The sequence below is a fragment of the Hemitrygon akajei genome, chromosome 9, assembly GCF_048418815.1.
Source record: "Hemitrygon akajei chromosome 9, sHemAka1.3, whole genome shotgun sequence".
Lineage (NCBI taxonomy): Eukaryota > Metazoa > Chordata > Chondrichthyes > Myliobatiformes > Dasyatidae > Hemitrygon > Hemitrygon akajei.
Genome location: NC_133132.1, coordinates 123,230,797 through 123,302,885, shown reverse-complemented (window position 1 = coordinate 123,302,885; position 72,089 = coordinate 123,230,797). Strand labels below are relative to the sequence as shown.

At 40.5% G+C, this 72,089-nt stretch overlaps 1 protein-coding gene across 3 annotated transcripts; it reads right to left on the bottom strand.

The window, feature by feature from the left end:
- Positions 1-46,169: 46,169 nt before the first annotated feature.
- trib2 (tribbles pseudokinase 2) lies at positions 46,170-57,859 on the bottom strand. Of its 3 annotated transcripts, none has more exons than XM_073056936.1 (4): positions 57,081-57,859; positions 56,463-56,890; positions 55,760-56,052; positions 46,170-49,263 (listed from the first exon to the last, which is right to left on the bottom strand). In XM_073056936.1, the coding sequence occupies exons 2-4, from the start codon at positions 56,733-56,735 to the stop codon at positions 48,789-48,791; spliced, it is 1,041 nt and encodes a 346-aa protein (XP_072913037.1). In that variant the 5' UTR covers positions 56,736-56,890; positions 57,081-57,859; the 3' UTR covers positions 46,170-48,788. The 3 variants fall into 3 exon arrangements, with proteins under 3 accessions (XP_072913037.1, XP_072913038.1, XP_072913039.1); XM_073056937.1 differs by having other exon boundaries at positions 57,807-57,835; XM_073056938.1 differs by lacking the exon at positions 56,463-56,890 and having other exon boundaries at positions 57,807-57,839.
- Between the last annotated feature and the right edge of the window lie 14,230 nt (positions 57,860-72,089).

Below are 72,089 nucleotides of genomic sequence, written 5' to 3'. Positions count from 1 at the left end.
GTGCATTGAGGAAGGAACTGCCACTGAGCACATCAGAGATATGTGGACAGTAATGCTCATCACCATCCACATATACTGGCCCATGGTAACATGTTTCCCCTCTTCAGTTTACTTTCCTTCTTATTCAGCTTGTAGTCAATGCATTCTCTACACAGTCAGTTATGATTGTGAAGAGTGAATGGGCAAGTATGGACGTGAGGGTATTTTTCTATGTCATACAATACAGAAATGTGCCCTTCACCCTTCAAAAATCTTAGTTAAAATACATTGCACCACCCAGCTGCTGAATTCCCTGCCACCAACCAGGTCTCATCACATTACCATTATGCTGTTATGTTTTTAACTTGTATTGTATATGCACCTTCTTATTTGTTAATTTATTTTTGGTAATATTACTTTATGTGTTATGTGTGTATTATATGTACTATGGAGTGCACCTTGATCTGGAAGATCATTGTCTCTTTTGAATAATAATTAACTTGAACTTGAAATCTACTAAAAATATCATACTTACAATAACTTCAGCCACTTCTCTTTACACATCAAACTCCAAATCATATATGAGTAATCCAAGCCTTTAGTATACTTTCTCTGACAAGTTACAGTGCAAATCAAAATCAAAACTGCAAATGCTCAACCTCTGAAAAACAAAACAGAAAATGCAAAAAGCACTCCAATTTTCTCCAATTGATTCTATTAACCTATTGTTAGTCTGATCTCTGCAACTTATCCTCGTGACAATTCAGATTCTGCCTTTGTACTATCCACCCATCCTCCATCTTCGCTACAATTTTAAACTAAATGAAGACTTTCTTTTTAAGACCATAAGATACAGGAACAGAAGTAGGCCATTTGGTCCATCAAGCCTGCTCCGCCATTCAGTCATGGACTGATCCAATTCTTCCAGTCATCCCCACTCCCCTGCCTTCAGTTCTGATGAAAGGTCTTTAATCTGAAAGAAATAAAGACAGAGAGAGACAGAAAAACAGAGAGACAGGATTGAATAGGAAGAAAGAGAGAGATAAAGAAGAGAGAGAAAGATTAAGAGAAAGAATAGCGACACAAAGACATAATGAACCTCGTAGAAATATTTTATTCTTTGCCCACAGTCATATAAATTTAACAAAACACCAAATCTGAAGCTAAAAGTTTTGCAGAAGGAATTGAAGTAAATTACTCCATTAGTGGGCAAAAACAAGACAAAAACCTGAAAATTGCTGTCTTTTCTGTTGAAACAAGGATAAACTTTGAACTTATAGTTGTTAGTGTTACAGCCACCTGCCACTACATGGGCTGGCTGGAACAAGCACTGCTCTCAGAATAGCTGCAAAAAAATCACAGCATGTAGCTACAGGTATGTTCAAAAACCATTATCAGACAAAGAAGCAATGTTTACGAAAAAAACAATAAGATCAATTTCTTAAGAACACATTCAAATGCTTAAAACATTAGAGTAAATAATTACTTAAAAAAATGTAAATGTAAATTGCTTTATGCCTTTGCTTTTTCCTCACCCTGCTTTATTCCTTTCAAGTGAATTATTTCACTGTTCCTACTCCAGAACTAACCTGGCACGAGTTCACAATATTCCTTGGCATATGTTCTGGGAAAATCAGCAAGTACAAGCTCCTTCCTTGGTAGGGCACAGCTGGTGACTGCCCTGCTAGCAACTCTGAACATTCTACATTCATGCCAGGAGTCTCAGACTTGCTGTGCTGGTGCCTGGGTTTATGGTGACAGTTCACAACACTCACAGGTGTTTCCCACCTGTTTCTTATATTCATTCAGTTCATGGTTCCAATAATGGTCTTTGTCCATTTTGATTAACATTCTGAAAACAATTTCAGACTGTATCAGTTGTAATTTGTAAGAATTAAGAATCAAGAAATTCCTGTTAAAATAAATATAATTATACTACATCAATATAGCACTTTTACAAATGTAAATCAAACTCAGCCAAGCCAACTTTCCAGTGCAATTATCCTCTAAAAGGATTACTAATGCAAACAGGAAGCATTTTAAAAAGCTTGGATTTTATGCAAAAATGCTGTAGTTGTATATAATTCTAATTAGGAAGTACCTCATATAATATCTTTCATTATTGTGGAATGAAAACTCATATTATGAAATGAAATTTATTAATGCAATGCTGCTCAACTAGCAGTGAAGACTGAACATTATTTATGCTGTGTTTAGCAGAGGTCATACTTTCTCCTGAAAGTATCGTAAAGACAATGAATATCATTATGACAATCCATATTTCAAATGCCACAGATTCACAGGTGATATGCATGCCAACCTTCAGGCTACTGCAGCTTAATATTTTAGTTCACTAATAATTTAACAGCCTTGTTTTAATGTGCCTGCATCTTAAGCATATGACTTGAAATAAATCTTACTTCTGTACAGGCAAAGCCATTGATCCATTTTGGTGGATTTCCATTTCTGTAAAAGAACTTAAAATGTCAGCGACCATTATGTTCTCTATGTTCTCAATGGCATGCTACGTCTTGATGGTGGGCCGAGATCATTGCCTGTTAAACCAATCAAGGTGCAGAAGGTTAAGCCCAGCCCGTTCACTTCCTCCAATGGCTGAGGTGTGCCACTTCAAAATAGTGCATGGCCAGATTTTGCATGCACTATCAGTAGTTTTGCAGATGACACCACCACAGTGAGCCTAATTTCAGATAAAGATGACTCAGAGTATAACAGGGAGATAGAGAGCCTCATGACATAATCTTTTCCTCAATGCCAGCAAAACGCAAGAACTAGTAGCTGACTTCAGGAAGGGGGCAACAACATAAGACTTAAGACATAGGAGTATAATTAGGCCTTTTGACCCATCGAGTCTGCTCCACTATTCAATCATGGCTGATTTGTTATCACTCTCAATTTCATTCTCCTGCCTTCTTCCTGTAAACTTTGATGCCCTTACTGATGAGGAACCGAACTACCTCCACTTTAAATATACCCAAAGCCTTGAACTCCACAACTGTCTATGGCAATGAATTCCACATATAAACCACCCATGACTAAAGAAATTCATAGGCATCTCTGTTCTGAAGGGAAGTCCCTCTATTTTGAGACTATTCTCTTTGGTCTTAGACTCCCTCACTGATGGAAACATCTTCTCCACGTTCATTCTATCTAGACATTTCAATATTTGATAAGTTTCAATGAGAGTTTCAATTATCCTTCTAAATTCCAACAAGTACAGGCCCAGAGCCATCACACTCTTCTCATACATTAACACTTTCTCGTGAACCTCCTCTGGACCCTCTCCAATGCCAGCACATCCTTTCTTAGATACGGGGCCTAAAACTGCTCACAATACTCCACGTGTGGTTTGACCATTGCCTTATAAAGCCTCAGCATTACATCCTTGCTTTTGATTTCTTATTTTTCTCACCTAGCTTAATATTACAAAAAGTGATCACAATCAATGCCTTCCTTACCCAATATGCAAGTTAACCTTGAGGGAATACTGCACAAGGACTCCCAGGCCCTTTGTGCCTGTGACTTCTGAATTTTCTCCCAAATGGAAAATAGTCTATGCCTTTATTCCTTCTATCAAAGTGCATGACCATACACTTCCCTACCCCATATTCCATCTGCCACTTCTTTGCCCATTCTCATAACCTTTCCAAGTCCATCTGCAGATTCCTTGCTTCCTCAACACTACCTGCTTCTCCACTTTCATATTGTCCGCAAACTCGACAACAAAGCCATCAATTCTATTGTCCAAAGCATTAACATACAATGTGAAAAAAAGTGATCCCTACATCGACCCCTGCGGAACACTACTTGTCACCACCCGAACACCACAGGGCACATACTCCCATTTACATCAAAAGTGCTAAGGTATAGAGAGTAGAAAGCTTCAAGTTCCCGGAGTGAATATCACAAATAGCCTTTCCTGACCTGGCCACATAGACACCACAGCCAAGAAATCTCGCTAATGCCTCTATGTAGTAAGGCGGCTTGAGAAATTTCACATCCTCACCAACTTTTATTGAGATACTGTAGAAAGCATTCATTCCAGATACATTATAGCTTAACATGGTAACTGATCTGGCTGTGACCACAGGAAACTGAAGAGAGTGGTAGACACAGCTCAACATATCACAAAAACCATCTTCCCCTCTATAGACTCTGCGTACACTTCTCACTGCCTCAGAAAATCAATCAGCATAATCAAACACCCCACCCACCCCAGGCTTTCTCTCTTCTCTCCCTGTAACCAGTTAATACCAGGCTCAAGGACAGCTTCTATCCCACTCTTATTAAATTGCTGAAAGTTCCCTACAATAAAATAGACCCTTGCTCTCACAATCTATCTTAAACATTATCTGCACTGCACTTTCTCTGTAGCTGTAACACTTTATTCTGTACACAGTTATTGCTTTACCTCGTATTACCTCACGCAAAGTTGTAATGATCTGTATGAATTGCATGGTTTCTCAGTAGCTCAGTGCATGGGGCAATAATAACAAATTCAGCAATTTCTGATTATCAGACATTCAAAGAACATTGAAATAAAGAACATTGAAATAAATTTTAAAAATCATTCAATTAAAAATAATAAACTCACTGTAAAGTACAACCAACTAAAGTAAATCGACCATAAATCTAAATAAAGTAAAAACAAATCATTACCACTATCTCCACTTGGATTTTTAAATCGGACTAAAATGAACGTGTCTGTGCTTTGATGTACCAACAACGACTGGTGTACAGCTGAGGTGAAAAGCACAAAGTGCCTCTGATCCCCAAGCTCAAGCATTACTGAACACTCCTATAAACTATTTTGTAACCTGGAGCAGAACAAAAGGTCAGGTGTGTCCACATCTGACCCCCAACCCATCACGTATGAACAAGAGTCTGGAAAATGCTGATGTGGGCACTGCAGTCAGCCAGCAGTGCTCTGTGACAGAACAGCTCATTGGTGGCAGCTTCAGGTCTAATGATCTAGCATGCAGGCACTGCTCCAAATATGATAAATATAATAGCTATCCAAAAATGGATATGATATATAACACTAATCACAACTTTAAGGTGCACAGTTAATCAATTGGTCACTATCTTTTAATTAGTTTTTGCTGTAAGAATAGAAGTTTATAAGATTATCAGAGGCAAACACTGATAACTAGCACCATTTCCCCAGAGTGAAAATGTCTGATATTAGAGGACATGCATTTAAGGTGAGAGGGAATCGGTTCAAAGGAGATGTGGGAGGTAAATCTTTTTTACACAAAGAGTGGGGGTTGTCTGGAAGGCACTGCAAGGGGTAGTATTAGAGTCATATACGACACAAGAAGGTCTCCAGTTGGCACATTAATATGCAGAGAATATGTTGAACATCGCTGCCATTCATGCTATTGGGTATTGCTTTGTAGGAATTAATGTCCTGCAAACCCTGCCAGACGTGCATCCAATGCCGTCTCCAACCTCACTTGGAATTGTTTCTTAGCTCTTGAAATAGCCCTCTGCAGGTCATACTTGGGTAGCTTGTACAGACCTGGGTCATCAGACTTGAACGCCACAGATCTTACCCTCAGCAGAATACAAACTTCCTGGTTCACCCACGGCTTTAGATTTGGGTAGGTACAGTAAGTTGTCATAGGCAGCCACTCATGTTTTAATGAAGTCAGTGATGGCTGTGGCATACTCACTTGGACTCAAAGTTGAATCCCTGAATACAGTCCAGTCCACTGATTCAAAGCAGTCCAATAAGCACTCCTGTCCAAACCTTCTTGGTCCTCACTAGTGGTGCTGCAATCTTCAGTCTCTGCCTATACTCAGGGCATAGAAGTGGTTCAGTGTGTTGGTTCTTCTGGTACTACAAGTAATTTGATGGTAATAATTATTTAGAGACTTCTTCAAGCTGGCCTGGCTAAAATCCTCCAAAATGATTTCAGAAGAACTGAATTTCAAAATATCTACTAGAGGCTGCTGCTGGCTTGGTCTTGCCATCGCTTATCAAGGCTTTATCATGTCCACCCATCCCCACTGTCACATACAGACAGACAGACAGGCTGTATTGATACAGTATTGATATCAATACATACTGTATTGATCCCGAGTGAAATTGGGTTTCTTTACAGCCGCACCACCAAGAATAGTGAAGAAATATAGTAATTTAAAACCATAAATAATTAAATAATAATAAGTTAATCATGCCAAGTGGAAAAATAAGTCCAGGACCAGCCTATTGGCTCAGGGTGTCTGACACTCCGAGGGAGGAGCTATAAAGTTTGATGGCCACAGGTAGGAATGACTTCCTATGACGCTCAGTGTTACATCTCGGTGGAATGAGTCTCTGGCTGAATGTACTCCTGTGCCTAACCAGTACATTATGGAGTGGATGGGAGACATTGTCCATGATGGCATACCTCACTGCCTTAAGCCGTACCCAGTTGTCTGACATTCCCAAAGCCAAGGAATATCATAGTGCATTAGGATGTTTTCTGTTCAACCTGCAAGTGCTTTGCCAAATTCATGTGAAAGTAATTCCACAGAAAACCTTCATTAAGATATTGCCATGATATTTAACGGTTTTGTTTGAGTTCTCGGCAGGAGGGTTGTCCATCCATCAAGATGGTATAAAATTTATCACTCCATGAAGAGCACAGAGTGATAAATAACACAATTACAACCAGTGGTTACTGAATGCAGAAAAATAAACATTCCAGACAAGAAGATGGTTCTACCACTCGGTAATAATGAATGTCTTTAAGTTACCCACAACAGCAAATGATTGCCCAAAACATTAAAGATTAGTATATGCTAAATGAGAACTGTAGCACTGGGCTACAAAAGATAAAGATTAGCTTTATTTGCCACATGCACATCAGAACATTGAAACAGATGGTGAAGTGCATCAATTGCGTCAATGTCTGACTGTACGAGTATGTGCCCACAAGTGTTCATATGCTTCCGACATCAGCATAGCATGCCCACAACTTACTGACCCTGACCCATAATCTTTGGAATGCAGTAGGAAAGCAAAGCACCCGGAGGAAATCCACTCATTCACAGGGAGAATGTACAAACTCCAGGCAGCTGCAGGATTTGAACCCAGATTGCTGGTGCTGTAGCCACTATAAAATACCAAGTAAGGACAAGACCTACAGAGAATCACTGTGCAGTAATTCCCGCTGGGGTGACAAGACGAGTGGGAATATGAAAAACAGTAATTGATAGGGTAATTGGCTGCCGTCTTGAGATAAATGCAATCACGACAGATTTGTTGTCAATACTGTCCATCATCACTTACATGACATGTATGTAAATAATTTAGTAATTGATCCAGTCTTCAATACCAATGATCTGAGATATCCATTAACTGTCCACAAAGGAAACTCCTATTGGCATGATGACGGAGCTGTCACTCATTTGCAGATTCCACATCAAGTGTCTAAAATTACATTAATTTATCAAATGGATTGTAACATTACTTTCAGATCTGCAGTGGAAAAACAGATCAATTTAGCAATGAAGAATACAACACCCAAGAGTACTACCAATAGATTGGGCTCTTTACTGATACTAAAGATTAAAGGTGAACTAACCAATCACCTTCCACTACCCAGCTGGAATTATTTGCCCTGTTGGTATATACTACTGGGATAGATTCCACGTCAGGAGGCCTGGAGGAAATTTCCTGTCTTTGATTGGACAAAGGTCGCCACATAACAGTAAGCACCCTTAAAATAAAAGAGTGAAAACAGAGGTGAAAAAAAAGTCAAATTGTCTGTATTTTAATGAGAGGGCAAGCTGAATGTAGCAGAGTGATTTGAAGAGGGTGGGGAAGGAAGGGTAGTGGATTGTGGACCAAAAGAATACATGGGAGATGCTGTCGGGACAGTCTATTAATATGGTCCATCCAAATTTGTCCTATCTACTGGGGCTGGAACGTTTTCCCTTACTTATGCATTATGAAGTCCCAGTCCCAAACAGTTTGGGAGTTGAGAGGGTGGTCTTAAATAAATCTTAGAACTGTACGTATATGCTTGTTACCTCCTCACAGGGCATGCCAAACTGAGTCACAGAGAAACAGGGCATAGATTCAGGGCCTTTGGCCCAATGAGTCTACACCATCCAGGGTGCCCACCCTGCAATTGTCTATGTTCTGTCTATATCTCAAATCCCGCTTCTCCATGAACCCATCCAAGTGTTTCTTAAATGATATTTTGTATTGGCCTCAACTATTTCCTCTGACAGTTCATTCCATATACTTATCACCTTCTGTGTGAACATTTTAGAATAATGTTGAAAAGATTCCCAAACTTAATCTGATGCCCTTCTCCGAGAAAATGATACATCAGCAAAGCTCATTTTGACAAACTGCTGGAAGGATGACATACCAATTGCCACTAGTTAACTATATGAAGTAAGTTCAAAGTTCACAGTACATTTATTATCTGTCTGTATGCAGTATACAACCCTGAGATCTGTCTTCCCCACAGACAGCCACAGAACCAAAAAAACCATGGAACCTGCTGAGAGTAAAACATCAACACCCCCCTCCCACTTTCAAAAAACAAATCACACAAAAGGCAATAAGATATAATGAGCGAAAACACAGTATATAAAACACAAAATTGAGTGGGTGAGAGAGACTGTCACAAGCAGACACATTCCTCCGGCAGCAGCGAGTGAGAGGCTGGTAAATAGTGCTGAACACTCACTTGCCTTGACATTCTCAAACCTCCTCGACACTTTAATTAGCAAGATCAACGAGAAAAGGAGTCTATCAAGGGCTCACGCCCTGTCTCAAAGCTTCTGGGCCACTTATCTCCCAGAACCTTCTCAGGGACAACAAAGCGCCAGATCACTCCATCAGCCCAAAAATACACTATCAAACAGATGATCACAAGCTCCAACAGTACTTGAACCACACGTGAAAGAAAAAGAAGACAGAAAAGAAATGAAAGAAACAGTTTCATGGACCATCTGTCAACTGTAGTACCATTGTACACTGGTGCCATCTTCTTCTGGAACTATACTACAAGTTTTATTATCTAAATAACAGTAATATAATTATATTAATTATAAATTTTAAAATAATTGCTTACAAATCGCATACTTAGTGCACCTAGAGTTTTCTGACATAGAAATATATTTTTGCATATCAAGATATTAGGAAGCCCTTTAAATTAATGTAAACTGATCTCCTCCATTACAAAGCCAACTTCTTCTTTATTTCCTTTGTTTGAGTACATGTGAACTGACCTAGTTTTATCAGATTTGGCTTCACTGCATTCATGACAAAGCTTATTAAAATCAGTATTTTCAACAACAAATATTGAAAGTGAAATATGGTTTAGTTACGATAAAGAAGGTTTGTGTTTTAGAGCAGATTTACTGTACCGAAATAGCAAAAGGTGCTTAAATAAAGAGTTAATAAATTTTGACATCAAGATTCATAAATTGGGTACCACGGGGATCAGCGTTAGGGCTTCAACTGCTTACGGTCTGCTTTAATGGATCAAACAGAGGGATAAAGTATATTGCAGACAGAAACAAGGTAATGTGAAAGCAATGTAGGAGAAGGACACAAAGAGACTGTGAAGAGAAATTGAAAGTTTGAATGGAAGAAATGAGACAGTGCAGAGAAATGTGATGATTTCCTCTAGAAAGGAAATAAAAGATCAAAATATTGTTTGAATGAATAAAGATTATTGAATGCTGTTTTACCAGGGGATGTGGGTGTCTTACTCTGAAAGTTTGGATGCAGGTACAACAAGTAACTAGGAAGAACATGGAATATTAGCCTTTATTTTAATGGCATAGATTACAAAATTCAGATAATCTTGTTGCAACCCACAGGGCTTGGGTGAGACCATAACCAGAGCACTGTGTGTGTTGTTTTGATCTCTTTATTTAAGGAAAGCCAAATTTGCTTTGGAGACAGTTCACAGAAGGTCTACAAAGTTGATTTCTGGGGCAAAGAGGTTTCCTTATGATGTATGACCAAAAAGACAGTGCCAACACTCAATGGAAGCGACAAGAATAAAAGGTTATTGATGTATTGCTGACCTGCTGGCTAACTTTTTTTCTGTTTCAAGTTTTAAGATTCAAGATGGTTTATTGTCATTCATTAGAACTCAAATGTAAAGGAGAACAAAATGATTGTTACCCTGGATCAAATGCAACATAAAAAACACAGTAAGATAAAGAACATAATAAAAATAAACATTAATACATAAGACTAGCTCATAAACATAGACTGATTGTGTGCACATAAAGTAGTGCTAGGTACAGGAGTGTCTGTACATCAGGTGACTTACAGGAAACAATGTCAGCCGGTGGCGTAGTGGCATCCTCACTGAAGTTTGAGGCGAGCAGGCCTGGGTGTGAATCTGGCACACTTCCCCTCTGTGCTGGGTTGAGTGACAACACAGCAACTCGGCCTCGTAAAAAAACAGACAAAAATGCGAAAGAAATGGCAAGGTTGTCGCTCGATAGGCCTCAAGGCACGGGAAGAAACAACAGGAAATGATGAGATAGTGGTGGTGTGTGGCGGGGTAGGTTAATGGGCGGAGGTGTTTATCGGCCTGATGACTTGAGGCAAATAACTGCTTTTGAGTTTGGTTGGGCTGGTGTGCATGCTGTGTAACCTCCTCCCTGATGGGAGAGGGAGGAACAGTCCATGAGAAGGGTGAACGGGATTCTTCATGATAATGCTGGCCTTTTTCTAGCACTTTCCTGTATACAATATATGTCCTTAATGGCAGGTAGGCTGTTGCCAGTAAACTGTTGGGCCATTTTAACTACCCATTGTAGAGGCCTCCTGTCTGCCATCGTGCAACTTCTCTTCTACACATTGATACAGGAAGTTTGGAGTCTCTCAACTGCATAGCTATAGGAGGTCACAAGTATCAACGTGCATAGAACAGCTTTCTTCAGCCTCCTCAGAAAGAAGAGGAATTGGCGAACTTTCTTGACCATACAAGATGTTTTCTGGGACCATGAGAGGTTATGTAAGTTGTGCACTCCCAGGAGTTTGAAATTGTTTGGGGTTGCCATTCCTGGTGTCAATGAACAAGATACCTCTGCTCTCCACTCATTTGCAGTGTCTATTTATGTAGATAGTCTACTTTTTCATTCAGCTAACCAAAGCTCATGTCCTAATAATTTTCAACATTAAACTCTATTTGCCATGTTTTTGACTGCTCACTCAAACTATCTGTTGCAAAATCACAATATTCTTATCGTAGCATGCTCTCCCACTCATGCTTCTGTCATCAGAACACCTGTGCCCCTTTCATTCTCTACCTTCCTTCAAGTTATTCATGTCGATAATTGAAGACTAAGAACTGACCTATGGAACATTCTACTGACTTGTGTATATCTTTCAGCATGAACAACACTCATTTATTCTGAATCTATATTCTATGTAATAACTGGCCTTTAATCCACATTAACATACTTTCACCAATAGTATATGCTGTTATCCTGTGCGATATAGCCTTTTATGTAGCACCTTACTGAATGTCATCACACAAACACATTAGATCTCAAGTGGTTCTTCTTCAATCTAGCTTGCCATATCTTCAAATTTGATTTCACTTTCAAGAAAAGAGATGCCTTTTTTTCACAAACAAGAGAAAAACTGCAGATGCTGGAAGTCCAAGCAACACACACAAGATGCTGGAGGAGCTTAGCAGACCAGACAGTATCTATGATAAATAGTAAAGTTGATGCTTTGGGCCGAGACCCTTCATCAGGACTGGAAAAAAAGATGAGAAGTCAGAGTAAGAAGGTGGGGGGAGGGGAGGAAGAAATACAAGGTGAAAGGCACAACTGGGAGTGAGGGAAAGGGTGAAGTAAAGAGCTGGGAATTTGATGGGTGAAAAAGACTAGGAGAGGACAGAAGGTCATGGAAGAAAGGGAACGTGGAGGAGCACCAGAGGGAGGTGATGGGCATGTATGGAGATAAAGAGAGGGAGGGAAATGGGAATGGGGAATGGAGAAGAAGAGGAGGGTGGGTTCCATTACCAGAAGTTCGAGAAATCGGTGTGCATGCCATCAGGCTGGAGTATAAGGTGTGGCTCCTTCAACCTGAGTGTGGCCTCATCACAGCAGCATAGAAAACAATGGACTGACATGTTAGAATGGGAATGGGAAGTGGAATTAAGATGTGTGGCTACTAAAAGATCCAGATTTTTCTGGCAGACAGAGAGTAGGTGCTCAGCAAAGCGGTCTCCCAATCTACATTGGGTCTCATTGATGTACAGGAGGTCACATCAGGAGCACCAGATACAGTAGATGAACAAGTAGATGGCCAAGCAGAACAAGTGCTACACGTGCCCCTACACTTCCTCCCTCGCTACCATTCAGGGCTCCAAATAGTCCTTCCAGAAGACTCAACACTGCACATCTGAGTCTGTTGGGGTCATCTATTTTATCCGGTTTTCAAAATTGCTTCCAGAAATTCCAGCCATTGTTGCTCTGCCATGAAGGTAAGTCAAGATATGACCTGTTCTGTAGGGTCGCAACACTCTCCTCCGTAATACACAATTAGCCTGGATTTTCCTATTCACGTTTTGGCATGAGATAACACTTTGGTGGTGTATAGAGCACTTCCATGTCTTTTCTCTTTCCTGCTGGTCCTTACTTCCACCAATGATTCCAGATCATAGCCCACTGAATCCGTAATCAATACTTAATACTGCACTGATAAACTCTTTGATTAACAATACCATTTACCCCCTTTATCTTTTTGCATAATGTTCATCTGGAATATTGCATTCCCAGTCTTGGTCACCTAATAACCATCTCCAAAATAAGTATTGTCAAACTCTTATATTTATATTTGGAACATCAACTCATCTGTCCTGTAGCAAATGGTAGATGCATTCTGGTAAGAAGCTTCAAACTTTGACTTTCAGCAATAGTTACTTGTTCTGTTACTTGTTCAAACACATTGATGAAGGTAGAGCAGTGGTTGTAGTGTATATGTAAGGCATTTGATTAAGTTCCCCATGCAAGGCTCCTTCAGACCAGTAAGGAGGCATGGGATTGAAAGAGACCTTGATTTGTGAATCCAGAAGTGGCTTGTCCACAGAAGGCAAAGGGTGGTTGTAGATGGTCCGTATTCTGCATGGAGGTCGGTGACCAGTGATGTTCCACAGGGATCTGATCTGGGACCCCTTCTCTTTGTGATTTTTATAAATTACTTGGATGAGGAAGTGGAGGGATGGGTTAGTAAGTTTGCTGATGACAAAAAGGTTGGAGGTGTTGTGGATAGACTGGAGGGTTGTCAGAGTTTACAGCGGGTCATTGATAGGATGCAGAACTGGGCTGAGAAGTGGCAGATGGACTTCAACCCAGAGAGATGTGAAGTGGTTCATTTTGGTACGTCCAATTTGAAGACAGAATATAATATAAATGGTAAGACTCTTGGCAGTGTGGAGGATCTGAGAGATCTTGGGGTCTGTGTCGATAAGACACTCAAAGCTGCTGTGTAAGTTAACAGTGTTGTTAAGAAGGCGTATGGTGAGTAGGCCTTCATCAACCATGGGATTGAGCTCAAGAGCTGTGAGGTAATGTTACAGCTATATAAGACCTTAGTCAGACCCCACTTGGAGCACAGTATTCAGTTCTGATCACCTCACTATAAGAAGGATATGGTCAAGTGGCTAAGGCATTGGTCTAGTGATCTGAAGGTCGCTAGTTCGAGCCTCAGCTGAGGCAATGTGTTCTGTCTTTGAGCAAGGCACTTAACCACTGTGATGGCACTGGTGCCAAGCTGTAGTGCCCTTCCCTTGGACAACATTGGTGGCACGGAGAGAGGAGACTTGCAACATGGGCAACTGCCGGTCTTCCATACAATCCTGCCCAGGGCCTCAGGCAACATTGAAATCGATGGATAAATACTGGGCCTTTCTCCTTGGAGCAACAGAGGATGAGAGGTGACCTGACAGAGGTGTATAAGTCGATGAGGGGCCTTGACCGTGTGGATATCCAGAAGCTTTTTCCCAGGGCTGAAATGGCTAAGTTTAGTTTTGAGGTGATTGTAAGTAGGTACCGAGGGGATGTCACAGCTAAGTTCTTCACACAGAGAGTGGTTTGTGCCTGCAGTGCCGGCGGCAGCGGTGGTGGAAGCAGATACAATAGGGTCTTTTCAGAGATTCTTTGATATGGAGCTTAGAAAAATAGAGGGCTACGCACTAGGGAAATTCTAGGCAGTCTCTAGAGTAGGTTACATGGTCGGCACAACATTGTGGGCCAAAGGGCCTGTAATGTGCTGTAGATTTCTATGTTCTATGTTCTGCTTCCAATCTCAGCTACACACATTTGCTGAGAATTCCATACATCAACTCAAACAACTCACATCTCTATTTTCACTGCAATGTTTACCTGTACTTTTAAAAAACAGATAATGCTTGAAATGAGAGAAATTAACTTCTGGATGATGGATTATATTTTAAAATATAGGAAATTGTAATAGGTTTTCAGTATGCTTTTTTAGTGTTTTCAAATTCGACCTATTATGAATCACTATACAGTTATTCTTCCAAATCATAGAGTTGTTGATAAACATCCAAAGTCCAGCAATTGGTGCAGGTTTTAGAAAAAGTAGATTGCATATTGTCAAATATAACTAACGAGAGGCTGCACACACAGAGCCAAGACCAGAATCAGTTTCTGGATCAAATAGGTTTTGAGGGAGAGTCAGGACCAGGCTGCAATGAGGCGCTTGCAGTAAGGAAATGGAGAACGTAGGAGGAACACCTGGAAAAGAAAGAGTAAAGCAAAGGGAGATGGGGATAAAGAATATGAACAACAAAGAAATAGAGAGGAGCAAGGTAATGTGAATCAGGAAACTAATACTGTTAAACTTCACCAAATTACAGGATAAGGTATGGACAGGATTACCTCACCTCGGCCCTTAATATCACCTCCCTGAACAAGAAAGCATAGCAGCTTCTCCACTTCCTGAGAAGATTGAGGCAAGCAAGTCTCCCAACCGAGCACCCTCCCCCATCTTAATTGTATTTTACAGGAACACCATTGAGAGCGTCCTGACAAGTTGCATCTCCATCTGGTATGGGAGCAGTCAAGCATTAGAACTGAAATCCCTACAATGGACTGTGAGATCTTTGGGGTCTCCCTACCATCCATCGGGAACATTTATCAGGAGCACTGCACACGCAGGGTCCTAGGTATTATTAAGGATCCCACCCATCTATCTAGCATCCTCTTTGACTTTCTACCATCAGGCAGAAGATTACAATGCATAAAAACAAGAATGGTCAGGATGAAAAATAGTTTCTTCCCCCAGGTCAGTAGTCTTCTGAACTCCTGCATCGTATTCAAACAGTCACTGGTTAATTTATTCCATATCTTACAATATTTAATATTAATGCACTTTAGTTTGTTATTTATGTGTAATCCATCAGTAGGTTTAATCCTTACCTTTGTAAATTATTGTATGTTATGTGCTTTACACCCTGGTTTGAAGAATCATCTTGTTTCAATATATATTATATGGTTATATATGCTATATGCATGTATTTAGCTTAATGCGATAAACTTGACTTGATTTGACTTGAATCAGTTATTGAATTTCAAGGGCATTCCAGGTTTGTTCATTTTTCACTGAATCAAACTTTGCTTACTATATGTTTAGGAGGATGGAAATGCTTGCTGAATGGTTTTGTGTTGATTTAGGTAATATGAAGGCTTCCAAGAGCATATCAATGTGAATAGGCCAGAGAAAGCTGCACCGATTTTCATTCTAATATCAATTTTATAATTCTTTCAGCCCACCTTAAAAAAGATCATGATTCAGTCAGACATTAGGAAACTGAATAGCACTCAGTTTGCTTTGGCACTGAATGAAGGCACTTACACTAAATTCAGCAAAGGTTTATGCAGACACGAACCAAACATTGAGAATACTCATTAATTTGAATGAGTCGAAAATTAGTTGGTTCACCTAATCAGTGCTGACGTTCCTCCAGTGCAGAGCCCGTCCTGCAATTGTGAATTGCCACCCTCAGAGGGCAAGGCATCATTGTGGTTAGTTTACCGGACCTGTATCCAGGCAATGGACCTGGAGACATGAGATCAAGTTTCTCTGTGGCAGAGGGAGACTTTAAATTCAAGTACTTATTTGCATCAGGAATCAAGCACTAATCCCCCTAATGGTGACCATATAGCTACCAACTCGTCATAAAGAAAAACGCCTTCCACTTCACTTAATACCCTTTGAGGATGATAATCCGCTGTTCTTACTTGATCTGTTCTGTTCATGACTTCAGCCCGATGAATGCTGTTGACTTTTAACTGCCTTCTTGATTCATGGGTATTTGGGGAGGAATAATAAATGCTGCTCCTTTCAGTGACACCCACCACTGCAGAATGAACAAATAAAGAAAGGAGACTCTCACAGCGATACCAATAAAATCAATACATTCAGAGTATGGTGATTACTAGGCACTCTGGAATATCTCAGTATGAAGCAAAAGCTATGGAACAGAGATGAGTCTGTGGATGAATGCTAGAGTGGGTCTGAAGGGCTAAATGGCGACTAGTGTTTCTGTCAGTTGTGAGATCATGAGGACTCAGTGAATTTCTGCATGGTGCTCATCAACAGAAAAATGGATAGAAACCAATACAGTCCACACAGTACCAGCACATTTTTAAGTGAAGCTAAATAGAAGAAAAAGAGCAATCTTCTTTTCATTTACTATTCCATTTTAAACCTTTGAGTGGATTATATATACCGTTGCTATGCATTTGCCAGATACTGCTTAACATCAGACAACTACTATCATTGTTGTACCAACATTTAATTTCAAGTGCAAAGCACTTCAGTCTGGATGCAGACCAAGCCTTCGCCATGCTATGATGAAGTTAAACTGCCTCCAATGGAAATTTGGTTACTTATTGTACTACAAAAAACTTAAATCTTCCAGTGGAAGTGGCAATTTGCTTAGTCAAAATATTCTCTCATGACTTTGATCTCAAAGGTGTAAATGAGAAAATTCAAGCATGTAGATCTAACTTTAAAAAGAGTGGGAGACAATTTGTCTTCCCCCGCTTCCTGAGCAGGAAGTTATACATAATGTGGAGGCTCAATAGTTCTGCTTGCTAAGAACAATGTTATTGCAAAGACCATCTAACGCCTACTAGTTGAATACAGCACTAATTAAATGACTACAACTCTCACTTTAAAGGTACCATTAACTTATGTTTGATTGTTAGTGAACAGTTAATATTAAAGCATTAAAATTTTCATTGTACTGCCTTGGGAATCATCTTCTAACAGATTATTTAATAAATATTCTTCAATTAGAATAATCAAGAAAAAATGATGCTACTAAGAAATTCCTCAGCATAGGTATCAGTTATATTAACGATGGAGGTCTGTGGGAGTCTGATAGTTTGATATAAATCATTTTATTAGGAAATGCCCATTTGCAAAAATGAGTCTCTAATGGTAATTGTTGCAAATTGGTAAAATTGTTCCCCATGATGTAGCTACTGTCCAAATAATGAACGTTTCTAAATAAAACATTCTTAATCAAAGAAGAAATATTCACAATATTTAAATTTGGACTTCCAGTGAGGCACGAGGCAAGATGGCAGCACAGCACTGAGTGCTGACATATAACCCTCCTTTTTCACGTTCTTTAGGGCTCATAGACAGTCTTACTACAAGGTTGAGTTGGAGAAAGATCTAACTAAAGACATGACCTCAAAAAAGATCCATATTCAACCAAGAAACAAGATACCAGCAGACGACACCAAGCTAGCAATTCATCCGAGGAAATAGCTATGCTAATTAAGCAAACAATGGCAACGGAGATGGAATCACTGCAAGAAACGGTAGCCCACATGCTAAAGGAGTCGATGGAAAAGGCTCTCAACCCCAGACAGAAGCATATGAAAGAGAATGGCAACATTCTCCGGTCGTTACAGGAGCAGGCGGACATTCACGCTAAAAAATTTAGCACGGTCTTCAACAAAATAGACAACATTCGGGTTAGTTCACACAAGAATGAGAAAGTTACTAACTGCTGTCTCACGGAGGTGACTAAGATACAGAAGAAGCTAAACGACTTGGAGGAAAAATCCAGGAGAAACAATGTGCGGCTGGTTAACTTACCGACAGACGCCGAGGGTGACGATCCGAGAGGTTACCTCCAGGAGATGCTGCCTAATTGGATTCCAGCGCTCAAGAACTCCCACAGCACTCCTTTGGAGATCGATAGAGCACATAGGATCTTTTCCAACAACACCTCAAGACCACGGACCACAGATCTTTAGGCTTCCACGGTACACCGACTGGCAGGCTATCCAGGAAGGCGCGAGGAAAGCCAAACCTACGCTCCCTGATGGCACCCAGCTGCAGTTCTTCACCGACTACAGCCCCGGCACGATGCAGGAATGACAGGGACACAGGGAGATCTGCGCTAAGCTTTGACAGAAAGGTATTGACTCGTTTCTCATATACCCGGTGATTTTGAGAGTGAAAATCAAGGGCATGAAGATGTCATTTAACTCAGCAGAGGAAGCGAAAGAAGCCCTGAAATCATCGGTGCTGGAAGATATGGAAGAAGACCCTAGGCAAAGTCCACACGCCCCTCAGGAGGAGATTAAGAGCTCAGACCAGCCTATATGCGCAATCTAACAGGCACGGGCAAGTTAACATCCTAGGTGTGAAGTTTTCTGGTTATTCTTTTATTGGAAAGGCATTCAATGCACTTTTGTATTTAGTTAATTAAGGGGCCAGTTTGTTTCTGAGTATTGCAGGTCAGAGTTTTAAGGCAATGGCTCAGTTAACTCGTTAGTACAAGGATAACATGGTAAGGTGATATAAGTCTAATTAGAATATACTTTTTATCTTTTACTTTCTAAGGTGATATTCAACACACCCAAATGTCATACTTCATCAAGAATGAAGCTGAAAACGGCAGTATGTTCTGAATAACTTTAGTTGTACATGTTCATTTCGAGTTATCTCTCCAGTAGACTTTTTTACATTCTTGGGCACCAGATAAGACATCACTGGCGTCATCGCTAAGCGACGGTCTTGCACAAGAGAGCTTTTGGGGTCTTGATTATGTGTTATACAATATTTGAGATGGGAATGGCTTTAATTATATAGGTTAACGGGTTTGACCAGGTTTTTTTCTTGTCTCCTTGATCTGATGTCTATGAGAACCACTTTGCCTTTCTAATGTGTTGGTGCTGTGGGGGGGGGGGGGGGGTGGGAGGCGGTTAATGTTCAATGTCTGACATTGGTAAGGGACACTCACAGATGTTACAAAGGGTTGAATGGGAGGGGTGATGGAGGGGGAGTGGGAAGGGAGTAACTCAGGGCTCCAACACCAACTTACAACAACAGATCCAGGGGAAGATGAGCAACACAGATAAATTAGAAAATCTTACTATTGTATCATTTAACGTTAGAGGATTAAACTCTCCCTACAAGCATTCAAAGGTTTTAGATCTCTTACGCAGGAAGAAAATAGATATTGCGCTGTTACAGGAAACACATCTTAAACCTAATGACATTCCCAGGGTTCAAAACCACTTTTATAGACCCGTTGTGGCATCGGCTGATGGTACTCGCACGAAAGGAGTTATGATATTAATGAGGCGTAGTATTAATGTATCAATTGAAAGGACTGGCGCCGACAATGAAGGGCCTCTAGCTTTTTGCTGTACATCCATTCAGGGTAAAAAAGTTGCATTCATTAGCCTATATGCCCCAACTATATTTGAGGTTGAATTTTTTCCCTCAATTACCTCACAATTACTGAAGTTGTTACGAATGTGCCACAACTCTGAGGGGCCGAAGGGTACAAAGTAGCCCCTCCTTTTTGAGAATCGCAAGATCGCTATTAATTCGGGTCTGGGACTCAGGAAATGAGAGAGAATCCTCAAGGTTTTGGAATGTCCTGGCCCCTCAGCGATACAAAGCCACGGATAACGGCCATTGTCTCTTGGAGACGGAATTGTGTATTGAGTACTGTACTATTCATTGAAGCCCTCAGGGAATGACCAGAGTGGGCTGGTTGAGGGATTGCATCATCCCAACCTGATTGACATCTGAGACCCCGTGAGTAAGGATAAAAGAGGGTCTGGGGAACAACCCCTTCAGACGCACCAGGAGAAACGCTAGAAATCCCGTGACAGCGTTTAATAGCGACAGCCGGTGGGGGCCCACGTGCGTCCTTTTCCATTTGCCTCGGAATTGGCGGGACCTTACCACGGAAGACAGTTTAGCTAAAGAAGAGACCACCACCAACGAAATTCAAAGGATCGACATCATAAAAAGGAAAAGCTGGCAAGTTTCTAAAATCTCTCTTGTCTCCAACCAAAAAGCTGCAGCCTGAATGAACTAAAGTGACTTTTATATTTACATCGGACAATACATTATCCCCTAGACAACAATAGAGCTTATTTCTTATTGATTATTATTATACCGCACTTTTAGAGTTAGTATTGACAACGTATATTATCTGTATGTTTGCATTGATATTATTCTTGTGTATTTTTACCAATAAATACTGTTAAAAATAGTACCATCAGACTTCAACGGACCTCTCTATCTTTGCTGGTAAGTGACCCAGTTACGGGGTTCGTAACAAAGTTAAGTGACTACCAACTATATGTTGATTCAGACATGAATGCTTTAGAAAACAATAACCTCGATAAATCTTCCTCAACTATATCAAGCTCTCAAGAATCTGTTTCTATAGCACTTAACCTTTTTCTAACGGATTTAAATTTAACTGATGTGTGGAGGGTGCATAATCCATCTGCTAAAGACTATACCTTCTCCACAAGACATAAAACTTTCTCTCGGATAGATTATGTTCTTATATCCTCCGGTTTGCTGCCTTTGGTACACACAATAGAATTTTTGCCCAGACATCTATCTGATCACAACCCAGTTAGATCTACATTTAGTTGTGGCAGAATTAAAAATAAGGCTGTTAGGTGGAGGTTTAATTCCACCCTTCTAAAAAACGATGAATTTCTAACACAACTGAGAACAAAACTGATGGAATTTATAGATTTAAATAAAAACTGTGTTTCGGATATGACAGTGATTTGGGCCTCCATCAAGGGTTTCTTACAAAATAACGCCATGTGGTTCAGTTCCCACCTACATAAGAGCCAACTTCAAAAGATTTCCAGCCTAGAAGAACAATGTAAGATTTTGGAGAATGATCTCAAAAGGAAATACACCATAACAAAAGAAAACAAGCTCAAAACAGAACAAGCAGAATTAAATGATTTATTAAGAAGCAGGGCAGAATATATGATCCGTATAACTAAACATAAGTATTATGCAGAAGGCAGCAGACTGAGCCATCTTTTGGCACTAACACTCAAACAACAGGAAGCTAAAAGGTCTATACCAGCGATTAGATGTGCTAACCGTGGAGTAGTATCTTCAACAGAGGAAATAAACGAGACATTCAAGAATTACATTAAAGAACTGTATACAAGCGGCTCAGTTCCTTCTGAGAATCACTTCACAGATTCTTTTAGTGGATTAGACCTCCCTACGTTGTCATCAGAAGACACCAAAACTCCAGACTCTCCTATTACACTGAATGAGCTACTGAAAGCAGTCAAAGCTACACGCCATAAGGGCCACACGCCAGGTATAGATGGCATACCCGTGGAACTTTACCTAGCACTTTGGGATATTCTTGGACCAGTATGGTTAGAAACATTAAATTATGCTTTTGGAAATGGCGCTTTCCATAGAGATCTAAACACAGCCCTGATCACAGTTATACCTAAGCCTGGTAAGGACCCCTTGGAGAGTGCCAATTACCATCCAATCCCCTAGATAAATGCCGACCTCAAGATATTTTCCAAAGTCTTAGCCAATAGACTTGAGACAGTAGTGGGGAAAATAATTAGCCCAGATCAAACAGGCTTTATCAGGGGACGTCTCGCATCTGATAATATTTGCCAGCTCTTACACATACTGATTGCAATGCATAAAATCCTGCCTGCCTGTGGCCTGCTATTTCTAGATGCTGAAAAAGCATTTGATCGCTCAGAATGGCTATATCTTTGGAGAGTTCTAGAAGAATTTGAGTTCAGTGATAAATTTATCAATATGATTCAAACACTGTATGCTAATCCCTCAGGCTGGGTAAGTGTGGGAGGAGGTTTCTCAGAGTTATTTGATATAAGATGGGGCACACGACAAGGGGACCCTCTGTCACCTTTAATTTTTACTATATCTATTGAACCACTTGCACATTTAATTAGAAACTCTCCTCAGATCTTCCCTATTACAATAGGTACAACATCACAATCGATATCACGTTACGCAGACAACACACTAGTTTATATGGCAAATGTTCAACAAACTCTCCGCTGTGTTTTAAGAACACTGGAGCAATTTGGATTTCTTTCAGGATACAAAGTTAATTTGTCAAAATCAGCACTGATGCTGATTAATACAGATAAAAGTAAGGTGTCTCTCCCTCCCCAGATTACGGTTGCAAAAGAGGTCCTCCACTTGGGTATTAAAGTTAATACTTTCCTATCGTCCGTGGCTAAAACAAATTACTCTTTAATTTTGAAAAAAATAGAAGATGTTAATAGATGGAGACACCTGCCAGCATCAATCCCAGCCCGTATATCGGTCATTAAAATGTACATCTTACCCCGCATTAATTTTATCAGCTCAATGATCCCACTTGTGCCTAGGGCAGGATATTCGCAAAAACTGGACTCCTTACTACGATGCTATGTTTGGAACGGTAAACGACCCAATATAAAGTGGTCAGCTCTACAATTCAAAAAGTTGGCATGTCCAAATTTTAAACTGTATCACTGGGCATTTGTATTAAAAAGTCTTAGCTATTGGATGGAGGAGGATAAAGTTTTGTCATGGAAAAATATAGAATAAGAGCTAACAGCACCAATAGGGTTGAAGGACTTTCTCCTTATAGGTATGTCTACCAAAAATATGATTTGTATTACAGTCCAATTTTAATCCATATGCTTCAAGTGTTTAGAGCAGCAGAAAAATTCCTAAAATTTAAAAACGTATGGTGCAAATCATCTCCATTATGGAACAATAATAATTTTCTATCTGGGGAGAAATTATTCATTAACAGAACTTGGGAGGATAAAGGTATTACTGTTCTTCAAGATATTAATGGGGCAAGTACTGTCCTTAGCTTTCAAGAACTGGTATCTTGATATAATATTGATAAGCGCTCTCTCCTACTTTAGAGTAAAATCAGCTTGTAAAGCCTTCAGGGTTCCCTGGGGGTCAGATTTAAAGGACCATCCCATTTTAAGTTGGATACAGAGTGCTCCAAGACAGATAGTCATATATCTATGATAAGGACAATCCAGAAGGCTGAGTACAGGGTTAATGGTCAGTTACTTAAGAATGTGGATGAAAAGAGGGACCTTGGGGTTCAAATCCATACATCCCTCAAGGTCACTGCACAGGTTGATAGGATAGTTAAGAAAGCCTATGGGATGCTAGGCTTCATTAATAGGGGGATTGAGTTCAAGAGTAGAGAGGTCATGTTGCAACTCTACAAATCTCTGGTGAGACCACACTTAAAGTATTGTGTTCAGTTCTGGTCACCTCATTATAGGAAGGATGTGGAAGCAATGGAGAGGGTGCAGAGGAGATTTACCAGGATGTCACCTGGGTTGGAAAATAAGTCTTAAGAAGCAAGGCTAGCGGAGCTGGGACTTTTCTCTTTGGAGCGTAGAAGGATGAGAGAGGACTTGATAGAGGTCTACAAGATTATGAGAGGCATGGGTAGGGTGGATAGCCAATACCCGTTTCCCAGGGCATGAATAGCAAACACCAGAGGGCATATGTACAAAGTTAAGGGAGGGAAGTTTAGGGGAGATATCAGGGGTAAGTATTTTTACACAGAGGGCTGTGGGTGCCTGGAATGACTTGCCAGGGATAGTGGTGGAGGCTAAAACATTAGGGGTATTTAAGAACCTCTTGGACAGGCACATGGATGAAAGAAAAATAGAGGGATACGGGGTAGTGTGGGTTTAGTACTTTCTTAAGGAATATATGGGTCAGCACAACATCGAGGGCCGAAGGGCCGGTACTGTGCTGTAGTATTCTAGTGTCTAGTGTCATAAATTAAACTCCCAGAAATATATGCCCACATCAGGAATGAATGCCTGGGATAGAGACATATCTGAATTGGAACAAGACTTAGACTGGGATGCAATTTGGGATAATGCTGCCGGTGCTTCGAAAAACCCAAATCATCGGTATATACGCTTAAAATTTTGTCATAGAGCATATCTAACACTGAGAATTAGACATCAAATGGGACTAGTTCCTGACCCATATTGCTCATTTTGCCCCCACGGAACCGTTGGCTCTTCTATACATGTTGTATGGGAATGTCCAGGGGTTTTTGGTATCAGTACTCTTACAGAACTAACGGGGGTACAATTACCAATGGACCCCACTGTACATCTTCTAAATGATGACTCCCACCCTTCCCTTACAGAACGAACACGGAAGATCTGGCTGACAGGCCTGACTGCAGCTAAGAAGATTGTAGTCCAGCGTTGGAAACCTCCTCATGATAGTTCAAGTACTCACTGGCTTCAGAGCTTTTTGGACATTTCTTACCTGGAATTATCATCAGCAAGAGTAAACGATGCATGACCAAACACAATCTTAATGTAGACAAATTTGATATCTAACTTAAAAGATCTTCTGTTAAAATAGGAATGCTCTGTCTGTGTATGCACTACTATTCAGTTGGTTGGTGGAGGGGAGAGGGGTGGTAGTGAGAGAGAGGGGACAGGGTTGGAGAGGGGGATGAGGATGAGGGTTGGGGGTGGCTGGGTTAAACAGTCAAAATGTAATCAGCAGCTGGTTGTATTGAATGTAATTTGTTGGTGTTGCGATAAAAATTAGTAATAAAACACAATATGTAAGTTTGAATTAATATTTTAAAAATAACCCTCATACAGAAAAGTACACAAAATTAAGTAGCAGTATTGTAGCAAACATTCGGTCAGACGAGAAAAACTCGTTTATCTCAACTGCCATTTTTATTGAGATGAGCACAATAACAGACTGTGCAATATCTCAGAGAGAACTAACTCAGTCATATACAGATGGGGATGGTGTTTATTACACCCCCCCCCCCCATTACATTCAGGGTGGCTCTCAAACACACAAGTGAACAACTGTATAAACAGAGCTAAAATAAATTAACTTGAACATCTCTCTATAATTCTACAGAATACACACAACATGAAGACAGTTTAAAACAAGAACAATAAGTAGTGCTGGCCACTAGGATGCTGAGGGGAGCTGTCAACCATGCGCCCGGCTGCCACACTATTCAAATGGACATACCACCAAAATAACGTAGAGTAGTTTTCCATATTCTGGCAATTTCTGGGCTCAAAGTCAAGTGTTTTTTGCTAATGGTCCTGAAGATTATGTACTAATTGGACTTCGATTTCACAGAATTGCAACTGTATGATGGAACAAGCCATGCACATTAGAATGAGCATCAAGTTTATTTCTGAGGAACATTATTCTTCTGGTAGTTAAATGAAGCCTAGCAAGGACATGAGATTTCAGTTTGGATCAGCAGTTACATTTTTATGTGCTCCATCAATTATGTCTGATTTACACTATCACAAATTTGCATGTTAACATTTTAATTGCAAATCTTGAGAATATGCAGATCAAAAAGATATTTCATACAATATCTCCCATCAGCCAAACCCAAACTTGAGCAGTTCTTTGGACCACTCAACCTCTGATTGTAGCTCTTCATCCATTCCCCTGCATCCTAATTAGGGCATATGGCAGGGGGTGGGGGGAACGGGAACAGGGTGGGAAGAATGATGACTTTCAAAAATAATGGTGTTCAAATCCTCAGAGTTCTAGCTGCTGTTTTGCTTCAGTCTTGTGGCTTGCCGTTAGTTGATGAAGCCTTCAATATTGATACCTTGTGATTTTCTTTCAAAAACACAAAGCATTTTTATTGGTTTCCTTTAATTAAAGATTGACTTTTTCAATGACCACTTTTACTAACATCAGCACTAACATCCAGATTATTCAAAAAAAAAACAAATTCTCAAACCACCACATGATGCCATGAAAATAGAGAAAACAGAAGTTACTCATTCATCCCTTCAAATCTTCGAGGTCATTCAGTACGATCATGACTGACCATCTACAACAGTACCTTATTATCACATACCACTTTGAAGTCTTTTGCCTTAACAATTGCATCTATCTCCTTCTTAAGTACATTCAGCAAGTTGACTTCTACAGTTCTCAGTGGTAGTGAATCCCACAGCTCATATCCTCTAATGTGAAGAAATTTCTTCTCAAACCTATCCTAAATCTCTTGTCTTTGACCTGAGACTGAGACTCCTCTTTCCAGACATCCTGGCTAGGGCTAACATTTGTAACATATCTAGTTTGTCTAGTCCTGCCAGATTTTGTAAGTTGTGGGATATCAACACGGGCTTACAGATTCACAATCGATTAACATCACCATATTCAAAAAATACTCAAAATGTTCAAATGTGGGACAAAATGAATAAATTTCATGCAATGCCAAGGCTCTCTTGAGTACCATAGAGGATCATCATATCAAACCCGTAGACTTCAGAAGTAGAGAGGCTTTGATTCAGTTAGTAGTCAGATGATATCTCACCTTAGAGACATCAATTGTGCACAACCAGGAGGTTGGCATTAATGTATTCTCTCCAGTATTTCAAGATGACTAATTTATTTTAAAAATCTAGTGGACTGACATTTGAGATCAGCAACCATTATTCTTTCAGAAATACTCCCATAGCAGGAAGAATATAATATGCAGCAGATGTCACAATCAGTCACTACCTCCACCTTCAAGAATGACACCTAAAATGTCAAAAGGACATTATTGTTGCAATCTACAGATCACCATAGCTTTCATCTTAGTTTGATCAACTGGATGGCTAGTAATGTAAGAAATGTACACTAATGTGACAAATACCTTGTCAGTATTCATGCATTAGTCTTATCAGCAAATACTTGAAACCAGGTATATGGGTGACTATAAACACAAGAAATGCTAAAAATCCAAAGCAACATACACAAAATGCTGGAGGAATTTAGTAGGGCAGGCAGCATCCATGGAAGTCAATAAATAATCAATGTTTCAGGCAGAGATCCTTCTTCAGGAGTGAATGCTCCAGAATAAAAAGGTAGGAGGGAGAGGGAGGGCAAGGAGGATCGCTAGAAGCTGATAGATGATGTCAAGTGGGTAGGAAATATAAAGAGCTGGAGAGGATAGTGGACCATGGGAGAAGGTGAAGAGGGAAGGGACCCCAGGGATAGGAAGGTGGGAAGGGGTAAGAGTCCAGTGTGGGGAATAGAAGAGCAGAGGGAGAGGGAATTCTTTTCACCAGAAGGATAAATTAATATTCATGCCGTCAGATTGGAGGCTACCCAGACAGAATATAAGGTGTTTCTCCTCCACTCCGAGGGTGGCCTCACTGTGGCACAAGAAGAGGCCGTGGACCAACATGTTGGAATGGGGATGGGAATTGAAATTGAAATGTTTGGCCACTGGGAAATGTTGTTTTTGGTGCATGCAGTGGAGATGCTCAACGAAGCGATGCCCCCAATTTATGTTGGGTCTCACCAATGTAGAAGAGACTCATGAGGTGGTAGGGTGAGGACAGAAGGAATTCTGTCACTGTTATGGCAGTGGGAAGATGGGGTGAGCATGAATATTCGGGAAATGGAACAGATGCAGGTGAGGGCAGCATCAATGGTGGAAGAAGGGAAACCATGTTCTTTGAGGAAGGAGGACATCTCTCATGTTCTGGAAAGGAAACCTGCATCCAGAGAACAGATGTGGTAGAGCCAAAGGACCTGGAGAAAGGGAATTGCATTTTTACAAGAGACAGTTTGAGAAGAGGTATAGTCAAGTAACCGTAAGAGCTGGTAGGTTTATAAAAGAATTGTGTTGACAGTTTGTCTCCAGATGTGGAGACAGAGAGATCAAGAAAAGAGAGGGAGGCATCAGAAATGGATCAAGTGAATTTAAGGGCAGATGGAAGTTGGAGGAAAAGTTGATGAAATTGATGAGCTCAGCATGGGTGCATGAAGATGCACCAGTGCAGTTGTCAATGCAGCACAGGAAGAATTGGGGAGTATTACTGGGGAAGGCTTGGAACTTATACTGTTCTGTGTATTCAATAAAGAGGCAGACATAACTGGGGCCCATGTGGGTGTCCATGGCTACCCCTTTTAGCTTGGAAAAATTCCGAAGGAAAGAATTGTTGAGGGTGAGAACCAATTCTGCCAGATGGAAGAAGTTGTTAGTGGAGGGGAATTGGTTGGTTCTTTTATTAAGAAAGAAGCAGAGATTTTTAAGGCCTTCTTGATGGGGTCTAGAAGTGAATAGGGCCTGGACATCCATGGTGAAAATGAGGCGGTAAGAGTTAGGGAATTGAAAGCTAGTGAGGATATCAAGAAAATGAAAAGTGTTGCGATGTTGGTGGGAATGGACTGAAACAAGGGGGATAGAATGGAATCAAGGTACGAGGACACAAGTTCAGTGGGGCAGGAGCAGGCAGAAATAATGGGCCTACTCAGACAGTCAGGTTTGTGGATCTTGTGTAGGAAGTAAAAAGAGTACTGAGTAGGGGAACTATGAGGTTGGCCAGAGTTCTCCAGAGTTGATGAGGTCAGTGGTGATGTGGGAGGCAGTTAGGTTTCTATTATAGATGTTAGATGCTTCTATAATTGAAACCTAACATCTTGCAGATAGTGAACAAGATTTTGCTGGTAAGTGGCCTTAAACCATAAGACATAGCAGCAGAATTAGGACATTCAGCCCATCGAGTCTGCTTCACCATTCCTTCGTGGCAGATCCCAGATCCCACTCAGACCTATACACCTGCCTTCTCACCATATCCTTTGATGCCCTGACCAATCAGGAAACGATCAACTTCCGCTTTAAATATATGCATGGACTTGGCCTCCACCGCAGTCTGTGGCAGAGTATTCCACAGACTCACTACTCTCTTGCTAAAAAAATCCTCCTTGCCTCTATTTTAAAAGGTTGTCCCTCAATTTTGAGGCTGTGTCCTCTAGTTCTGGACACCCGACCATAGGAAGCATCCTCTCCATATCCACCTTTTGTAGTCCTTTCAATACTCAGCAGGTTTCAATGGGATTCCCCTGCATTCTTCGAAATTTCAGTGAGTACAGGCCCAAAGCTGCCAAAATAAACCAAAAAGAAAATCTGCCTTCAGCCTAAATAACTTCACTCTCCTTCAGTACACCTCCCTCAACAGTGGGGTGCCATGGTAGCACAGCAGTTAGCGTAACATTATTACAGTTTGGGGCGTTAGAGTTCAGAGTTCATTTCCAATGCCACCTGTAAGAAGTTTGCACGTCCTTCCTGTGAGCACAAGGCTTTCCCCCAAGTGCTCCAGTGTCCTCCCACAGTCCAAAATGTACCAGTTAGTAGGTTAATTGATCATTGTAAATGATTCTGTATTTTGGCTGATGTTAAGTCAGTGGATTGTTGGGCAGTGCGACTCATCGGGCCGGAAGTGCCTGTTGTGTGTGCATCTCTAAATAAATAATATAACAGAAGGTTCATTTCAACAGAATCAAAGGGAGCACTACTGTCTGTGAACATGCATCTGCTTTTCTGTCACTGCAAGTTCAGTTTTTCAAACTTCTTTTCTGGATCTGCTACCTCAACAGATACTACATACCTCAACTTTGCTTTTGCCAGTTATCTTTTTCAATAAGGAAAGGGGAAAATTCAACATAGTGTAGTGTTCTGGACCCTGAATTCCTGCTCCCTTCCTGTGAAAATCTCACTGTTAAAAACAAACCACATGTTCTTTGGTTGTGCAAGAATAATATCTGCACTTAAACGCTAAGGAAGTTATTAGGATTAAAATGGCATTTCAATCACAAGTGATTCTTCCAAGTGAACATTACTGCTAATATTGTTACATTGGCTGATTGTTTAACTTGGCATGATCAGAAACAAAACGAAAGGTACAATAAACAAGGCCAAACCAAGAGAATTGCATCATAGTTCAAATACTGCGATCATTATCACTATCACACTGCATCAAGAATGTAATTCACGATAAGCTATTGGCAGGCAAAGGTTTGAAACTAAAAGTAACCTTTAGTTTTGCAATTTCCTTAACTGGCTTAAAGGTGAGCAAGCCAGACGTCTGCAAAGTCAAGATGAGCCAGAGTTCTGGGTCTATTTCTCCAACCTTAACTGGAACAATATCACATAGAAGAAAAATGTGGGCCCTATTCCATCTTTTTTAATGGAAATAGAGAACTGTGGAATGGAAATTTATTTATAGTTTCTCATTCAGCTGTGAACTTTTCTGATCACATTTAAGAAAGCAATTGTGATTTTATAAGATTGAAGCAGATTTGAGCAACTTTGTCTCCATTTGTACATTGAACAAAGTTTATTCACTTTGTATTTCTTTTCTATTGTCACTAAAACACACACAACTTACGATTATTTTGGCAGCTTGGTTTTAGCTCCCAGCTTTTCTCTTTAAAAATGTGTTTTTCTTTCATGTAGAGAGATAAAGCTCTATTTTGAGAACCCATCATCAACTATTCCATTTCAATAACACCCAGCCTGTCTCACAGTAAATATAAAGATAAGCTTCTTTTGTCACATGTAAATTAAAACATTGACACATGAATCATTTGCTTTAAATCAAATCAGCGAGGATTATGCCAGGCAGCCTGGAAGTGACACCACGCTTCTGAAATCAAAATAGCATGCACATAGTCCACTATCCCTAACCCATATGTCTTTGTAATGGGGGAGGAAACTGAAGCTCTTGGCCAAATTAGTGGCAATCTAGTGATGTACATGTGACATCTAAGAACAAGTTACAGATTATCAAAATTCTTTCCCTCCCAACACTGCACTTCCGACTGGAGGAGCAACATGAGGGTACCAGTGATAACTGGCCAGTGGCCGACCAATGGGTTCTCTAACATACTTAATTGAAGGTAAAAGTTGACTCTAATTTCATTTTGTCACACGAGGATTAATGCCAGAACATGGAAGTAGGACATCCATAGGGTTGGCCTCAGCTATAAAGTGCAATCTTATATAACCATTAACAGATGTCACTGTGTAATACTAGATGTACCTTTAGGTTTATGTAACTTTTTCCCTCGTGTTTGCTGGTAACACTTTCCACTGTCTTATAGATTTCACCAGCTCTGAAGATGTGTATTCCCGTTGGAGATCCCTGTGCCACTCAATAGAAGTACTGGATGGAAAATCTAGTGCACAGGTGAGCTTTAATAATGTAAGTAGCCCAGAAAATAACAGCTCTGATGACCCATCTCTTTAGATTGTTTAGACCACCACACAACCAATGTGACCACTTATCATACAGATAGATGATAAAAATGATCAAACATTTGAAAATCTAGCAACTGGTTTTTAACATATTTCTAAATGAAACTGTCATGATTATTATGCCTATCATTCCATTCAGACAGACCTAGTGCTCCAAACAAAGATTAGCATCACAAATTGCAGCTGCAGCAGGCTCATCAAGTGCAAAAAACAGATTACTACAGATTTTGACTGGATGCGGATGAAAACATCTAGCAATACACAGACGATGTTGAATTATAATTTATGTGGTGCTGGCAGGTGGAGGGTTGAACAATTGTAAAGATTGCAGCAACCCATGCTGCATTTACTCCGAATCCATCGTTAGAGAAAAGCTGCCCACTCAAAAATTCTTCCATGAGCAAGCAGCAAGAACTAGAGAAAAGATATTGGGCAAACAAGGGGCAAGATCACAAAAACAATGAGTTGGAATCCTACAAAAAAAAACAGTGGGAGTTGAGGGAAAAAGTAACCAGAAGCATAAGGTTTTAGGAAGGATAAAAAGGGTTTTAAGATTATTATTAAATATCAGGAATAAATCTCTGACATTGCACTGCCTGCCTATTGAAAATGAATCTTTGAAATTGTAATATGCCCTGGATAAGAATTTGAAGATTTAGCAAGCAGTGTTGCACTGAAATTTATGACATGTGCACCTGGCAGACAAGGCTTTATTGCTCCCAGCCCCATGTGTGAATCTTGCACTAATGAGTCTCATGTCTGGCAGTAGTAAAGTTACACATTACCTCATAAATCTTAGATGCATTGTATCCAAGTGACCAGTCAATCAACATGACAGCAGATGACAAACCTGTAATTAAAAACATATGAGATTTGCTATATATTATGAATTATATGATGCAGTACTCTGATAATAAACCAGTTTTAACTTATCAAATATTTCTCTAGGTCTCTAGATTTTTGAGGATGTGATTAAACACGTTGATGAAGGTAGAGCAGTAGATGTAGTGCATATGGATTTCAGCAAGGCATCTGATAAGGTACCCCATGCAAGGCTTATTGAGAAAGTAAGGAGGCATGGGATCCAAGGGGACATTGCTTTGTGGATCCAGAACTGGCTTGCCCACAGAAGGCAAAGGGTGGTTGTAGACAGGTCATATTCTGCATGGAGGCCGGTCACCAATGGTGTGCCTCAGGGATCTGTTCTGGGACCCCTTCTCTTCGTGACTTTTATAAATGACCTGGATGAAGAAGTGAAGGGATGTGTTAGTAAATTTGCTGATAACACAAAAGTTGGTGGTGTTGTGGATAGTGTGGAGGGCTGTCAGAGGTTACAGCAGGGCATTGATAGGATACAAAACTGGGCTGAGAAGTGGCAGATGGAGTTCAACCCAGATAAGTGTAAGGTGGTTTATTTTGGTAGGTCAAATATGATGGCAGAGTATAGCATTAATGGTAAGACTCTTGGCAGTGTGGAGGATCAGAAAGATCTTGGGGTCTGAGTCCATAGGACACTTAAAACTGCTGCTCAGGTTGACTCTGTGGTTAAGAAAGCATACAGTATATTGGCCTTCATCAATCATGGGATTGAGTTTAGGAGCCAAGACGTAATGTTGCAGCTATATAGGACCCTGGTCAGACCCCACTTAGACTACTGTGTTCAGCTCTGGTCACCTCACTACAGGAAGGATGTGGAAACCATAGAAAGGGTGCAGAGGAGATTTACAAGGATGTTGCCTGGATTGGGGAGCATGCCTTATGAGAACAAGTTGAGTGAACTTGGACTTTTTTCCTTGGAGCAACGGAGGATGAGAGGTGACCTGATGGAGGTGTATAAGATGATGAGAGGCATTGATCATGTGGATAGTCAGAGGCTTTTTCCCAGGGCTGAACTGGCTAGCATGAGAGGGCACAATTTTAAAGTGCTTGGAAGTAGGTACAGAGGAGATGTCAGGGGTAAGTTTTTTTACGCAGAGAGTGGTGAGTGCGTGGAATGGGCTGCCAATGACAGTGGTGGAGGCAGATACAATAGGGTTTTTTTTAAGAGACTCCTGGGCAGGTACATGGAGCTCAGAAAAAAAATAGGGATCTGGTAACCCCAGGTAATTTCTAAGGTAAGCACATGTTCGGCACAGCTTTGTGGGCCGAAGGGCCTGTACTGTGCTGTAGGTTTTCTATGTGTCTATGTCTATATCCACTATCTATAAAATCTTACCATGCAATGTTTGATCTCCTCAATGATTCTTCATTTTCGTTAACTGACCTTTCTTGTTTATTAAATTCTTCAGTTCTACTGTTTTCAGTTCACTTGCTTATCCCCAGTTTATTGGAACACAATACACCTTCAGATCTCAGAAATATCTTTGAACTGGAACATTAACCCCATTTCTGTCTCCACAGCAAAAGCCTGACCTGCAGAGTATTTCCAGCATTTTGTATTTTTATTTCAAAATTCCAGCCCCTGCAGTATTTTGCTTTTGGGTCCCTTCAGACCAGCATTGCTGCCTCCAAAGGGGTCAATCAGGTTTGCTTCCTCCTCAGAGGTAATTCAGGTTCTCCCCACCATTTCCCAAATGAGACAGCAGTGACCCACAGGAAAGAAGTGCCACTCATCTATTTGTTAGTGACATTCAAGTCAGACATTGGTTTGTCCAAAGCTTGCCTATCTCCATTAGCAGATATTTAGGTCCTGAATCACTATAGTTCTGGTAGTGATAATTAGGAAGTTCCATTTCAGCTTCAATATAAATGAGACAGAGCTTTCTGTTTGCCATTACTAGAACTATAATGAATTCAAGACCTCCAGCCTTCTCAAGAGCTGCCCTCGCTGGTAGTATCCATATTTAAAGAATTATTTTTTATGATAAAGACAATTAAAACTCTGCAGGATCATAGTTGGAATAAAAGAAAGAAGAAGGGTCAAACAAAACCACTACAAAAGTGAAACCATTAAGGAAATGGTAAACTGTAGTTGTGACTGTTACCTGAATCACACCCCAGGAGGCATACTAAAGCTAGTTATACAGTTTAAGTGTTTGTACATTAACAAGGGTGTATTCTCCTGGACACCCTCTTGGTAGAGTCTTCCAAATTCAAAGTACACCTCATCTTTATGCACTGAGGATCAAATGTAACAGCACATGATTCAATACAATTCAATAGTTATAATGACATTGTTTACTTCAATATTTTGCGTCTGACAATGCTTCTTTTGAGATACTTATCTCCAATAGGAGACATATCTGAATCTTCTTTGCTGAGTCAAAGTAATTCACATACAGGGGCTGAGTTTTGGAGGACAGAATTCCAAGACACCCAAAATTTAAGTTATGAGGGCTGACTCGCTAAATATATAAATATCCCAAGAATTAATAGGACAAATATGCCTGTGACCATGACAAACGACAATATCAGTTGGGTCTGCAAGTTTCCTTGAATTTGATACCAGATAAATGGTTTGATGTAGTCCAAATAACATGACCTCATTGACTTACATTTGACTGAAGCAGCTCATGGTCATTTCACTTTGCAAATCATATCTCTTGAGCAGCCAGCCCGCTGCTATGGGCTAGCAGCCTCTGCCCTGTAGACAGTATTGTTTGTTTGCAAGGCTGCTCTTTAACTTAAAACTGATTACTGCTTTCAATTTACATTAAGAACGAAAGGCTGGGTTCTTGTTTGAATTAATGGCTGTTATATTCACATAATTCCATAAACTCCTGAATCCTTAAGTACTGTATTCTTTATTTTGTCCAAATATAAATATAGAGATAGAAGAAAGTATGATATGCAGGAAGAACTTGGATAAAATAGAAAGTATACCAGGAACATTAATTACTTACAATGGTTGGAGTGCTATAGAATGGAACAATATTTAAGCTGCTGATGGAAGGGTTGAACAAAAAGTAATAACTCGTAGAAATCAACCACATTATTTAAATACGAGGCATCAGTATCAGCTCAATGACACCATTTGCAAAAGTTTATTTTGTTAGACTGATTAAATGCAAATTTTTCTGCATTCAACTCCAATGCTTATTTTATAGTCAAGTTTTTATATTTCATCTAAAATGCAAATACTTTAAAAGGTCATAAAATACAAATTAATGCCGTATTTACTCCTTTTGAACTCCTACTTTGCAATTTATAACATGATTAGTTTTGATGATAACTAATGATGTGTAGGTACACAATAAAGCACAAATCCTAGTAATTAATGCAGTCAAAAATTTCAAAACTATCACAGCAAGTATCCTAAAAAAAAGCACTGCTTTTTCCTGATGAAGTATAATAGCTTATTATAATAGCGTCCATCTGAAGAAAACCATGACTGTTAGTTGTTAGCACAAGTGTAAAACTAATACTTTATTTGATGTGGAGCAGAAGAAATACAAAACCTAACATTTACAAAATATTGTAGCTCGACTAACGTGCAGTTAAAAACAATCAAAAAAGAAATTCTATCTCAATGACTAACAGAAAGCTTGTTTTCACAAGTTGGCAGTGATACCCATCAGTTTCAACATGTCAGTGGTGCAGTATTACATTCCAAAGGAGCCAAATGAGTTGTTTTGATTCATGTGCTGGAAAGATTCATTCCTACAAGTTGTTGAATTGAATTCAAGATGGCTGACAATTTCTGCAATGTCCTGTGGACCAGGCTACTGATGTACCAATACGGATGGCTGAAGCTAGTCATTAATGACAACAGTGCAGTGCCAGTTAGCAAAAAAACTCTATCCCTACAGCAAATCCAAAACTGTCCCCAGTAGAATGTGCTAAACATATAATATAGAAGTTTATGCATCCTGAACCAGTTTCCAAGATACAGATCTATTGACTTCAACTGCAACCAATTTTTAAAAAAGCCATTCAAAACATAATAATTGTTTAGGATAAGCAGCCAAAGGCAAATTTATCTTAAAGCCCAAAGTAAGAGGAAGCACATCTGCTTGGAATTAGTCCATTCAGGAACTCTCAAGAGTACGTTTCTCTGAAAAAGTAATAGAAATCTGGAGTTCTTCCCACTCCCTCTTCCCCACCCAGCTGAACTATTGAAAATTTAGCAGCTGAGATTGTTAGGCAAGTGCATCGAATCAGAACTTCACATGTCAGCCATTTGACCCATCATGGTAAAAATTGTTCATACTAGCTGAAAATTTGAACTTAGAACTTCCTTCTTCGTTATTAGCCACCAGGTCAGTTTTTAACAACAACACACATAAAATGCTGGTGGAACACAGCAGGCCAGGCAGCATCTATAGGGAGAAGCGCTGTCGACGTTTCGGGCCGAGACCCTTCGTCAGGACTAACCGAAAGGAAAGATAGTAAGAGATTTGAAAGTAGTGGGGGGAGGGGGAAATGCAAAATGATAGGAGAAGACCGGAGGGGGTGGGATGAAGCTAAGAGCTGGAAAGGTGATTGGCGAAAGTGATACAGAGCTGGAGAAGGGAAAGGATCATGGGACGGGAGGCCTCAGGAGAAAGAAAGGGGGGGGGGGAGCACCAGAGGGAGATGGAGAACAGGCAAACAACTAAATATGTCAGGGATGGGGTAAGAAGGGGAGGAGGGGCATTAACGGAAGTTAGAGAAGTCAATGTTCATGCCACCAGGTTGGAGGCTACCCAGCTGGAACAATACCTTATATACCAGCTCTGTATCCCTTTCGCCAATCACCTTTCCAGCTCTTAGCTTCACCCCACCCCCTCCGGTCTTCTCCTATCATTTCGCATTTCCCCCTCCCCCCACTACTTTCAAATCTCTTACTATCTTTCCTTTTGGTTAGTCCTGACGAAGGGTCTCAGCCCGAAACGTCGACAGCGCTTCTCCCTATAGATGCTGCCTGGCCTGCTGTGTTCCATCAGCATTTTGTGTGTGTTGTTGTTTGAATTTCCAGCATCTGCAGATTTCCTCGTGTTAAGTCAGTTTTTAATGTCAGTTAAATTAAAGCCGCCACACTTAAGTCAAGATCATTATAGAACCTTTCTGTATATACTCCTCTAGTTGCTAATACTCTTGCTTATTATCATCCTAGTTCCTTACCAGAGTTAACCTTAAATCCAATTTCCTTAGATCCCATGCACTTTTACTTCCTAATTCAGTCTGCCACGTGGGAGTAACAAATGTCATATACGGCATATTCCAACAAATACTATATCGCCATTGGCACCTGTCATTACTCTCAAAAGTTTCAAGTTGATTATCCATGAACTTCCCTTGACAAATCCACACTGAATGTACTTGATTAATCCAGCTCACATTTATAGTGGCCAGTGTGGATGCCCAGGCTTTTGCTTTGAACAATGCTATCTCAACTTCCTAGCAGTTCGGCGCCATCTCAGTCGAATTAGCAGTTAGTCAGGTTGTGCAGGTCATGGAGCAAGAGATTTGAACTAAGGAGCTTTTGTGGGATTTCAGCGGCACAGTCAAGTTGAATCGATGCAGGAGGCCTCACATATTAGCAAAGGCAAATAAAAATAAAGCAGGGTCAAGTGGAACAGCCGTTGTGTGAGTGAGCTTGTGTTAGAGTGGGGAGCCATTGGCTCGTCAGGCTTGTGTGAGGTAAGTACCTGGTAAGTTCCTTCTTCTTCATTCCTCATCAGGGCAGTGAGAATGGCTCCAGGGGCTGTGTGGTGTTCTCTGTGTGAGATATGGGAATTCTGGGAGACCTCCACCCTCCCAGATAACCATCTCTACACCAGGTACACCGAGCTGCAGCTCCTCAGAGAACGCATCAAGGAAATGGAACTGCAACTCAATCACCTTCAGTTCATACATAATCACCCCTAAGTTACAGGATGCAGGAAAATGGGTGACTGTCAGGAGAGGGAAAGGAAATGGACAGCCAGTGCAGATTAGCCCTGTGGCCATTCCCCTCAATAATAAGTATACAGTTTTGGATACTGCTGAGGGAGATGCCCTACCAGGGCGAGCCACACCAATCAGGTCTCTGGCACTGAGACTGGGGCTGTGGACAGAAGAGAAGTGGGGAGGATCATCGGATTCCATGATTAGAGGAGTAGACATGATATTTTGTGTGAGTTACAGACGCCGGGTTGATATGTTGCCTCCCAGGTTCCAGAGTCAGGGACATCTCAGTTCAGATCCATGGCATCCTAAAGGAGGAGGGTGAGCAGCTAGCAGTCTTGGTACATATTGGCACCAATGATACAGGCAGGAAAAGCAAGGAGGTCCTTAAAGAGAACATTTAGGGAGCTCAGTAGAAAGCTGAAAAGCAGGACTTCCTGGATAGCAATCTTCAGACTGCTGCCTGCACCATGCACCATTAAGGGAAAGAACAGGATGGTTTGGCAGGTGAATGTGTGGCTGAGAAACTGGTGCAGGGGGCAGCGTTTTAGACTTATTTATTAATTAATTTATTGAGATACAGTGCAGAATAGGACCTTTCAGCCCTTCAAGCGGTGCTGCCCAAGTTCACAGACGATACGAAGCTAAATGGAGGCACAGGTAGTGCTGAGGAAGCAGGGAGGCTGCAGAAGTACTTATACAGATTAGAAGTATGACCAGTGATGTGGCAAATGGAATACAGTGTATAATCATGCATTTTGGTAGAAAATAAAAGCATAAGCTCTTTTCTAAACATGGAGAAAATTCAAATATCTGAAGTGCAAAGGGACTTGGGAGCCCTCATGTGAGATTCACTTTGAGTCGGAAGTGAAAAAGGCAAATGTTAGCATTCACTTCGAGAGGACTACAGTATAAAAGCAAGGACGTAATGCTGAGGCTGTGGAAGGCACTGGGGTGGCCTCACGGAGCATCATGAGTAGTTTTGTGTCCCTTGTTTTGAGAAAGGATGTGCTGACATTGGAGAGGGTTCAGAGGAGGTTCATGAGTATGATTTTGGGAATGAAAGGATTATCAAATGAGAAACAGTTGATGGTTCTGTGCCTTTACTCACTGGAATTTAGAAGAATGAAGGTTTATCTTATTGTACCCTATTGACTGTTGAAATGAAAAGATGGAGTGAATGTGGAATTACGTTTCCTATGATGAGGGAGTCTAGGACCAGCAGGCACAGCCTCAGAGTAGAGGGTCATCCATTTAGAACAGGGATGATGGGAAATTCTTTAGTCAGAGAGTGGTGAATCTGTGGAATTCAATGCCACAGATGGCATTGCAGGCCAAATCACTGGGTATGTAAAGATGGAGGTTGGTAGGCTCTTGATTCGTCAGGGCGTGAAAGGATACAGGGAGAAGGCAGAAGAATGGGGTTGAGAGGGAGATAGTGAAATGGTGGAGCAGACTCGATGGGCCTAATTCTGCTTCAATGTCTTCTGGTCTTATTCCAGCATCAAGTTTTCAGATGTAAATATATTTAGATGCAGGTATGGATATATAGATCAAGTAAGTGGGTGAAAACCTGGCAAATGTAGTTTAATGAGTGAAAGTGTGATATCAATTCAGAAAAATCAAAAGAAAGATAAATTTCTTTTAAGATAAAGTAGATACATTTTTGAAAGATTGGAAAATTAAGAGTTAAGGAGATCTAGTCCAGAGGCAGCTCTGAGAACTGGTGTAGATGAGATATGGCGGAGCAGACTGGAGAGGCCACGTGGCCTATTCCTGCTCCTGGCTTCTTTTCAGCACCCTATGGCACTCAGCACCTATATTATTGGGTCTTTCAGATTTTGTTTATCTCCTCTAAATCACAAACATCCCTTCTTTCTCTCCACGCATGCTCATTCTTTGCAGCTTAAAACATGATTATTGGTTCTAACTTTTATTGATTTTGATGAAGGGACATCAACATGAAAATGAATGTCTCAGTTTCACAGATGCTAACAGGATTTAGCTTTTAATCCATTATTGAAGATGCTTTAGCCCTTAATTTATCCTTTATCTTCAAAGACTTTCAACTTCTTCCTCAGCATGAATGCCGATATAATGCTCGTTTTAGTGTGGTTTGGGAGTTGCAGGTTTGGCATTTATTTCCACTTCTTAATTGTTCTTAAAATAGTGTTCATCTACTTTTTTTTGAACTACTGTCATCTTGTAAGTGAAGTTTGTCTGGCTCAGTGAAAACAAAATCCAGTACACCAACAGGGTACAACACCAAAGGAATCAGAACCAGAGTTAGGTTTATTGTCACTGCCTTATATGCTATGAAATGTGTTGTTTTATGCTGGCAATGTGGTGAAGACATAAAATTAGTATAAATTACAAAATGTTACGAGTCATTCAGAATTCTGATGGCAGGTGGAAAAAGGCTGTTCCTGAATTATTGAGAGTGGTCTTTAGGATCCTGTACCTCCTACCTAATGGTAGTAATGAGAAGAGGACATGTTTCAGGTGATTAAGGTCTTTAATGATGGATGCTACCATCCGGAGGCATCGACACTTTAAGATGGTGGGAAGGGTTGAACCTGTGAAGGAGCAAGCTGAGTCAAAAACATTCTGCAGCCTCTTGTGATCCTGTGCATTAGGGCCTCCATACCAGACTACGATGCAGTCGGACAGGACAGTCTCCACTGCACATCTTTAGTAGCTTGAAAGGGTTTTAGTTGACGTACTAAATCTCCTCAAACACCTAATGAAAAAGAGCCTTTATCATGATTGAATCAGTGTGTTAGGCCCAGATCAGGTCCTTGGAGATACTGACACTTAGGAACTTAAAGTTTTCACCCTCTCCAAAGCGAATCCTTCAGTGAGGACCTGTGCAGTGGCATTCCATTATCACCGAAGCTCCTATCCGATTTTTACGCAATCACTTTACAGCAGTTGTGACCAACAGTCATGGCTCAATTCCCACTGCTATCTGAAAGGAGTTTGTAAGTTTCTCCCCTTGACTGTGTGGGCTTCCTCCCTCATTCCAGAGATGTATGGTGAGTTGGTGGTACTTGGAACATGCCGACACCAGCAGGTAGTACCCGCCACAATCCCCAGACTGCGTTGGTCATTGATGCAAAAACAGCACCTTTCACTGTATGTTTTGATGTGACAAATGAAGCTAATCTTTAATTTTTTTAAAAATTTGATCCAAGGCTTTGATAAGATCTGAGGTTGAGTGGTCCTGATAAAAATCCAAACTAGGCATCAGATTATTGGTAGAGTCCATTTAAGAGCACTGTTAATTACAGCTTCCTTCATTGAACAAGATTTAATGCAGACTGATTGGGCAGTAATTTACATTTGTCATATCATCTTTGCAGAACACAATTTTTCAGTCAGGTAGATGCCAGTGATGTAACAGTTCGACATTAGCCTGACATTAATAGCTGATAAAATAATGGAACTCAATGTTGAAATACAAAATGCAAATAAGTAGCAATATCCTAATGCTCAATATGGAGTAAAAGAGAAAGATTAGACATGAGAATTTTTTTTACAATAATAATTAAAACAAAGTATCTTACAAGGGCAAAAAAAATCATGCATATGAAACAAAACATATCAGCAAAACACACCAAAACAGGGACTTAGAAATAATAGGACAGCAATTTTACATTAATTTTCCCAAAGGCACTGCCAACAAATTGGACAGCTATTATTTTTAATTACCATGCTAAAAGAAATCTTGCACATAACACGAGTTATCTCAAATAAACTGTTGCTAATCTATGATAGCCAAAAGCATATGCTTTTCCAGGAATTGTAAATGGAAAAAAAAATCATCCATATACACGCATTCAGATTACTTCAAAGTCACTCAATAAAACGAAGAACAGAATACCCAAATGAAAATTGTATTATGTAAAAGAATGACAAAGAACTTCTCATCTGTTTGATATGGACAGCAACTTGCCAGGGAGTTGTTGAAACTTCAAGTTCAATGTTATAAGCAACACACACAAAATGCTGCCGGAACTCAGAAGGACAGGCAGCATTTATGGAAAAAGAGTATAGTCAAAGTTTTGGTCCAAGACCAGCTCAGCAGGACTGGGAAAAAAAAGATGAGGAGTAGATTTAAAAGGTGGGGATGGGGGAAGGGAGGGAGAAACAACAGGTGTTAGGTGAAACTGGGAGGGGTAGGAGTGAAGTAAAGAGCTGGAAACTTGATTGAATCTAATAGCAGAGGACAGAAAGTCATGGAAGAAGAGGGGGAGGAGCGCCAGAGGGAAGCGATGGGTGGGCAAGGTGATCAGGTGGCAAAGTGAAAGGGGATGGGGAATGGTGAAGGAGATTGGGGGGGGGGGGGGCATGGGAAGAGGCATACCAGAAGTTTGATAAATTGATGTTCATGCCATTAGAGGTTGGAGGCTACCCAGATGGAATATAAGGTTTTGTTCCTCCAACCTGAGTGTGGCTTAATTGTGACAGGCCTTGAATTGACATATCGGAATGGGAAGTGGAATTAAAATGGGTGGCTACTGGGAGATCTCGCTTCTTCTGGCGGATGGAGCGTAGGTGCTCAGTGAAGTGGGCTCCCAATCTACGTTGGGTCTCACCAATATACAGGAGGCCACACCAGGAGCACTGGAGAGAGTATATAACCCCAACAGACTCACAGGTGAAGTGTCGCCTCACCTGGAAGAACTGTTTGGGGCTCTGAATGGTAGGGAGGGAGGAGGTGTAGGGGCAGGTATTGCACTTGGATCCACTTGCAGAGATAAGTGACAGGAGGGAGATCAATGGGGAAGGACAAATAGACAAGGGATCCCTCCGGAAAGCAGAAAGTGGTGGGTGGAGGCGTGGGGAGATGTGCTTGGTGGTAAGTTATTATAAGTGCAGCTTTTAGCAATTTTATATGCTTATGCACAAACTTCAGCTTCCCTTGTTCTTATATGAATTTCGAATAGGCCACAAATTCTAGATTGAATTAGTAACATTATCAATACAGTTTTGACAGTCATTTTGTTTGCCCTATATACAAAAAAAAAGCTGATTTTAACTGTAATTTGATTGGAAAAAATCTGCTGAAATTGCGAGAGACATAAAAATAGTTACTTGCCGTTATAATGGAGGCCCATAGAACATTGTAAAACTGGTCGTAAAAATCAAAGGACATTTTTGATATTGGATCTGGGTGACAGTTCTTTATCTGAATTACCAGGTAGATTTGATAGTGCTGGGAAGGAAAACACATTTTTCAAATAATGCTTACCTGTCAACCAAGTCCACTTCATCACATTTCCTCAGCCTCTCCCCACATTCATACAGATCAAAAAATACACTCAAAAACAAACACCCACAGCATTTCTGTGGTAAAAAAAAACCTAAACTCTGCATAAAGAACTTTGTCTGGATCTTAATCTCAGGACTCTCGAGATTGTCAGTCCTTTACTCAGTGATCTGCTGGGGACCTTGAAGATTCCAATTAAACCCACAATTAAAAGGTTCTCATATTAATGAAGTTATTTTGATCGTGCAGTAGGTAAGTGGAAAAGGCAGCTAGCTCAGTATATTGTGAAAGGCAGTGTGCTTTTGTAATTATTAGAGCAAGTTAGAAACACATTGAACTTTGATTCTTATTTTCAAAGAACGCAAGGAAATACACATCCTCAAAATATGTTCTTCATTCAGTTATTTTGTAATCAACAAAGCAACTATTGCTCAGATGGTGCAGGTCTTTTTAAACACAATTTCCAGTCTTCTTCCACAAGGAGGCAAATCTGCATGTCAATACAAATGATCCCAATGGCTATTATTGAGGCTACGGGTTTGTTTTGTAGGCAATACCAATATTCAATACATACATTCCTGAGCACAGGGCACATGAGCTTTTCATACAGAAAAGACAAACAAGAATATTTCCTATAAAAACTCAAGTACATCACTTGTACGAAAAGAAGCAAAGAATTTAACATACTGATACGCATTTTAATCAATCAACTTTAAAAGGCAATAGTTGCAGACAAAGTTATGGATTAGTTAAGTGTGATTTGGCGAAGATGATCAAGGCAGCCAGAATGAATGTTTGTCGCACTCCTCCCAACAGAGGAGAGGGGCAAGGGGTTGAATGGTCAAGCCCCTAGGTCCGAGATGAACTGGCGTTTCTCTAAGTGAATGAGGAGGTCACCCAAATCTCAATATGCCCATGTGGCACACCCTAGAAATCTAATGAAGGGCAGAAAACAAAGATCCCAGTACTACCGGTCCCTGCTGCAAAGAGTTGGCAGTTGGAGATATCACACAGGACAGAAAACCCATGTGTTCTCTTGGAAGCCCAGCAATAAAAAAAAAGTGAAGTCAAGGCTGATGGGCTTGCATCAACCAAAATTTGGATTACTCCCACATCCACTGCACCAAATGGCCTGGTCATCAGGAAGATTCTGACATTAAATAGAATAGAATTGATGGGGTTCCAGGGAACTTTCCTGGCTCAGACCAATGAAGCTGACTTACCAGGTCAAGTGCTCCCTGAATCTGGTCTGACAAGTTGACCTAATATGGAATGCAAGTCTCTGCAGTAGACACTTGAGATATTTGAAGACCGATACCAACAGAAGTATTTTATCTAAGTAGTCTATCTCTAGAAATTTCCTTTGGGCCAGGCTCGCGGTTCACTACAAATTACAATAGTGTGACTCAGCTGAAGTAACACATCTGCCAGCATATGTTGGCCTGGTCAAACATTCAAGCATCAAGTCCTCATGCAACAGGAATTTAAATTTACAATGATGAAATAACCTTCAGCAAGGAGGCAAGTTTGCACTTGAGATTTTCTTGTTTTCTTGGGAGGGGTTTGCCTTGGAAGGAGAAAAGAAGAAATAAAACAATGGTAAGTTAATGTAAACATTTTACATTTCTGGTTTCTGAATCTTCGAAGTTCAATAAATAAGAGAAAGTCAACACAAATAGTGCAACGGTATTATAACCATAATAAGGAGCATCATCTCAGGCAAGATGAATTATTTTAAGTTCAAGTAGGCATAAATAACCCGACCACTCAATCTCCATATATATCCAGTCGTATCCTTTGTCACCTACCATCCCAAAGGTCAAAAACCACAACTATCAGAGAACTGTTCACTGGGGAAAGTCAACCAAGGCCCTTTTTCCAAAACAGACAAGTGTGGCTTAAGTTGAAGAGAAAGAGGTGTGGAGAAAACACAGGGACTGTGTGCGATGGAAGGAGATTAAAGTTGTCGAAGTAACAACTACTTAAAGAATAATCAGCAAGTAGAACAAAATGCTAACAAGACTGAAATATAAATTAAAAAGGTGCAGGCAAAATAATAGCCACAAGATGAGTTGCTGTTCAAGCTCTCATTGGAGTAATACAAGTGACAGCAGACAGGACTGAGTGGCAATGGATGGAGAATAGACGTGATGGGCTACAAGAAGCTCAGAGACAACAGAGAGGAGTGATGCAAATTGGTTCCACATCAGGCAGAGTCCTCATCTTCAGAGAAGGCACGTTGCAATGCATGGAACTTAATGCAGTGCAACTATTTCACATGAACACCTCCTTATTGATAAATATGACTAACTTTATATCAATTTGTATTGTTTTGTTCCAAGTGGTATTTTTAATTTAATTGTTACCTTGACACCTTTGGTCTGTATCCTGAGTATTGATTCTCTTCTCCGCCATTTCTCCTCTCCGCAGCTTAAAACACGGTTCACTTATTTTTCCAGTCATAACAAAAAGTCCTGAGCAGAAATGTTGATTCTTTTTTTCTGCATGGAGGATTCTGTTTGACCTACTAAGTACCTTTTTCATTCTGTGTGTGTTCCAGACTTCTAGCATCCGGAGGTTTTGGTTGGAAGAACTCATTGGTCACAAAAGAAACAAGGTAAACATCTACACACACACACACACACACACACACACACACACGAAGAAAAAGCAGCACTCAGTAGTTGTGCAATTCACAATTTATTTACTGAAGGAGAAGATTAGGACAAAACATCAAACCAAATACAATACAATCAAAACACCAGAGGCAGTAAAACCCACCATGCAGTCTCCTCTGTTCCCCTTCCACTTAAATTTAAAACAAAGTAGTCCTTCTCAACATAGCACCATCCGCAGAGTGAATATGATTTCACTCCCATTTTCTTGTGATTTTGTTTAAATTAACACTTGGCAGATCAGCTGCAGCTTCCCCCCTCCCCCCACCCCCACCCTTTCCAGGAGAACTTTAATCATTCTCATCTGTGTTTTTAATTGGCATATACAAGCTCTCCTGTAATGCAGGCAAAAGCATCCATAAGCCAAATAGGTCAAGTAGCTGTACGTACATGCAACATACTATAAAAGCACAAATTCAAGTTAACAGATACGTACTACATAGTCCACGCATACCTACGCAAGAACATGACCATTTCACAGAACTGGTACAGGCAGTAATCAAACAATCGAGGTACAGGAGACAACACGGGGTGGATAGAGGGTGGGGCTAGGGGAAGTATGCAAGGCAAAAGGTTCTTAATATTTAGCATTTCAAAAGCAGAAGGAAATTAATCTGGAAAACTAAAATTAAAATCTACAACCTATTCGGGGTTTGAAATACATTATGTAGGCACAGATTAATCTGAGTCCTCTTGTTTCAGCTTTGTAGGTCCAATGTGCTTGTTATGAATATAATGCTTTGTAAATGGTCACATCTTATTTTCACAATATTTTGACCATGGGTAGTAAGACTACAAATTACCAAATTGTCAAAGTACCATATTCCAACTCTTTAGATGAACTGTACAACTTTACAAAATTTAATCTAGGCACACAATGCCTTCATAAGTATTAAAAAACAATCTAATGAACATCTGGTGCTTCTGCATACAGTATTACGCTGGGCTTAATGTTAGAAGATTACAAGTGGACTCTAACATTGGAAGATATTTGTGGTCAGTCCCAGATATTGAAAGTATTTTGTATCACAAATCATGGAAGCCCAACTTACTGAATTAAAACAAAATTCTGACAAAAACTAATTTCATAAATTAATATTCAAGATCCAACTCAGTCAATTTTAAAAAAAAACAATGACCTGGAATTGCCAGAAAAGAGAAACTATCCAATCCAAAAATGGCGCTTTAGGATTCATTAAACCATGCAGAATACTCAATGATGACCACCTCTGTTTGTTCACTTGTGCAGCAAGTTAGGCATCTGCATTGCGATATTATTCAGTTACGTGGGCTTAACACTGGCACATAGATGTTCTCAGCCCTTGCTACAAGCCAAGAAAGATGCCCAATGCTTGCTGAGGGGTAAGACCAGCTAAACATTTCTGTGGATCAAATAGTGCATGCTCTTGTTGCAGTTATCTTGCTCACCAACTGCAAAGCACTCAAATGTCTATTCTTAAGCTCCCTAAACAAGATGCAACAATACAGATAGATAATTGCATTTCATTTTGTGATAGTTTCATTTAGTATGCACTCACTTAAAAAATTAGTAACCCTATGAAGTTTGATTAATCTTAAATGTTAGATAAGAATGAAAGGTCCAGGATAGCTTAACTTCGTGTCAGTATCTCTGCACAACTAAAGGAGTTATTACCCAGAATTAATGGAAGAACGAATAGAAAGCAGTGAGGAGATAAATGAAAAACTAAGTAGTTAATACTGTTGTGGGGTGGAAAACTATATTGAGATTTAAAATAAATACACTATCAAACTCAAAAATTAAGGAAACGATTTTCTTTACACTAGTACAACAGTTACAGTCGGTGTACTTCAAACCCTGAATATTCGCCACTATGGACTTCACTACCAGTAAAGTCACATGTATGACATGTCATTTTAATAGTTCCTGCCAAGCTGCATCAAAAATATTGTACACAACAGATAACTTATTTCCTCCAAGGGAACTGAGCATCAAAATGCTCTTTTCTGACAAGAATATGTAGTTTACTCAGGAAAAAAAAAAATTACACAAGATAATGAAAAATAGCTACATATAAACACAAGCAGAACTCTTCCTTTTAGCACCCGCATTGCATGTCGGTTCATGTGCACCTAATTTTCCTTGTTACGAATCACATTGAATAAAATGCAAAACATCAGAAACAATTAAGGAGACTCTTAAAGGAGAATTGTACATTCCCTGAATAATGAGAGAAGGAAAATAATCTAACAGTGCGATGCCAATGTATTACATTGTGTCGACGCTAAGTTTCTATTTATTGTGATTTGTAACCATTATAAAATGGAGTGAGGTACTGCACCACTACCTACAATGCAGTATTCAGCATTCTCCGTGGCTCCATGAGATGAGAAGCTGCAAATATTTTACACTGCCATTTCATCCAAAAATCAATCTAACAACAGCAGAACCCCTAATTAGTTGTGCTACATGTAAATCCTTAGAAGTCCTACTTTGATAGTCATTTTAAAGTCTCAGTACATCGGCACCACTTCTGCTACCAAGCTAGGTTGATTCAAGGTACCATTATGCAACTGAGGAAGGATTCCCTCAGGTGATGAAGACCAACTGCTGTTTCTTCTCGATGACACCCACTCAAACGATAAACTTCAGTTGAAAAATGGGTCCAACTCAACATCCATATTCACATCAGGTACCAGTTGATCAACTGCTTCTTTTTCATTAGCACCATATCCGGAACTAGAAGCTGAAAAATCAGAGGCAAACCAAGGGTGGTCCAAGATTTCCCGGGATGTTAGCCTTTCCAAAGGCTCACGACGCAAAATGCTACGGATAAGGCATTTTGCTCGTGGGGAAAGCGTTTCTGGAATGTTAAACTGGCCACGGCGAATTTTGCTAAAGAGAGAACCTGGCTCCACATCATGGAAGGGATACCGTCCAACAAGCATTGTGTACAGCATCACACCTAGACTCCACACGTCGGCGGCCTTACCAGAGTAGCTGCCATTAGTGTTAAGAATCTCAGGGCTCACATACGCTGGACAACCATGCTTGTCTGAAAGAGCATCATCTTCACCATTTAAGATGTAAGCATCCTCAAGACTTTCCAATTTTACTTGTGTCCTACAAAAGAGAGAAAAAAAATGTAACAAACAAACTGTCTAAAATGTCACCACACTTGAGATAGATCTTAAATTAGGAGGATACGGAGCCCATAAGACCATAAGACATAGGAGCAGAAATAGGCCATTCAACCCATTGAGTCTGCTCCACCATTCCATCATGGCTGATCCCAGATCCCACTCAACCCCATAAACCTGCTGTCTCACAGGTGAATGAATAGAAAAAGATAATGAATGAATACAAAAATAGGCATGCTGTTCAATTTTTCTCTATTTTACAGCAGTAGCACACATATGACAAGGCATTTCAAATTCCTTTGTTATATTTAGATTTTAAATTAGATAAGGTGTCAAAACTAACATAATATTTGGTAGAAGGTCTACAAAAACTAATGTATCTATGCTGTGAGCAGAGCATGCTGACTGGTGTTATAACCAAAAATAATTAAAGAACAAAATAGTAAATACTGGAAAAACTCCTCTAGTAAGGCAGTATATGTGGAGAGAGAAAAGATTTAACATTTCATTAAGATACTTTACCAGAATAGTCATGAATCTGAAATATCTGTCTTCAGATGCTGTTTCACCAGTTAGGTATTTCTAGTATGTACAGTGATTTATGTTTTTTTAAATTAGGGCAATGTGTCCTATCATTTTCAATGCACAGCATACCACCATGCAAGTCTCCACAACAGGTTTTTCAACCTTAAGATGGGATGAAATGCAAATTTAAGTGATGTCAAATTTGCCTCGTTTCTTCTATTTTTCCACAAAACTCGGCAGTTTTGCAAAAAAAAATTGAATAATAGATTAAAATATAGATCACATCATCATTCACAACCAGCAATCTATCAAAGTCATATTATGCAAAACAACAGATTAATCATGGACTTTTTTTTTGCAAAGACCCTACTAAAGACAGATGTATAAATGCCACAATTTCAGAAGAAAATAAAGTTTTGCATGTTAAAAATGTCAAAATGCAACAAAACACAGCTCTTTCAGTTAACCATGTGGAGAATCATAAACAATGCATGACTCATTAAAATTATAATTTTCCATACAGCCAAAACATCCTTAAAGCTAAGTTCTATGTCTGGAAATTGGAGCATTACTTTTAGTAATTTGGTACCTCCTACAACCAATCGCTTTGTTGTGCAAGATTACAGTTGTGTATGGTTTTAAATCATTACTTTCTATAAATAATTTTTTTTAGTTATGGCTACTCTGCACCAAACCAGTTGAAGACCATTAACAAAAGTTTTTAGAATTCAAAATTCTCTCTCAACATTAAAGCACCCATTCTACTTTGTTTCTCCAGTCTAGAGGTTCCCTTATAATACTATACATCCAATAGAACATGCAGAAGATTCACAGATTGAGCTGTCACAGAATTTATCATTTACATCAACTGGGATTATTCCAATGTGCAAATTCCATCAATCATATTAACAAAAATTATGGACCCAATATAAAAAGATTACATTTGAAATAACATTAAAATGGAAATTATTAGAATAATTGGCAATGGTTCAAAACGAAACAAAGCATTCATACAACAGACAACTTCTCTAACAAAGCAGCAACTTGTTGAATCAAGAGCAAAAAAAACCAGATGCAGTTTTAAAGCAGACTACACAAATACTTCAGACTCCCACATCAATGACAGCTCTCTACAAAAACAAAGAGCACAGGCAAACAAAGCATTCTTCAAATGAACTCAAAACATCACTGTGCAACTAAATACAAAATTCTAATTACATAATTTGGGCAGGAGTGTCCCAATTTATTTTGTTAACTGAACAGTTTTCTCCTACTTGAGGCACTTAATTTGGAAATCATGAGAGTTCTGCTTGCTTGACTCCTTAGTTAAATTGTCATTCAATAATGCACAGTAACAGAATTGTTGGGAGTGAGGGTTATTGAATTCTGCTTCAGGGTAACAAATTTCAGCCATTACATTTTCCCCAACTTATAATACCCCAACTCCTGTCTTGAACATCAATTGCATTTTAATACTGCTGCATATCAACCTACTTGGTGTCTCAACTGAATTACTTTCTATATTAGAAAATGTGATTAAAGAAAATCCGGTTGCTGATTACCTAGAGGCTGATTACCTGATTACCACATCAAGAAATGTGCTGTTGCCTGGTCAGATCTGCTGTTGACTATAAATGTTAAGAGAGAACACCCTGCAAACATTTCAACATCTGGACTCATACATAAAGAATAGTTACATGGGCAAGGCTCCAAGTCAGGCAAAAACCTTAATCAAACATGAGTCATTACATTCAAAAGACAAAGGCCAAAGGGACAATCATACTCTGATAGTATTAAAAAAAGGCAGCAGATCCTAAGCAAATGAAATTTCAATGTGACCAAACATTAGAAAGCTTATTGTGCCATGGGTGAACCCCATTTAATCCAAAATAACAAGCTACCTCTGGCAGCAAATGCAGCTACGGACATTTTCCTCTGCATTAAGCCTGCAACATAATTGAGAATACAAATCTTAAACTGGAGGCATGCAAACAACAGATTTGAGACACATTAAATTGATGAAGGTTCCAGAACCCCCTACTGTCTTTGAGTGGAACATCACAATGGTGAGACCAAGGTAGTTAGACCCCTGGAGCATTTATCCTTAATGTACTTCCAAAACATAGTGCAAAAAGAAAACTTTAACAGATAAGCCATTATGTAAAACTGTGCCAGTACTTCTGTTTTGATGAAAAGTGAATAGACCAACAGTAGAAGGGAGCCAAAAGTATATCATTTAAGGACATTACGCCCAAAATGCATCTTGGAGGATAACACACCTCAAGGTACCAACTGCAAAGGCCTTTTATGTGCCTGTAAGTGTCACTGTAGGACAATACAAATAATCAAAGTATTGCCAGTTGCATGAAAATCAGCATTACACAAAATAAATTAAAATTTGCAAACTCAAATGTTGCTGTTATAATTAAGTTCATACGTTACCCAAAACTATAATTTTAAATTAGCTACCTATTCCTTAAACTGTTGGATTATAGCTTGTGATATTCCAATCATTCCTCAAGTTTGGTTAATAATATTATAAAGTTCATTTAATTATAAACATTTCTGAAACATCTCATTACTCCCCATCCTTATCTTAAAGGGTACCCTTATATAGAAACTTATGATCAAGCAGTGTATGTGAAGTTTACTCTCAACATTCTCATTTAAGAAGCATAACATCAGAGTTCGCATAATTTGTCAGCTCAGTGTTCACACCCACTTAAACAGTCTAAATACTCTGAAACCAGAGGAAGAAACACTACTAAAAGTTGCCAATTATCTATCAGATACCTCATTACATCACTGGAGATTCAGTTTTGCCCAGAAATTCTTCTGTTACCCAAAACCATTATGGAATTGAACCCATTCTTTGCAACTACTGTTGTCTTAAGTGATGTAAAACTGCTTGAAATAAAGACCAACTTACTATGCAAGCAAGTCACTTTTCAGCTACACATGCAATTTCCAACGTACTGTGTTCACAGCTCAAGGTGATTACTGAATGCAGGCACACCCTTTAGAATCTTGCTACCTAAACCTCTTTCCCACCAATCCATCTTCCTTTCAGTTTAAACATCAGGCATTCAGTCCTACTTGCAATAAGCAACATCCTATTTGCCTTACAGTACAAATGGAGTGAAAGGAGTACTTTAAAGCTCTGGGCACTATGTTGCATATTAAGCAATCAAGTGATGGATTTTTTGTTAAACTAGCCATATTAAATACCCAACAAAAATGAATACAGAAACCCAATACATTAAAATAATACCACCATAAGTTTAAAAATGGATGACAAGCCATGGGAAGGTTGTTGTATTTTTAAAAAGGCAGAGCTATTTTTGTATTCTGCATTTAATTACTTTGATGTTTAACTAGTGGAATGGTGCCGCAGCAACAACCTGGCACTCAATGTCAGTAAAACGAAAGAGCTGATTGTGGACTTCAGCAAGGGCAAGACAAAGGAACGCATACCAATCCTCATAGAGGGATCAGAAGTGGAAAGAGTGAGCAGTTTTAAGTTCCTGGGTGTCAAGATCTCTGAGGATCTAACCTGGTCCCAACTTATCAATGTAGTTATAAAGGCGGCAAAACAGCGGCTATACTTTTTTAGGAGTTTGAAGAGATTTGGCATGTCAACAAATAAACTCAAAAGCTTCTATAGTTGTACTGTGGAGAGCATTCTGACAGGCTGCATCACTGTCTGGTATGGGGTGGGGTGGCTACTGCACAGGACCAAAAGAAGCTGCAGAAGGTTGTAAATCTAGTCAGCTCCATCTTGGGTACTAGCCTACAAAGCACCCAGGACTTCCTTAAGTTGTGGTATCTCAGAAAGGCAGCGTCCACTATTAAGGACCTCCAGCATCCAGGGCATGCCCTTTTCTCACTGTTACCATCAGGTAAGAGGTACAGAAGCCTGAAGGCACACACTCAGTGATTCAGAAACAGCTTCTTCCCCTCTGCCATCCGATTCCCTAAAGGGCTACTGAATCTTTGGACACTAACTCACTTTTTAAAAAAATATATACAAAGCAGTATTTCTGTTTTAGCACTTCTTAAAAAAATCTATTCAATATACACAGTTGATTTACTTGACTATTTTTTTTCTCTCTGCTAGATTACTATTGCATTGAACTGGGGCAGTCGAGTTAACAAATTTCACGTCACATGCCGATGATAATAAACCTAATTCTGATGTACTTTCAGGTGTATATTTTCAATGCCTAATTGCATCAGGTTTGTAAGTGACAAGCTCCTCTTCAACACTAGCAGCCTGATTTACTCAGGCAATCTGGTCGTCATCATTGGACGACGGTACGCCCTAGCAAGTTTAAAATCTATTCATTAAAAAGCTTCTTTTAAGCAAATCGGTGGTTCAGAAGGCAATTCCCAGTGTTGATATCCAAGCAGTTTATGAACAGGACACATGGAAAAAGTATGGGGATTTAAAATGAAAGAGAGGGAAAAAACAGCTGTTTGGCGAGTGAAAAGGAAACTACCACTGCCAATACCTTCCCATTGCTTTGTGAATGAGACCACAGAGCAATATGCCGGAAATGCATTTTCGTCGCCATAGAGACACGAGGAACTTGCCACCGGGTCAGCCTACTTCACCACACCGCCTCCCAGAGCTCGACGTAATTATTCCTGGTCACGGGAATGGGGGTCTCACCCGTTGCGGGCTTCGCCAGGTGCTTGTACTATCCCATGCACAGGAGCGTCCCGGCACACAGCAAACCTCAAATGCTTGTGGTTAAGCAAAAGCGCATGATGCAACCCACGGGTCAAAGATTTGAGTTTTCAAAATAGCATATAATACTGCTAACTAAAATCGCCTTCCATAATATGGTGTGCATTCACATTCGGCGTTTAAACATTAGAACTGCCCTCCCATTTTTCTATCAGTGGACGGGCAATTAGCGACTGTGAACATTTTCCCCTGCGGACACAGGTGCCGGGGGCTATACCTGTATATTGGTGTGGGATGTGGCGCACCAAAGCGTGTTCCTACTAAACCCTCAACGCCTACCCCTTCCTCTTCCTCCCAGACTAAACAGCAATGTCGCCTCAAGTTTCAGCTTAAGTTGTGTTAATCTAAAGAATTGCTGGAAAGAGAGAAGGCAATAAATTAAGATATTCAAAGCGTGAGAATATTAGTCTTGTACCCTCGGGTAAACCATGTCTTTATCTGCATGTAATATGCAAACTCCAATACACAATGCAATAGCACGTGGGTCACTGCAAATACACAAAATAGGCGCAGTCTTTTTGTTTAATTGTTCCACTGCACCAGCTACAAAGCCATCTCCTTCCGCCACTAGCCCACTAGAGTTTATGACCTAGGTATCACTGCGTGGGAAGGACATACAGTATCTTGCAGCAAGGCAGCCCATCTACGTCTGCGGTTGTGATACCCTAGTTTGCTCCTCTAGCAACACAACACACAGTCAGCTCCAACTTAAACTGCAGTATTCAGAGTCCAGTAAAAAAAAATGCGCCAGAGTGCCGTGCTCCAAGAAAAAGCACCGTAGATATCAATCTTCTGTTTTATTTTAAGGGGAAGGCAAATATAAACTTAAAATAAGTGAATTACATTGAGGAAATACCCTTTAAATATGACAAGTAAAACATAATCTCGTGAAGCCTAAAACATACTGCCAGTTTCTGGGACAATGATTAACCGTGTTTTTGTTTTTAAAAGTGGATATTTGGTAGAGTTACAAACTTAAATCAATTGCCCAAATCTTCGTCTGCAACGTAATACAGAGTTGCTTTAAATATTTATCAAGCGAAGTAAACGTCATTGACAAGGGATATCATTGGAGGAGGAGTGTAATACTTTTAAACAAATTATAGCGCGTCCTTTCTTACACCTCTGCGGCCTAACAATTATAATGTATAAAATTATTTGCGTTTACATCTGGCAGATTAACACGACAATTGTTAAATCTCACCGTTCTTCGTCTTTAAATACAAATTTCCTTAATTTGAGATCTCGCAGTACCACGCCATTATCGTGGCAGTGCGCTACAGCAGACGTTATCTGGTAGAATAATCTTGCTGCTTCATCCTCTTTGAGCCTTTTGCAAGTGCGAACAAATGAGTGCATATCCCCATGGCTCTTTTCAAAGAAAACGTACGATCTTTGTTCCCCTAGAAGAATTTCAGTTATCTGATTGATGCCTTCATGTGCAGACAAACAAAAATATGCTGCTAATGTTTCTTGATATCGACCAATATCGAATACCTGTGGAAACAAAACAAATTAAGTTGCGCACCTTTCCCCGCCACTCCGAAAAGTAACACAGTGATTCAACCTATTGATTGTTCTGCTACAAAAAAACTCAAGGCTAAAACCCTGCATCCAATACAGCGGTCTTTATATTAAGTTTTCTTACTCCGTAGCTTCAGAGACAAATTAAACCGAAACTGAACTATTGGCAAATGAAAGAACAACTGCTGTTTAAATTTCAGAAATATACTTATTTCTTTAAAGGAAAGCTCGCATTTCTGGCACTATTTTCACATTAACAAAGAGACTGCACGTTCATGCATTTGCACTAGTGTATTGTGTTATGCTGCACGCGCGCACATAATTGATGTTGAACCAAATGGCGTTTCATTGATCAAGGTATTGGTAATTGTTATTTTTTTTACCTTACAAATGAGCTCCTCGCCGCTATGCAAATGCACTGCCCCAAGAACGTGGTCACCCTCTAATGGCTCCAACAATAGATACTGTCCGATTTGAGAAATGCAATGACACGAGTTAGGGGTTTCGGGTGGGCTGGGAGAGCCTAGGTTCGGGCTGAAACTCTGGCTGCAGTCACTAGTCCTCACACAAGATAATTCTTCATATTCGTGGTGAGTCTTATGCCTCGATCTTCCATGCCTTACAATGGTGATTGGACTGGATCTCTGTATGCTCATGGGGCTGTAAATAGAAGTCCTCTCAAAAATAGATTCACTGACAAGCGTTCAGACAGTATTTTAGGAAGGATTTTACTCAGTAAACCTACTGTGAGAGCGTTTCCCCCTCGTTTTTCGTACTTTGGTCTAGGCTTGTAGATCCAGTAGTGAGTTTCCTTTCAAATAAAAAAAAATCAGGAGTAAAAGAGGTTTCTTTATTATAAGATAAGCACCATTTGGAGTAACAATGTTAGACTATTTTTATTGCTACAGTTTTTGTCTGTTGCATAGAACGTTGTGATGTGTCAGATTTAAAGCACACAATCAACTGGAGTTCTCGAAGCGGAACGTGGAACGCCAACTCACAATGCTTTTGTTCTTGTGGCTACGAGGGGGCATTCGCCGCAGCGAACACAAGAAAGAGTCGCCGAAGCGCTCGCAGACAAGCCAACCAGGTGGCAACTCAACTCCTCGCCCTCCAACTCTAGGTGGCGTCCGATCTCCTCTCTCGCCGTCTTTCTCCTTGCAGCTGGAAACAAATAGCCTCAAACTATCATAAAACAAGAGTATGGCATTCACTCTCTTGTCATCTGTTTTGCAACGTCCAGCAAGTAAAACTTTAAGGGAATTTCTTTTGCCCACACGCGCTCTCTCATGAGCAAGTCTTTGGCTGACGATTTCCTTCCGATATTGGCGAGCAGCAATGTGTGTTTATATAATTATATAAAATAAAAAAGGTAACAGTCAAGGACAAAAGATCAATCGTATCGTGTTCCACCGTGCACAGTCTGTTTCTTCCAAAACTCCGAATCAAACACAGCGATGGCTTTAAATATCTCAAAAAAGAACTCCCGATGCGTTTGCTACTGCACAGTTGTTCAGATGACGATCTTGGATGCACAATTTTTTGGCAAAACAAAATCCAAACCAAACCCCAAAAAATCTGCAGCTTGTTTGCTCTAAAGTAAGGGATGGCCGACAGGACCAGGCCAATCCCTCTCAGCAACAGCCGATATAAGACATTTTCAATCGCCGTGTGTTACTTACGTGGCTGCAATCTGAATAATGTCAGCAGCACTCACACTTACTTACATTAAATGCAATCGCTGACTGCGGTCCACTGCGCCTCACACTAACCTGATAAGTAATCAGCCCGCCTCCCGTTTCCACTGACCTGTCAATAACACAAACATTATGTGATGCATTGGATAAAATAAGTGTCAATCAAATCGTGCGTCACTTCTGGTGCTTATATTAGGCTGATCTTTACCTCACTTCGTTAAGTAGGTGATATCCCTCCGCATAGAGCGTACGGCTGTAACCTTCCTAGTCTCTTGTTATACTTGCAGATAATTCGTTATGTGACTCATAATAAGCCTCCAAGCAGGTGTCGCTGTGAAAAGAGTTGAGTTTCGTGTGTTTAGTTTTAGTGCAGCGGAGGGAATACTTGGGATTTGTGCATCGGACTCTTTTCTTGTTACTTTGGTATTCAATGAAGTGGCAGCGGGTGCGGAGGGGGCTGCGAGGTGGTGAGTGGGCTCGCAACCTGATCCCGAGCAGCTGCGTCTCTTTATTCATAGTTATTCATAGAGGAGGTGAATGCTGAGTGAGTGTTGTGCAATACAGGCAGGAATGTAGTCAGCAGGAAGAAAGCCACAGGCAACAGCATTCTTTCTTGTTCACCATCTCCCAAAGTAAATGGGAATGTAATGATAACTCGCGTTTGGGGACAACGGCTATATATTTTCATAAACTGTTTTCTCGCAATATTCATATCTTGAATTTAGTCATATTTCGCGACTGGCAAATAGGCAAAACTAAGTTTGGAGAAGATGATTTCCAAAATTTAAAAAGTCACGAGGGCTTTATTAAATACCATACCATCATTGCCTTTAAAAGGTCATATGGCTTCCCTAGGTTTTCAATTACTGCGGCTTTGTGGTCCTTGTTGGTTCACTTTGAGTTTTTTTTTTGCATTGCTTTTGTTTGGCCTGTCTTCCAGTTCGTTTATTTTTGTGTCTTGATGCCTGCTCGTTAGCCACCCCTGGCAGAGAGTTGCACTACACGTTCATTAACTTCCTACATTACGTTTTGATTTTGCGGACCTGACCCCCTTACACTGCATGGACTAACTTACTGTACTTGCATTTGACCCTCTCCACTCTGAATTTTTCCAGAATATTATCCTGCCCTGCAGCACAATTATGCCATTTCATCAATAGGCTGTTGCACTAAGAGCGCCTTATTCTTCCCTCTCTTGCAGGATAATGAAATTGATTCGAGTGGGATGACATTGCAGTGTTTTTATTTCTTGGGTATATCTGAAAGCTTTATTTGGCATTTCTCCAGCTTTTTTTTCTTTTGCACAACTGGACTGAGGTTAGTTGAAGTCAATAACAGATAACCAGACTAGCCTCATTTTCAATGGAGTTTTCCACAAGTGTGTAGATATATATATATCTCTGTTACGAAACTGCCTGTGTGCTTTCAGCTGCACTAACTTGCTCTGAACATTGAGGGAGCCCTATACACAGTGTTCTCTTTCTCTGTTAGTTTTTGTCCAGTGTTCCCAATAAACCATCCAAATCTCTACAGGCCTCATTTGCCCCAAACTGCTCCCACCTGACAGCACTTATTGATCAGTACAGTAACTGGTTGCTCTGGGAGTCAGCACAATCTCCGTACTCTTTATAAGCAGGAACTTTAGCTTTTTCAATGTTCATTTATGATCATTAAAAGAGTAAGTAGAAAAGACAAGGAGAGAAGTATGCTAGGTGTGGGGTTCTGTTGGACAACAAAACAGCATCAGTGAATTCAAAGAAACTTCTTTACCCAAAAAGAATTACAAATACTACTGCAGGCAACAGTTGAAGACAACAGTGTAAATTAATTTAAGGGGAGTTTGGCCAAGTGCACAAGATAAAGGAATAGAGGATTGTGCTGATAGATTTGGATGAGCAGCGAAAGCAAGGAATTCTAGCAGACTCCGCAGACTAGGCAGCTTCTATGGATGCTGTACCACCTGCTGAGTTCCTCCAGCATTTTGTGTGTGTTGCTCGGATTTCCAGCATCTGCAGACTTTCTTTTGTTGGTGACTCTAGCAGACTGATTAGTTGGAAGGGCCTTCTTATGTTTACCAGATATGAAAATGGATTTTAATGCTAAAATTCACAGGAAAGGGAAATGTTTATTAACCTTAATCAATTTAACTGCTTGAGAAAGGAGTTAATCGTTTAAAAGGCAGAAGCATACCTTTCCATAGCAACATCAGACGCCATCATATGCTTCCAATGCTAATTCTGTATTAATGATTTTAAAATGCATATTTCCTTTATAGCTGTCATACTTGGAGAGGATAAAAGGATATGTTGACAACATAATTGTCTTTTAAATAATAAATCACTGGCACAACAGTGTTGAAAATAGTTGGTAATCCTGGTGGTTCAGGCCAATGATTCAGCAGACTTAATGTAAGGTTTCCATGTTTTACAACATGGAAATTGTCACTGAGTCCATTCCAACCATTCCACTCCCACCCAATTACACAGATATTACTTTTTATTTTATTCACCTCAACTCCCTGTAGATTCTACCACTTACCTACACTAGGAGCACTTTACTGTGGCCAATTAACCAGGATGTGGGAAACAAAGTGAAGCATATGGTCACAGGGAGAATGTGCAAACTGCACATAGATGGATCCCAAGGCCATAGATGAACTTTGAACCAGCTGTGGCAGTGCGCTTAAATCTTTACTTGCCTAACACTTACATTTTTAAATTTATACAGAATTGTAAAGTTGAAGAGAAGGATCATTAACAACTTGAAGTAAATATTCTCCATGTCGTTTGTTCTTAAAAAGTACATGCATTTTATTTTGGATTTGCATTTCTATGTCCAGGATTGGAATTTAATCCAGTCCAGATTTATCATAAAAATTCATTTTATACAAAATTTATTTTGGCTTTTTCAGCATGGGCACACCTAAAATTGCAACTAATGTAATGTCAAACCAATCAGACTGCATGATTAATTAAAAAGAAATTGCATTTTGTTTCTAAGGAAGTAGAAGGAACCCATTGAGATTACCTTATCTTTGATCACAGCTAATCTGATTTTGGTGTTAATACCACTTTCCCCTTCGATTCCTCCTGAATCCCCCAATAAATCAGTATTGATTGTTGCAATTGATCTACCTTCACAGCTATCTAGTGTAGGGTTCAAGAGTCATCATCCTCTGAAAGAAATTCTTGCTTTTCTGTCTTAAGCGGGTAACCACTGAAACCATAGAATCATTAAGAACACAGCACAGATACATGTCCTTCTGCCCATCAAATCCTTGATAACCCATTTAAACTGCCTAGTACCTTTAATCTGCACCCAGACCATAGCCCTCCATACCCCTCCCATCACATACCTATCCAAACTTCTCTTCAATGTCGAATTTGAAATCGTTCCATTACTTGTGCTGGCAGCTTGTTCCACACTCTCACCACCCTTTGATGAAGAAGTTTCCCTTTATGTTCCCCTTAAACATTTCACCTTTAACCCTTAGCCCATGACTTCTGGTTGTAGTCACACCCAAGCTCAGTGGAAAAACTTGCTTGCATTTACCCTATACCCCACATAATTTTGTATAGCTCTATCAAATCTCCCCTCATTCTTCTAAATTCTAGAGAATAAACTTCTATCCTATTCAATCTTTCCTTTTTACTCAGGCCCTCCAGACCCAGCAGTATTCTCTGTACTCTTTCAATCTTATTTACATCTTTCCTGTAGGTGGATGACTGAAACTGCACACAATAAGTACTCTAAATTAGGCCAGAAGCTTTCTTCATGACCCAATCTACTTGTGATGCGACTTTCAATGCATTATGGACCTCTATTCCCAGATCCCTTTGTTCTACCACATTCCTCAGAGCCCTACCACTCACTGTGTAAGACCTACCCCTGGTTGGTCCTCCCAAAGTGCAAAGCCTCAGCTTGTTAGCATTAAAATTCCATCTGCTATTTACCAGCCCATTTTTCCAGCTGGTCCATATTTCACTGCAGGTTTTGATAGTTATTCTTGCTGTCCAATACACCCCCAATCTTGGTGTCATCCACAAATTTGTTGATCCAGTTAATCACTTTATCATCCAGATCATTAATATAGATGAGAAACAACACCGGACTCAGTGCCGTTCCCTGGGACACCCCCCTAGTCACAGGCCTCCAATCAGAGAGGCAACTATCTACCACCACACTCTGGCTTCTCCCACAAAGCCGGTGTCTAATTCAACCTACTACCTCTTCTTCAATGCCACGTGACTGAACCCTCTTAACCAATCTCCCATGTGGGACCTTGTCAAATGCCTTACTAAAGTACATGTAGACAATATCCACTGCCTTGCCTTTATCAGCTTTCCTGGTAACTTCCTCAAAAAACTCTATAAGATTGGTTAGACATGACCGTATCATACACAAGGTCATGCTAACTATCCTTAATCAATCCCTGTCTATCCAAATACTCATATATCCAGTCCCTTAGAATACCTTCCAATAACTTCCCCACTATTGATGTCAAGCTCACTGGCCTATAATTTCCTGGTTTAATCTTAAAATCATTGTAAAACAGTGGAACAATTTTAGCTATCCTCCAGTCCTCCAGGACCTTATCTGTCGCTAAGGCTGATTTAAATACCTCTGCTAGTGATCCTGCAATTTCTGCACTTGCTTCTCACAGGGTCCAAGCAAGTTGTCGGGCCCTGGGGATTTGTCCACCCTAATTTGCTTCAAGACAGCAAGCAGCTCCTGCTCTGTAATCTGTATAGGGTTCCGAGCCTCACTGTTGCTTCTACAGACACTGCGTCCATCTCCCGACCAAATACAGATGCAAAAGCGCCATTTAAGACCTTCCCTAGCGCCTTTGGCCCCATGCATAGATTACTAATCTGATCTTTCAGAGAATGAATTTTGTCCTTGCATCTCTGTAGAAGTCTTTAGTACTCCCTCCCCCCCCCCCACCATTCCCCATTCCCTTTTCTCTCTCTACCTTATCTCCTTTTTTTCTGAGCCAAGGCCTCAATATCTCTTGAAAACCAAGGTTCCTACATTTGTTATTTTTACCTTCAATTTTGACAGGCAGAATCAAGCTTTGTTCTCTCAAAATCTTTTTTTTTTAAAGGCTCCCACTTACTAAGTATTGTATTGCCGGAAAACAGCCTATCCCAATCCACACTTGCCGGATTATTTCTGACATAATCAAAATTGGACCACACATATATTTTTGCATAAGTACTTTGAAACAAATGGCATTATGATCACGAGATGCCAAGTGTTTCCCTACACAAACTTCAGTCACCTGCCCTGTCTCATTCTCTAATAGCAGATCAGAAACAAAAGGCGATGGAATTGATGGCGTTGTTGCAAAGTTTGCACATATTACGAAGCTAGGTGGAGGGGTAGGTAGTTTTGAGGAAGTACAGAGGCTACGGAGGACTTAGACAGAATAGGAGAATGCTCAAAGAAGTACAGATGGAATACAGTATCAGTAAGTGTATGATTAAGCACTGGTGAAGCCAGTGAGGCTCGGAACCCAGTCCACAGTCCACACAGTCCAGGTTCAATGACAGCTTCATTCCCACTATTTTCAGACTCCTGAAAGATCATCTTGTATGATAAGGTGGACCATTAGCCTCACCTTGTTGAGTTTTGTTTTGTTTTTGTTTTATCTTATTCTAACTGTAATGTTTTGATCTGTACAAACAGTCTGCATGGCAATCTTTTCCACTGTATCTTGGTACATGTGACAATAATAAATCAATGCAAATACCAAGTACGAGTTGGAGGGTAAATTACTAAAAGTTTCTTCAGATATATAAAGCGTATAAGAGAGCCGGGAGTGGATATTCAACAGTCATGGGGGACAAGGAAATGGCAGACAAACTGTATAAGAATCTTGCATCAATCTTCACTGTGGAAAACACTAGCAGTATGCTGGAAATTCAAATATGTCAGAGGGCAGAAGTGAGTAAAGTTGCCATTACTAGGAAGTAGGTTGTTCAGAAACTTGAAGGTCTGAAGATAGATAAATCATCCTGACCATATGTTATACACCTCAAGGTTTTGAAAGAGATAGCTGAAGAGATTGTGGAGGCATTAGTAATGATCTTTCAAAAATCAATAAATTCTAGCATGGTTCCTGAGGGCAGGAAAATTGCAAATGTCTTTCCACTGTTTAAGAAGGGAAAGAGGCAGAAAAAAAAGGAAATTATGGGCCAGTTAGCCTGACCTCAGTGGTTGGGAAGATATTGGAGTTAATTGTTAAGGATGTGGTTTGGAGGTACTTGGAGGCACATGATAAAATAAGCCATAGTCAGCATAGTTTCATTGATGGAACATCTTGCCTGATAAATCTTTTGGAATTCTTTGAAGAAATAACAATCAGGATAGACAAAGGAGAATTGGTGAATGTTGTGTACTTGGATTTTAGAAGGCCTTTAACTAGGTGTCGCTCATGAGGCTGCTTAAGGAGTTAATAGCCCATGGTATTACAGGAAAGATGCCAGCATGGATAAAGCAGTGGCTCATTGGCAGGAGGCAAACTATGGGAATAAAGGGAGCCTTTCTGGTTGGCTACCGGTAACTAGTTTTGCTCCACAGGGCTCTGTGTTGGGACTGATTCTTTTTACGTTATATTTCAAAGACCTGGGTGATAGCTTTGTGGCCAAGTTTGTAGACAATACAAATATTAGTGGAGGGACAGGTAGTTTTGAGGAAGTTGACCGGCTACAGAAGGACATAGAGAAGTTAAGAGAATGGGCTAAGAAGTGTCAGATTGAATACACTGTCAGGAAGTGGATGGTCATGTACTTTGGTAGAAGAAATAAAAGGATAGACTATTTTCTAAAAGGAGAGAAAATTCAAAAATCGGAGGTGCAAAGGGAGTCCTAGTGCAAGATTCCCTAAAAATTATTTTGCAGGTTGAGTCTGTGGTGAGGAAGGCAAATGCAATGTTAGCATTCATTTCAAGAGGACTAGAATATAAAAGTAAGGATGTAATGTTGAGCCTTTATGAGGCACTGATGAGGTCTCACTTGGAGTATTGTAAGCAGTTTGGGGTCCCTTATTTAAGAGAGGATGTGCTGACATTGGAGAGGACACAAAGGATGTTCATGAAAATGATTCTGGCATTGTAAGGCTTATCATATGAGGAGCGTTTGTTGGCCCTGGCCTGTACTCACGGTTATTTAGAAGAATGAGGGGTGATCTTACTGAAACCTATTGAATATTGAAAAGCTTCAACAGGGTGGATGTGGAGAGAATGTTTCCTAATGTGGGAAAGTCTAAGACCAGGGGACACAGCATCAGAATAGAGGATTCATCCATTTTAAACAGAGATGAGGAGCAATTCTTTAGTCAAAGAATTAGAATTGACTTTATTTCTTACATCCTTCGCATACATAAGGAGTAAAATCTTTACATTACGTCTCCATCTAAATGTGCAATGTGCAATTTATAGTAATTTGTAATAAATAGTATTGATGCACCATCAATAACTCTCTGAGACGTGAGGCGAAATATCGGCTTTTATTGACTGGAAGAAAGAACAAGCAGTAGTTGACCACCATACTACATCCTGGAGACTGAGGGCCGGGCTCAGGCCTCAATCGCCTTTATACCGGGGTCTGTGGGAGGAGCCATGGTCAGTGGGAGGGCCACAGGAGCAGTCAGCAGGGGGCGTGTCCAGACAGGTATATGTAGTTCACCACAAGTATATATAACAGGATAGTCAATATAACATAGAAATGCAGTTGTGTCAGCATGAATTAAGCAGTCTGATTGCCTGGTGGAAGAAGCTGTTCTGGAGCCAGTTGGCCCTCCTTTTTATGCTGCGGTACCGTTTTCCAGATGGTAGCATCTAGAACAGTTTGTGGTTATGGTGACTCGGGTCCCCATTGATCATTTTATGCACCTGTCTCTGTAAATATCCTGAATAGTGGGACGTTCACATCTACAGATGTGCTGGGCTGTCCGTACCACTCTCTGCAGAGCCCTGTGTTTGAAGGAAGTACAGTTCCCAAACCAGTGAGGATACTCTCAATTGTGCCCATTGTAGAAAGTCCTTAGGCTTTGCAGGCCCAAACAAAACTTCTTTAACCATCTGAAGTGAAAGAGGCACTGTTGTACAGTGTGTACAGACCATGCGAGATCCTCGGTGATGTGTGGATGCAGAGGAACTTAAAGGTGTTCACCCTTTTAACACCAGATCCATTGATGTCAATAGGGGTTAGCCTGTCTCCATTCCTCCTGTAATCCACAACCAGCTCCTTTGTTTTTGTGACATTGAGGGAGAGGTTATTTTCATGATGCCACTGTGTCAGTGTGATGACTTCTTCTCTGTAGGCTGCCTCATTATTATTTGAGCTTAGGCCAATCAGTGTAGTGTCGTCAGCAAATTTAATTAGCAGATTGGAGCTGTGTGTGGCAACACAGTCATGATTATACAGAGAGTAAAGGAGAGGGCTTAGGACACAGCCCTGAGGGGCACCTCTGTTGAGGGTCAGAGGGGTAGAGGTGAGGGAGCCTACTCTTACTACCTGCCGGCGATCTGACCAGAAGTCCAGGATGCAGCTACACAAGGCAGGGTGAAGGCCGAGGTCCCTGAGCTTCTTGTCAAGACTGGATGGAATTATGGTGTTGAATGCTGAACTGTAGTCCAAGAGCAGCATTCTAATTGAAGCATCCTTCTTCTCCAGATGTGTAAGGACAGTGTGTAGAGCAGTGGCTATTGTGTCATCTGTCGATTGGGTTGTGTCGGTAGGTAAATTGTAGGGGGTCCAATGTGGGTGGTAGCTACAGATGTAGTCCTTGACCAGTCTCTCAAAGCATTTGCTGATTATTGAGGTGAGTGTGACAGGACACCAGTCGTTCAGACATGCTACCTTGGTCTTTTTAGGTACAGGGACAACGCTGGATGTTTTGAAGCAGGAAGGCACTCTGGGAGAGGGAGGGATTAAAAATGTCTGTAAACACACCTGCCAGTTGTGTCGTGCACATCCTGAGTATCTGCCCTGGGATGCCATCTGGTCCCACAGCCTTGCAATTGTCGACCCATTGGAAACACCTGGGTACTTCAGCCTCAGAGATGACAAAGCTGCAGGTCGCTTTGGCAGCTGTCCTCAGGGGCTCAGTGTTGGAGATATGGAACTGAGTGTAAAAACGATATAACTCATCTGAGAGAGAGGCAGCGATGTTGGCAGCACCACTGCCCTTAGCTTTGAGGTCTGCGATGGTGTGCCATGAGCTGTGTGTGTTGTTGCTGGAGAGTTGTGTCTAGATACTGTCCCTGTATTGTCGTTTCACTGCCCGTTGAGGCTAACTCATTGGGTATATCTGAGGCAGAGATTGATAGGTTCTTGATTAGTCAAGTCATGAAGGGATACAGGGAGAAGCAAGGAGATTGTAGCTAAGAGGGAGAATGGATCAGCCATGACAAAATGGTGGGGCAGACTTGATGGGCCAAATGGCCTAATTCTGCTCCTATATCTTATGGAATGCTTCATACTGTTAAAGGGTGGATGCAAAGGTTAAAAAAAACTTTCTTTCCAAAGTAGTAAACCCCTAATCCAAAAATGTTCTAATGAAGATGCATTAATCCACTAAGGTGATCATTGGATAGACTCCAAAAAAGTGGTTGTATCTGTACTCACTCCCATTGTATTTTGGGCTGCATGTTTATTTGTTTGATTTCTGTATTCAATACACACTGATCATACTTTTTATTGACATCATAGAAGCCAGGGAGCTGAGGTCAAATCTTCAAATGCCATATTGTACCATTAACCTCAATCACTGCTCAAGGCACCATACTGGCATTGCTCATCTATCATTTGGGAATCACAGCTAACAGTTACAAATTCCATTGCACCCTCATACAATTAACACTGCTGCAAATACTGCCTGCATATTCTGTCATCTGTCCAGTCTGGCAGCAACATTGCCAAATAATTTTATGACATTTTTGCTGCTACACTTTGTTCTCTCCTGCTGGTCAAAGGTATGTGTGCTTGGAAGCAAGGGCTGATAGATTCCAGGTGGTGATGATACTTACCATTTATGCAATGACATTTTGTGCCATGATCACGTCAATTGAAGGGGACCATATTGTCACGTCCAATTCTTTTTTTGTTTCCAATTTCTTGTGTATAAAAAAATTCTGACTTTGAGGATACATACGCAAGTACGTACCTTACTTTCTGTACTCTTCTCACTACAACTTAACCCTTATGGTGTTCTCCTTCTTATCACCAAAGAAATAAACTTGGCTATGCAGCAGAGGAAGTGCATGCAGTGAAAACCTGTATTCAGGCAGTCTACATCCAGGACAGGGACCCAGAATGACAAGGTACCAGTGGGCAGACAGCGTGGTCGCGCACAAACTTTGTTCCAGATGCAATTCCCCTACACGCTGCTGCTTTCCAGCAAATCCATCATTTTCTATCCATGTTTTGTATTTTCAGTCTGTGCAGTGTTTAACATTTTTTTTTTGCACATGGAATTAGGTTGAATAAAGGGATATTTTTGAAAAATGAGGGAAGTCTGTTTTCCTGTTAATTTGATAACTTCTCTTGGCTATGGTTCCTTGTGCTCACTTTTAAGACACAAGGGGATTGGTTTTGATCACATTTTCCAACTTTCTCCCATCCACTTTTATAACAGCCTTACTTTTTTTTTGAAAGCTGTAATGTAAAAATCATTAATTACCACATGTGACCAAAGAATATACATTCTGATATCCCACATGTGTAAAGTTTCTACTAATCTCTTTTGTATCTAGTTCTCATCTTGGATTTTATGAATGTAATGCACACATCAATGAAAATAATCAATTTACAAACATTGTCTTCTAAAAGACCTCTATTAAAACCACAGAGTGGACTTTGTGCTATTTATGTAGCAGGAATTGTTGTGCAGGCTATTCTCATTGGTACACTGCATCAACAAATAATTATTTTTAAGAGCTGCCACAATATTAACACAACTAACATTGCTGTATAATGTTATGCAGTGGGAATGAAGAGGCATCTTTCTCACAGCATAAGAATATTCTAATCCCTATGTTGAAAGAAAGCTACTCTGCCATGATATGCAATCCATAAATATTTGCTCAGAGTACACTAACTTTGTAACTCAAATAAGAAAATAACCATTCTTATTTTAGTATGTCTTACAGCAATACAGACTGACATTACAAGGGGAGAAGACCATTATTTTTGTCACAAAGGGACGTGGAGACTGGACCCAAATGCAGGACGCAGGCACCAAAGTACGAGGGGCAGGACAGGAAGAACTAAAGGATAGAACACGATGGGGAGACCATGGCATGCAACAGCAATCCTGGGGTTCAGAAAGTTTATGGCAAAGGCCAGACCCTGGCTAGGCTAAAGGATGGGTCTATGAGACGAGGAATGCTGGGCAGATAGCCCCCTGGGCAGGGCCCAGCCTCCCAGGCAGGAACACAAGGGCCAGGGCAGGTCACAGGGCACCTGGTCAGGTTACAGGCACAACCCATCAGGAGCAAGGGGTAGGAAAGGGTGAGAGTCCCCCACCAGGCAACAGCAGTCCAGCCTGCTTACCCAGCAGAGGCAAGGGATCAGAAGGGAGCTCAGTCCAGGGTGACTACAAGAACAGACTTACAGAGCTAGATGATTAACAGTGGGTACTCCAAGCCAGGGTCAAAACAGGATAGCCAGGCAAACAGTACAAACCAGTCAGGACAAAACATGTTAACAACAACTAGACTCAGTCCCAGAGCTCCTTATATCCACCTGCAAGCCGATAGGTCTCAGGTGCACCTCCTTAAGCCAAGATGATCCTATTTGGGCTCAAGGGTGAAAGGAGGGACGGCTACAAGACCCAGAGTCCGGAGTCTGCGGACCGGATCAAGACCCGGAAAGCGGGCTCCAGACCGGACCATAACAATTTTATTCAATTGAGATAAATCAAAGCTCAGGTTAATGTCCTGAAGGGAGCAATATGCTGTAAATGTTTGCATTTATTTAGTACCTCAGTACTATCCAAATTAATGAGCTATTTACTAATTAATACTGCTTTTGAAAAATCTGTCCTTCCTTCCAAAAATTAATGCCAATTTTATCAAAATTGGATTTATTATCACTGACATATGTCATGAATTTTGGTGTTTTGTGGTAGCAGTAGAGACCAAGACATAGAAATTATTATAAGTTACAAAAATAAGTAAATAGTGCAAAAGGCAAGCAGTGTTCATAGGCCATTCAGAAATAAATGCCAGTGAACTATGATGTTGTGTTGCGGGCTGCTTACAAAACTTCTAAATATGCCTATCCTGAATTACTCTCACTGCAATCTTGAGCCTATAATTTCCCTTTAAGCAACATGCTTTAAACTCTCTTAATCTACTAGCATTTTCATGATCCTCTGAAGGACGGTGGACTTAAATCTTAAGCATGCAGGTATGGCACCTTTGAGCAGACAGAGGTACATTGCCATAGTCAGAAGAGAGAGGAGGGAAGTACTCAAAGCCAGGCTGAAATGCCAAGCAAAGCAAAGTCCTCTACCCAGCACTCATTAGTAAATGTATAGTTGCTCGTGAAGAAAATTGAGGATTTAAGGACAAGATTTCTCTATTGGAGGGAAGTGAGGAACTGCTGCATTCCATGTTTTATGGAGACATTGCTCACTCAGAACATGCCACACTTGGTGACTACACCCAAAGACTTCTCAATACACCAGATGGACTAGATTTCTGATTTGGAGAAGACAAGAGGTGGGGGCTGTGTTTCGTGATAAACTCTCTGTGGTGCTCAGACACAGTGTCTTGGTCTTGTTGCACTCTTGTTCCCGCAAAGTGGAACATCTAACGATTAAGTGCCAACCATTCTACTTAACAAGAGTGTTCTCCTCCATTATCCTGACCGCAGCTTGCATACTGCCAAAAACCAGTATGAGCCAGGCACTCAAGATATTGAATGCTGCCATCATCAAACAAGAAGCTGTCCACCCCCAAAGGATTTCAAATCATTGTTAGGGACTTCAGTTAGGCTTATTTGAAGAATTTTCTGACCAATTGTCATCAGCATGTGACCTGCAGCACCAGGGATCCCAACACAATAGACCACTGCTACACTACCTTACGAATGCTTATTGTTCCATGTCTAAGCCAAATTTCAGAAAATCTGATCACTTGGCTGATGTTTTCCAACCTGCAAACAGGCAGAAGCTAAAGAGTAAGGATTGAGAGATAAGGACAACAAAGAGATGGTTGTGGGAGGCAGAGGAATGGCTACAGGATTGCTTTGTGTTGGTAGATCGGACCGTGTTCAAGGACTCATCAGAGGATCTGAATGAATACACCACAGTTGTCATGAACTTTATTAAAACTTGCATGGTCGAGTGTGTCCCCACCAAATTATTCAGAGTCTTCCCCAGCCAGAAGCCCTGGATGAACCATGAGATCCACAATCTGCTGAGGGCCAGATCAGAGGCATTCAGGACTGGCGACCAAGTAAGTTACAAGATGTCTAGGTATTATCTCTGCAAAGCATTCACGTGTGCAAAGTAGCGATTCCAGACCAAAGGGGATGCCTTGACAGCTGCAGCAGGGCTTGAATGCTACAAGGTGAAAGCAAGCGACATAGGTGACAACAGGGCTTCGCTCCCAGATGAGCTCAAAGCTTTTTATGCTTGCTTTGACCATCAAAACATGGGAGGAAATTTCACAAACTCCCACAGCCCCTGATGACCTTGTGATCTCAGTCTCTGAGGCTGATATGAGAGCATTCTTCAGGAGAGTAAACTCATGGAAAACTTCTGCCCAGAAGAGGTATCTAGGTATCTGGCCAAATAATAAAGACCTATGCTGTTCAACTGGCTGGAGTGTTCACTGATATCTTTAACCTCTTGCTTCAGCAGTCTGAGCTACCCACCTACTTCAAGCAAGCTTCAGTTATACCTTTGCTCAAGAAAACGTGGTAAGCTGCCTCAATGACTATCATTCAGTAGCAATTACATCCACTGTGATGAAGTGCTTTAAGAGGCCGGTGATGAAGCATATCAATGCCTGCCTTAGAGACAACTTGGATCCATACCAATCTGCCTATGGCACAACAGGTCCACAGCAGATGACATTTACTTGACTCTCACTCAACCCTGGAACATCTGGACAGCAAAGCTGCATACATCAGGATGTTCTTTATCAACCACACCTCAGCATTTACTACTACCATCCCCTCAAAACTAATCAATAAGCTTCAAGACCTTGGCCTCAATACCTCCTTTGCAATTGGATCCTCTATTTCCTCACTTGCAGACCCCTGTGAGTTTGGATTGGCAACATCTCCTCCACATTCT

What these genes read in the sequence shown, in the direction of transcription:
- trib2 (XM_073056936.1), bottom strand. Translation starts at nt 56,735, where the DNA reads ATGAGCATACAGAGATCCAGTCCAATCACCATTGTAAGGCATGGAAGA. An exon ending in GCGAGGAGCTCATTTGTAAG is followed by an intron (nt 56,053 to 56,462) that starts GTAAAAAAAATA and finishes TTGTTTCCACAG; the next exon opens with GTATTCGATATTGGTCGATA. An exon ending in GTATTTAAAGACGAAGAACG is followed by an intron (nt 49,264 to 55,759) that starts GTGAGATTTAAC and finishes TCTCTTTTGTAG; the next exon opens with GACACAAGTAAAATTGGAAA.